At 44.4% G+C, this 72,089-nt stretch overlaps 1 protein-coding gene and 1 long non-coding RNA gene across 2 annotated transcripts; one reads left to right on the top strand and one right to left on the bottom strand.

Annotated features, from left to right (window-relative positions):
- Positions 1-2,037: 2,037 nt before the first annotated feature.
- LOC109781942 (probable sugar phosphate/phosphate translocator At4g32390) lies at positions 2,038-3,464 on the top strand. The gene has a single exon (XM_020340529.4). It carries the CDS (start codon positions 2,136-2,138, stop codon positions 3,243-3,245), a length of 1,110 nt encoding a protein of 369 aa, XP_020196118.1. The 5' UTR covers positions 2,038-2,135; the 3' UTR covers positions 3,246-3,464.
- A 49,362-nt stretch (positions 3,465-52,826) lies between these two features.
- On the bottom strand, positions 52,827-59,016 carry LOC141023370 (uncharacterized). Its single transcript, XR_012184577.1, has 2 exons — positions 55,925-59,016; positions 52,827-55,855 (listed from the first exon to the last, which is right to left on the bottom strand). It is a non-coding gene; the product is annotated as an uncharacterized lncRNA (long non-coding RNA).
- Positions 59,017-72,089: the final 13,073 nt, after the last annotated feature.

The following is a 72,089-nucleotide window of genomic DNA, read 5'->3' as shown; positions in this document are numbered from 1 at the left end:
GTGTCCCTCGGTAAAAGGACGACCCGGAGTTGTACCTTGACCTTATGACAACTAGAACCGGATACTTAATAAAATACACCCTTCCAAGTGCCAGATACAACCCGGTGATCGCTCTCTAACAGGGCGACGAGGAGGGGATCGCCGGGTAGGGTTATGCTATGCGATGCTACTTGGAGGACTTCAATCTACTCTCTTCTACATGCTGCAAGATGGAGATGGGCAGAAGCGTAGTCTTCGACAGGATTAGCTATCCCCCTCTTATTCTGGCATTCTGCAGTTCAGTCCACTGATATGCCCTTTACACATATACCCATGCATATGTAGTGTAGCTCCTTGCTTGCGAGTACTTTGGATGAGTACTCACGGTTGCTTCTCTCCCTCTTTTCCCCCTTTCCTTTCTACCTGGTTGTCGCAACCAGATGTTGGAGTCCAGGAGCCAGACGCCACCGTCGACGACGACTCCTACGGCACTGGAGGAGCCTACCACTACGTGCAGCCCGCTGACGACGACCAGGAGTAGTTAGGAGGATCCCGGGCAGGAGGCCTGCGCCTCGTTCGATCTGTATCCCAGTTTGTGCTAGCCTTCTTAAGGCAAACTTGTTTAACTTATGTCTGTACTCAGATGTTGTTGCTTCTGCTGACTCGTCTATGATCGAGCACTTGTATTCGAGCCCTCGAGGCCCCTGGCTTGTATTATGATGCTTGTATGACTTATTTGTGTTTTAGAGTTGTGTTGTGATATCTTCTCGTGAGTCCCTGATCTTGATCGTACACATTTGCGTGCATGATTAGTGTACGGTCAAATCGGGGCGTCACAATCATCCACCGTAACCGGCAACTCCTCGATATTTTTCCTCGCCCTCGTTTCTACCATAATTTTTTCCGTCATGGACGGCCCAAAGAATGTCATGCAGGCGCGTCTCCGACCTGCCCAGGACGAAAAACTCATTTTCTATCATGATTTTTGTCATAGAAGTAGGAGTCCACCACATCTATGATGATATGTATTTTTGTCACAATTATCGTCATAGAAGTGTCATAAGTATGACATAATTTTTTTTCGTTCGGGCCAAAATGTCACAGATGTGTCTTTTTTTGTAGTGCATGTGGTGTTCATCCGAAGGCTTCCAGGAGTTTATAGCTCATGGGAAGCTTGTAATGAACAAGTTTTAGGGTACAAGCACAACGGTCACAGAGGGTTTAAGAGTAGGCATGCCGTGGAAGAAGCTTACTCCAAGTTTGTGCAAAAGCAAGCATGTAGCAGTGTTGAAGTTGACAAGGTGGATCGTCAGTTCGGGCTGAAGAACTTCATCATCTTCGTCCAGTTCATCGCCCTTGCAGTGTTGTGACGTTGGTGTGCTCGACGTGATTGTGTGTAAGATATAGTAGTAGTGGTAAGCTCATCAGGTAGGGTACAAAGTGATCACAACTCTATACTCGTATGCAACCAAACAACGTATACTCATGTGATCATAGACAATACGAGCAACCAAACACATTACATAGGAGCGTTGCTACTATACAGAGAAAGGATATGCAGGCAACCAATCAATATACAGACGATGGTTCTTCGCGTATGCTTAACCAGGTCATATAGTGAGACAAATATGTAAAGTGCCTAAAAACGGTGTGCACAACCAAACTAGTCGAAACTCGGCCAGGGAAAGAGGCCTACGCTCGAGCCCATCCAGCGATGTTGACGGAGAACGTTTTATCGAGTGGCTTTGATGGAGTCAACGCGATCGTCCGGGCCACCGGGCATCAAGCGTGTAAAGCGATTTTCTTATCGAGATTTGCGAGTGTATGCACGCACTAGTAGTGCAAGTGTGCATTTGACTCCACATTTGTACTTCCTTGGATCCTACGTTCAGAGAGCTGACCTTGGTGATATTTTCAATTGCAATTGCTACCACCACCCCTTCCTTGGATTCTACTACAGATTGATAATAGTACAAGTGAGACGCACCGCACGTAAAGGTTCCATGATTCGGCAAGCTACTGAAACCTGTGCCAATGTTGTTAAATAAACGTCGAACCGCGCGTCTCCTAGTCAACATCATACCGAAGCTCACCGCGCGGCCGGGGAGCTTCACCACCACCAGCAACCACCGCGCGCTTCCACCCCCCTCGCCCCAATGGGCGTCGCCGGCGGCGATGGCAGCACCAAGCCCCCCGCGGCCGCCATGGACGTCGAGTCCTCGACGGCGGTCGTGGCGCAGCCGACCTCGGTGCTGAGGTCCGTGCTGCTGTCGTACGCGTACGTGGCGGTGTGGATCAGCCTGAGCTTCACGGTGATCGTCTACAACAAGTACATCCTCGACCCAAAGATGTACGACTGGCCCTTCCCCATCTCGCTCACCATGATCCACATGGCCTTCTGCGCCTCCCTCGCCGCCGCGCTCGTCCGCGTCTTCCGCTTCGTCGACCTCCCCGTCGACCCGCCCATGACGCCCTCGCTCTACGTCGCCACCGTCGTCCCCATCGGCGCGCTCTACGCGCTCTCCCTCTGGTTCTCCAACTCCGCCTACATCTACCTCTCCGTCTCCTTCATCCAGATGCTCAAGGCGCTCATGCCCGTCGCCGTCTACTCCCTCGCCATCGCCTTCCGCACCGAGACCTTCCGCAGGGCCTCCATGCTCAACATGCTCGGCATCTCCGCGGGGGTCGCCGTCGCGGCCTTCGGGGAGGCGCGCTTCGACGTCTTCGGCGTCACTCTCCAGCTCGCCGCCGTCGCCGCCGAGGCCACGCGCCTCGTGCTCATCCAGATACTGCTCACCTCCAGGGGCATCAAGCTCAACCCCATCACCTCGCTCTACTACATCGCCCCCTGCTGCCTGCTCTTCCTCACCGTGCCGTGGACGTTCGTCGAGCTGCCGAGGCTGCAGGCGGCGTCCGCGGCCGGGATCGTCCGGCCAGACGTGGTCGTTTTCGGGACCAATTCGCTGTGCGCCTTCGCGCTGAACCTGGCGGTGTTCCTGCTGGTGGGGAAGACGTCGGCGCTGACCATGAACGTGGCAGGGGTGGTCAAGGACTGGCTGCTCATCGCCTTCTCATGGTCGGTCATCCAGGACACCGTGACACCGGTGAACCTCGCCGGCTACGCCATTGCCTTCCTTGGCGTCGCCTACTACAACCACGCCAAGTTGCAGGCGCTCAAGGCAAAGGAGGCCGAGAGGAAGGAGGATGCCGAGGCCGGTGCGCGACTTCTGACGCCGGAGAAGGATGCAAATGCGCGCAAGAACTGAAGCCTCCCCTCGCATGAGTATCACACATGAATTGGGCCCTCCAAAAGCAAAAGCAACACATGGATTGAAAGAGTTCATTATTTGTGCTAGTTTATATAACTTTTTCAGCCATAGGATATCCGAACTAAGAGTTAATTCATGTTCAATTGTATGCTTACAATTATACTTACAGGAAATGTAACTGATTGGCATTTGTTTTAAGCGTACAATTCTACCTTAGAGGCAGGCACCCATCAACTTTTTTTTAGAGCACACCTAGGTGTACCTTAGCTTTATATAGAAGGCATAAATTTGGTTAAGAAAACTATCACTTGATGCGAGCAACGAGTGTAGCATTAACACCAAAGACAAACACCACCGCAAAGCAACATACTTCGTTCATTTCTAAATATAAGTCTTTTTAAAGATTTCAATACCACTACTAGGGAAAACCTTATACGCGGAGGCTTATCAGTAGCGGGGCCTATCAGTAGGCTCTACTGCTAACTAGCAGCAGCGAGGGTGCAGAGCGCACGCTACAGGTAAGACTTAGCAGTAGCGTGGGCCCACGTAGCGCGAGCCCACGGCCCAAGCGCTGCTGCTAAGTGGGCCATGAGGCCACCCCCGGGTCTAGCCTTATTAGCAGCGCGGTTTGCTAAACCACGCCACAACTAATATGCTAGCTATAGTGTCGGGTCGACGGCCCGCGCTGCTACTAAATCTGCACGTGGGCAGGTGGTGGGCCCAAATTAGCAGTAGCGGCAGGTGCCAGACGAGTGCTGCCGCTACGTCCATTAACTGTAGCGCGGTGCGCACGACCCGCGCTACTGCTAAGCCACCTTATACTAACCCGGCCCGTCGGTTTCCTCCCTCACCATACTTACTCTCACTCCATATCTCTGGTGCAATGCTCTCTGGTCGCCGTCGCCAGCCATCGCCGCCCATCACTGTCACCCGGCGTCGTCGCCCGCGCGTCACCACCCGCCGCAGTCGCCCGTGTGCCACCACCCGCTGCCGTCGCCCGCGCACCACCACCAGTGAGGTAGCTCCTCCTACCTCCCCCTCCTCCCTCCATCCCTTCTCTCTCTGTTCTTGTAGAATGTAGGTAATTTGAATGTAGGTTTTTAATAGAATAATTTTTTCGGTCATTTGAGTAAATGTAATTTTATTTTACTACTTTAGGTGTTTTGAATAGAATAGGAAATTTTATGTCTTTTGAATAGAAATTTTAGTAACATAAATTGTTTAGGTATAGAAAGTTTTCAATATAGAAATGTATCGGAATGCCATATGAGAAATTTACTAATAGAAATTTTTAGTAAGAAAATTTAGGCGTGGAAATTTTTAGTAAGAAAATTTAGTTATGCTTCTTAACCAAATGAAATGTTTGGGTTATAAGATATATTGAAATGTTTTTGTCAATATTGAACCATTGAAATGCAATGAGCACCAGTTTGGATGCTCTTGTGCGAATGCTTATGATATGATCCGGATAGAGTTTCAAGTTTAAACATCGTTGTATATTTATGGACATGTTTGTATCGTAGGGAAAATCCGAGTGGCCTATGGTTTGCCGGAGTGTTGATTCATTTCCGTCCCGACAAATTTCAGGCGCTCGATACATCCTATTTTAGCAAATGTCATGCCAGATTTTTCCGTGAATTTTAGCATGACTTGTGCTACAATATGTAGGAAATATTGAGTGCCTCGGATTTGCCAGAAAGAGAATTAAATGACATTTCGGGCTGACTTTAAGTCTGTCGGGGCTCCATACATGACAGTCCAAAAATCAGTGAGAGAGAGTCTCCACCATATATGAGAGAAGAAGAATGCCGACTGTTGTCGTGGGGGTCGCTTCTCCTTGTTCTAGACCTTTGTTATGCACTAGGGGGAGGAGGAGTAGTGACCATCACCGACGGTCGAAAAAATCAGTGAGGGAGTGTCCACCATATTTGAGAGAGGAAGAAGAATCCCAACTGTTGTCGTGGGGGTAGCTTCTTCATTCCAAGGTGCTAGACATTTTGTTGTAATGTAGTTTGGAATGAAAGGAGGAGCTACCATCACCGACGATCGCAAATGTCAGAGAGGAAGAATCCCGACTGTTGTCGTGGGGGTCGCTTCTCCTTCGTTCCCATGTGTTAGACATTTTGGTGTAATGCACTCAGGAACGAATGGAGGAGCGACCGACGGTCGAATATATCAGAGAGGGAGTGCCCACCATATACACCACGTGAGATGAGAGTTTTCAAGGAAGACGCGACAGACCACAAGTCAACCCGTGATGAATAATAATGATCTGTTGTCGTCAGTTCCTGGTAATTGCCGTCGATCTATAATCTTTGAATTTTCAACACAGGAAATGTCTGATGATGATAGGATCCCGGAGTGCGAGTACTGCTACGGTGATCGGGGTTTGTGCGACAGGGAGCCTCACCTGCAAAATGGTAGGTATTTCACCGTGAAGCTGGAAGAGACCTTCGATGTTTTTACAGTACGCAACGATAAGCATTTCATAATAATTAATCATCACTTGTGCTTCTTTGCATCAACGTGTAGTTTCTGTTTTTTTTCAATTCGACTAGTACATCCCGTGCCATGCAAGACCGTATGTCTTGTAGAAGCCCAGTTTCCAAGACTTTGAGAATATGGAGAGGCTCACTGAAGGACTAAACATGGTTATGCGTTTTGGGTTAAGCTATACAATGTGGTTAATCACTCCTATTTCGGTTGCTCTAATTGGGAAGATCTCTGCAAGGCATATGGATTTGAGGAGGATATGCAAATAACATTAGATATTCGTCCTGAAGATGATGATATTGAAAATAATATCAACATCTGGGTGGATGTGGATATGTCTCCAGTTTTGCCTAAATGTGAATTTGTCAAACTAATTTGTTAAGCTAACTAATATATATTGTTAATTTAAAAATATTTGGTGTTCATCACTACTAAACTTGTTTATTTATAATTGTCAGCTTATTTCTTATCTTGAAGAATACTCGGAAGGTTGTAGACAGGACATACTACAACTATGGCTCCAAGCTTAATTGTGAGGAGAAAGGTTATCTTGTCTCATTCATACATGATGTTGAGACCTTTACGACAAATCACTCAATGAACCCAAATTTTAGTGGATATGTGCCACTAGTCCATGAGTTGCATGATGGTAACTTCATTGCCAAAAACTATGATTTTGTTAATGATGGTAACTTCATTGCATACATTCTTCTTACGTAAACTACATTGCTAATTATATATGTTACTATTATGTTCTTCAACAGAGGCTCCCGAAGGAGGTTGTGCCTAACATGATGTTTACCGAAGGTCATATGCATATGGTTAGCTTACGACCAACTCCGACGAAGGCTTACCACAGTGCATACTCGATTTCTTTAAACGACGGAAGGCTCAATATCAAAGAATGGAGCAAAGTGATGAATGCACACCTACAACTAATTGGAGACAACATGAATGTGCGCAAGCCACAAGTTGGAGATAGGTGTATCTCCATTCTCCATTATGGAGATGGACCGGTTTATCTGTTTTATGCTATTTTACCTAGGGAGAGGAGTAGGTCCTAGGTATAAAGAACAATTAGTTAGTGTTGATTATGACTAGTGACCAACTTGTTATATGACTCATGGATGATAATGATGATGAGGAGGAGTTGTCATATGACTATGATGTATTATGATGATAAGTTGTTAATATGATGATGATGAATGAATGATGATGATGATGATGATGATGAGTTATTACATCCTTGGGGTGAAAGAACCGTAGATTAGATTCAAGTGGATGGATCCAAAGTGACCAAGTTGGCTAACTTGGTCACTTTGGATCCATCCACTTGAATCTAATCCGTGGTTCTTTCACCCAATGATGTAATAACTCATTATGATCATAATGATATAACAATCTCTAAATTGATACTGTATGAAAACTTGTATAACGGTGTATGTATACGACATAAAATAAAACAGAAATGGAATACGTAATAATAGTAGTAGCACGGGGTGGAGCGGCGCTGCTAGTAATTAGTAGTAGCGCGTTCTCTGCGCGGCGCTACCGCTAACTGAGTTATCAGTAGCGCATTCCAAGCCACGCTACTGCTAAATGTTAGTTGTAGCGCCGGCCCCCGCGCTACTGCTAGGCCATTTACCCGTGCTACTACTAGGGTTTTCCCTAGTAGTGTACGGACTACATACGGATGTATATAAACGTTATTTTAGAGTGTAGATTCACTCATTTTGCTCCGTATGTAGTTTATATCGAAATCTGTAAAAAAAACTTATATTTAGGGACAGGGGGAGTACGACGCAAAAGAGCCTACCCTAAGCTGATACACAACACCACGTCATGACCGATGCCAGGCACCTCCGAAGACCCCCAACTTCCACAGAACTTCGCTTGTCGACGCACCATCCACCATGAGCGTCTCAGAGAAAGTGGCAGGTGAATGGCAGGACTCATTCCAATCCGGAAGACACTGTCTTGGACACACTGACGACGGGCGTATACAGCGCCAAGGAGGATCAAAAAGGACCCGCGGAGGATTAAGAAGGACACGGTGAGCATTGGAGGAGAGCAATGAGAAGCTAGTCGTGTCTCCAAACACAATGCTCCCAACAAAGGAGCGACGTCGAGGACGCCACCATCTGTCGGGGAAATGACACCTATGGGATCACTGGAATCCCTTCTACGGTTGGCAGGCACGGGGTTGTGAGAAGAGCAGGTTTAGGAGTCAACACAGCGATTGTTTACCCAGGTTCGGGCCGCGAGGATGCGTAATACCCTAGTCCTGCTTTGGTGTGTATTTGAGAGTGTTCTTGAGCCCTTGAACTAGCTATGGAGGCTGCCTAGTTCAAAAGAGCCGAATCCCTCTCCTGGTCGCCTCGGGCCTCCTTTTATAGTCGAAAGGGGGCCGCCATAGTGGCATACAGGAGGTGGAAAGGTCTGCAGTGGAAGAGTCTATCCTTGGGCATTACGGGACAAGACGCATTAAATGCGCTACTTAGGTGTCCATCAGCTTTATCGGGGACGGGAATGAGGCCCGTCCCGTCCGTCGCCGCTCCGCCTCGCTTCAACACGCGCCCGGGCCAGCGATGCATGCAGTGCCATGTAGGCAGGCAGACAGCTGAGGTGGCGCGGTGGTAGGGTCTTCACGAAGATCTGCATGCCACCACGCAGGTGCTTGCGGAGTTGGCTTGGAAGCCGCACGTTGCCACGCAGGCGCTTGCCCAGCTGGTTGTGATGGCAGCTGTATGAGAACGGTGGTGGAGTCTTGGTAGACGTGGGCCTGGCTGTGGCCCCGCTGATGTCCTCGGGAAGGGTCTTGCAGGGCCCCCGCAAGGGTCTTGCCGTGGCGTCGTAGTCGTCCCCGGCAAGGGTCTTGCCGGGGGTCTTGTGGATTTCCCCGGCTAGGATCCTGCCGGGGGTCGTCGTCTTCTGGTCCTCATCTGATCTTGTGTTTTCATGATCTTCACAAAGATCTGCATGCCACCATGGGGGCGTCTTCCGAGCCTTGGTCCCAATGTAGTTGATGGCGTCGGTACCCTTGGGCTCAAGGAAGGCGCGCTCTACTGGCACCAGGCAAGTTGCCCTGGCAAGGCTCTTGCCGGGGCTGCGGAGGTCGTCCCGGCAAGGGCCTTGCCGGGGGAGTCCGCCTCGCCCTCTTGCTCTTTGTGTCTCTGGTCTTAGCGTTTGCCTTGGTCGTCTTGTGCTCCAGCTTCCCTTTCCGGCCCTGCTAAGTGTGGCTGTGGGTGCGGCCCTGACTGCCCATGCACAAGTAAAGGGGTAAAAAAGGAATGCCCCTACTTTTGTACACCGACAGGAGCCCCCGGACCTGGGCCACACATAAGCGCGACACGTTGTTGGGCTAGGCTCGGAACGGTGCACGGGTAGGTGGGGCGGTTTCTACCGCAGTAATTTTTTGCCCGCTGCGCTTCCCCACGACCCGTGTTGAATGCGCGTCGTGGAGGGTCGTGCGTGACGTGGGTGGCATGTGTGGGGCGGTTTCTGCCCTCATGTGTCACGTCGTGGTAAAGAGGCGGGTCGCGCCTTCCCCATAAAAGAGAGGAAGACGCAGAAGCGCGGCTCATTTACCGTGCCCCATGATCACGGGGTGGAGAACGGTCGTCTCACCCATCCCTTCGATTCGTGCCTGCTCGCCATGTGTTCCCCATGCCTCTAAAGTGGTAGGCGGCGGGCGCGAGGGGTGGACACGGGTCTTAAATGACGAGGCGGGAAACCGGGTCGTCGCTGATTGGAGCGGCGGGGCGGTCTTGATTCCCTGCGCCCCTGATGGCTGGATTGGCCGAGTGGGGCGGTCAAGCCCCGACCCTGCCCCTTTATAAGAAGGGGGAGGGGGATGGCACCCCACAATCCTTCATACCTCATTTCCTTCTACCCCGACTCCTTCCTTTCATCTGCTATGACGAGAGGGGGCGCCAGTCCTTCGACGGTGGCGGCGAGGGTCTCTGCTCGACAGCGCGTCCCTCCTCTCCAAGAGTTCGCGGCGGCGGAACCGGCCGTGAGAGGAAGGGGAGGGGCGAGGCCGAGGTCGCTGTGGCGCTCGGGGAAGAGGTGGACGGGGCGGCACGCTGGCCTCGCCTCCGCGGCAATGCTAACTCCGATGGAGGGCCATGTCGGGGACCAGCCCCGCGAGTTCTTCATCAGGCTGCGTCGGCCACCGCGTCGTCGTCTTCGCCTTCCTACTCCATTTGCTCGGGAGATGGAGCTCGACCCGCCACAGACCCTCGGGTTGCATATGAGGGGCTGTGGGAACGGCGGCACACGGGTCGACGTCGACTTTCCCGCTTCTCACGTCATGTATCTTCGTCGCGGATGGAAGACCTTCGCTCATGTCCACAGCTTGACGGCAGGGCTCGTTCTCTACTTCAAATCAATGGAGAACGGCCTGCTCTCCGTCAAGGTCTTTGGGGACATGGGAACTCGCCTAAAGTGCTGCGTGGAGAGCTCCTCCGACGATGAAGATTCCTCCTCGAGCGAGAGTGACGAGGAGGACAGCAGCAGCGACGACGAGGGTAGCAGGCGGGAGGATGATGGGTCCGACTAGGGGTCGGATACACCGTCCCCAGGCAACGTCGGCAGCACCATCATCTGCGTCGCCAGCTCCTTGAACTTCTCGGGGTCGCCTCCTTGGGCGGCTGGCTTGGGGGGTTGGAGAAGACGAAGAAGGCGGGTGGCAGGCTGTCAAGTCAGAGTACGCGGGCACCGACGCCTTCGTCGCGTATTGCCGGCCCGCTGCCTCATCTTCCCGGCACCATCATCACCAGCCCTCTTCTGGGCGGCCACCGAGATGTTCTTTTGGTGTCTTCTGCTGCTCGCACCTCACCTAGGCGCTCTTTTTGCCCTCCTATTATCTTGTTTCGTTTCCTGAGGAGAGGGACAAGAAAGGGATTACGGGCACCTTATCTCTTTTTAGTTTGTAAGCCTTCGGGCCTTAGTAGAATTTAAAGCTTGTAACCCCCTTGCTCATGTTTTTCATTTCGTATGAACTGTAGCTGTATTGGATGTTTTTAATGAAAAAGGGTGTTTGCCAGGCTTTTTGTGCGTGAGCGAGGCCCATGCCAAGGAGTGAATCCTTGTTATTTTTAGGATAAACATTGCTGCCCGGCAACAGGCCTTGCCGTCCCCTTACTTCGTTCGACCGTTCTTGCGCTTTCGGCGGAGGCAGGGGTGAAGTAGGGTCAGGCCCCTTGTTTGCTTCATTGTCACCGCGTCTACGACCAATCTCCGACCCAGGGGATAGTTCTTCGGTACAGGAAAAGGGGAGCACAGCGATCCAAGAATTAAACAAGGTTTCACACGTCCCAATTCCATATGAAAATGCACAGCAGGGGATAAAAGACTTATCTGGAACTGCAGCCCCTGGCGACCTTGGCTCGCTGGGGTTGGATCTTTTTAGCTTGCAGCCCCCGGGAACCTTGGCTTGTCGGGACCGGATCTTTTGAGCTTGCAACCCCCGGCAACCTTGGCTTGTCGGGGCCGGGGCGTCGGTTTGTCCTCTTTCTTCCAAACAGCTCAGCGGAGATGTTCATGCACCTTGTGAACCTAAAAAGGACGGGAAAAAACAGAAAGACGCTCACTCGACCTCACATGCTAGGGGTTAGTCGCCGATAAGCACTATCAACCCTAACCGAGGGAGAGACTCGATCTAGCATGCATGCTAAAACTTAAGGCGCCAGCGCTTCGTTTATTTATGCTCAGGGTCTGCGCCTAGCTTTGTACAAAGGGTTACATGCCTTGTCGGCAAGGCTTGTACAAAAAGGGGGTGGGCTTGCCAGGAGGCCTGGCAACCGCGCCTTATGGGTAAAACTTGCGAAGATGCTCGAAGTTCCACGAGTTACTCACTGGGATACTATCTTCGGTCTCCAGGCGGACTGCGCCGGGCCTGGTGACTCGTATTACCCGATAAGGGCCTTCCCACTTTGGCGTCAACTTGTTGGAATTCTTGGCCGACTAAACGCGCCGAAGAACAAGGTCGCCTTCCTCAAGGCTTCGGGCATGAACCTTGCGGCTATGATAGCGGCGCAAGGCTTGCTGGTAGCGCGCTGCTCGCACAGCCGCCCAAAGACGATCTTCCTCGAGGAGCGTTGCGTCATCTTGCCGCAATTTCTCTTGCTCAAGCTCATCATAAGCGAGCACTCGGGGTGACCCGTATGTGAGTTCCGTGGGGAGAACTGCTTCTGCCACGTAAACGAGGGAGAAAGGTGTCTGGCCGGTGGCTCGATTTGGCGTCGTTCTGATTGACCAAAGAACCGCCGGCAATTCATCGATCCAGCGCCTTCCACACTTGTGCAGCCTGTCAAAAGTCTTTGTCCGGAGGCCTCGCAACACTTCCGCATTGGTTCTCTCAGCTTGGCCGTTGCTCCGTGGATGTGCAACAGAAGCAAAACAGACCTTGCTGCCGAGGTCCTGGATGTATTGCATGAAGATGCGGCTTGTGAACTGCGTGCCGTTGTCGGTGATGACTCTGTTTGGTACGCCAAAACGGCAGACTAGCCCCTTGAAGAACTTGACGGCTGATTGTGCTGTCACCTTTCTCACTGCTTCCACCTCCGGCCACTTTGTGAACTTGTCGATTGCGACGTACAAGTACTCAAAGCCCCCGACGGCACGGGGGAAGGGACCCAGTATGTCGAGCCCCCAGACCAAGAATGGCCAGGAAAGAGGGACTGTTTGGAGAGCTTGGGCTGGTTGATGAAGCTTCTTTGAATGGAACTGACACGCTTCACACTTGGTTACTAGGATCGTTGCATCCTGGAGGGTTGTGGGCCAGAAGAAACCTTGCCGGAATGCTTTGCCGGCAAGGGCCCTCGACCCTATGTGGGAGCCACATATGCCTCCATGTATCTCTGCCAACAGCTCTAGTCCTTCCTCCTGGGGAATGCACTTCAATTTCACGCCGTTTGGTCTCTTCCTGTACAGAACGTCATCGACGAACTGATACATGGCAGACTGACGGGCTACTTTCTCTGCTTGTTCCTGCTCCTCAGGAAGCTCCCCTATTTGGAGGAATCGAACGGTATGTTGTGCCCATGCCGGAGCCTGAGGCTCGACGGTGAGGACTAAAGGCATCTCTTCCGCCATGGGAACGGCTGTCTCAATGGCCAGGGCTTGACGCCCTGCCGGAGCCAATCGCCCTATGGCAGGCTCAGTGTCTCCGGCAACATCCTTGCTGGCGGCTCCGGGGAGCTCGGCGGGAAAGTACTTGCCGGGCCCTGATTTCCTTTGCTTGTTCTGCCATGTTGATGGTTCAACGAATGGCTGAGTTAATCAAAGCACAAAGGTACCTGGTTCCACAGGCAGCTTGAGGGCAGCGCGTTTCGACAAGTAGTCGGCAATGTCGTTCTCCGCTCGGGGAACATGCTCCGCTTGTATGCCGTCAAAACGCTCCTCCAGCTTCCTCACTTCATCTACGTAGGCCTCCATCAACGGAATTTGATAATCCTTGTTGACTTGCTTGATGACAAGCTGTGAATCACCCCTGACGATGAGTTTCTTGATTCCGAGGTCCGCCATGATCCTGAGACCGGCAAGCAGTCCCTCGTACTCGGCAGTGTTGTTCGTCGACATCTCCCTGGGAAAGTGCATCTGGATCACGTACTTGAGGTGCTCTCCGGTGGGTGCGACAAGCAGTACACCAGCACCGACGCCTTGCAGCGAGAAAGCCCCATCAAAGTACATGATCCAGTTGCAACTTGCCCCCTTGGCGGGGAGAGCAGTCTCTTGAACTTCTTCGTTGGGTGTCGCGGTCCATTCTGCAATGAACTCCGCCAGACTCTGCTTTGGATCGTCGAAGTGCTCTCAAACTTAAGGCCAAAACTAGATAGTTCCAGCGCCCATTCCTTCCCCCCGGTCGCATCTGGGTTATGCAGTATCCGTTGCAATGGGAGGCGGGTGACGACGGTGATCTCGTGCGCTTGGAAGTAATGACACAGCTTCCTCGAGGCCATAAGGAGGCCGAAGAGCAGTTTCTGCACACCGGAGTAACCTTGATCTAGCCCCCTGCAAGAGGGAGCTAACAAAGTAGACCAGGTGCTACATCATCTTCTTCTTTGGCACCACTTCAATTGGTTGCGCTGCTTCTGCCCCATTGGCGTCGGGCTCTATTGTTGCTATTGCTTCTGTGTCGACCTCTCTCTGCGCCACTAGCGCAGCACTGACCACCTGATTTGTTGCCGCTAGGTACAGCAGCAACGGCTCTTGTGGTTTAGGTGCAACTAGTATTGGCGTAGAGGAGAGGTATTTCTTCAAATCTTGCAGTGCTGCTTCGGCCTCTAGGGTCCACTCCATTGGGCCCGCCTTTTTCATAACCTTGAAAAAGGGGAGGGCGCACTCGGCAGACTTGGAGATGAATCTGCTCATAGCGGCAACGCAGCCAGCAAGCCGACGCACATCCTTAATCCGCCTGGGCGCCTCAATCTGCTCAATGGCCTTGATTTTATCCGGATTCGCCTCGATCCCGTGTTGTGACACAAAGAACCCGAGAAGTTTGCCAGACGGAACGCCGAAGACACACTTCTCAGGGTTCAGCTTGAGGTTGATCTTGCGCAAGTTTGCAAATGTCTCTTCTAAATCTGGTATGAGCATTGCTCTGTCCTTGGTTTTGACCACTATGTCATCCATATAAGCTTCCATATTTCTATGTAGCTAGGGTTCAAAACCAATTTGGACTGCTCTTGCAAACATCGAGCCAGCACTCTTCAACCCGAAAGGCATCCGTATGAAACAATACGTACCACATGGGGCGATGAATGTCGTCTTCTCTCGTCATGAAGATCTGGTGGTATCTTGAGTAAGCGTCGAGGAACGACAACAAGTCACACCCGGCCGTGGAGTCTACAATCTGGTCGATGCGCGGCAACGGGAAAGGGTCCTTTGGGCAAGCCTTATTGATGTCCGTGTAATCTATACATAGCCTCCACTTCCCATTTGCCTTGCGCACCACCACCGGATTGTCCAACCACGTCGGATGGAGTACTCCTCTCACCAAGCCTACCACTTCCAACTTCCTGATCTCCTCTGTGATGAACTCTTGCCGTTCCAGAGCCTGCTTCCTGACCTTCTTCTTGACGGGCCATGCATGAGGGTAGACAGCAAGATGGTTCTCAATCACCTCCCTGGGAACGCCAGGGATGTCAGATGCTTGCCATGCAAACACATTGACATTCGCCCACAGCAAGGCGACGAGCGCGCTTTCCTATTTGCTGTCGAGGGCGGAGCTTATGATGAAAGCCCCTCCAGTGCCATCCTCCTTGACAGGCACCTTCTTGGTCTCTGGTGGTGCAGCTCTGGATTTCTTGCTCTTGCCGGTGGAGCTCTCTGGCATGTCCTCGATGGGAGCACTACACTCCGAGGAGGTGCGCTTGCCGGAGTGGGTGCGAGAGGCCTCACCGGTCTTCTTCTTCCCTTCCGGGGCTCCAGCGGCAGGAGCAAGTGCCTTGGCGGCAGCTGCTGCAACTGCTTCCCGGTAGAGTTGGTCAGCGCAAATCAGCGCATCCTTCTTGTCGGAGGGGACGGTGATGATTGTCATTGGCCCAGGCATCTTCAGCGTGTTGTAGGCGTAGTGTGATGCCGCCATGAACTTGGCTAACGCTGGGCGGCCGAGGATCCCGTTATAAGGTAAGGGGATCTCGATGACATCGAAGACAATCCTCTCCGTCTTGTAGTTCAATCGCTTCCGAACGTCACGGGCAGCGTGACCTTTCCCTTTGGCTGACTTCTTCCCGGGTTGACCCCCTGAAACGTGCCCGTCTCCTTGAGGTCTCCATCAGGAATCTGTAGTCTTGAGGTTGCGTATTGTTGGAGAAACCAACAACAGCAAGCACCCGACCGCAGTTGTGCGATCAGGGTGATCCTCAGTGTCAAAGATGATAGGCGTGCTGGACCACTTCAGTGGTTTCTGGGCATCGAACGACGGTTCTGCCGCTGTGATCTCACGCGCCCACTGCTTGAGTTGGCGGTCAGAAGTATGCAGCGAGGCGCCGCCGTTGACGCACATAGCCTCTGTAGCTTTCTGAAACTCATGGTCGCCGGACTCATCGTCCTCTTCATGATCATCGTCTTCCTGCTTCTTGTCACGGCCCCGAGCGGGCCTCTCTTGCTGGTTGTCCTTGCCGCGGTGACCTCCTTGGCCGCCACGCTTCTTGCCGGATCCCTCGGCACCATCCTGACCCTTCTCCTTGTCCCGCGTCTCATACTCAGCTTTTTGCTTCTCGGCAAGCAGCTCGACTTGTCGGCAGTTCTGGAGGTCGTGGCCCTTGGTGCGGTGGATCTTGCAGTATTGCTTGTCGGAGCTCCTTTGTTTTAAATAAAAGAGTGATTTAAGTTCCATGTGAAGAAGTGAGTTTGGAAGAGTTGTCATAATGAGGGCTTAGCCTTGTGTAAGATGATTTATATGCTAGTTTGATGTTTGAATGCCTGGAAATATGTCTGTGTATTGCTATGGAACTAACACCGCAGGAAAACTAAGAAAAATACAAGTTTCGAAAGAAACAGACCAAAAGACGGCCCTTCCTGCGACCGCAGTGGTCGTATGGGCGGTCGTTTGACCTGCAGGAGGTACCGGCGAAAAACAACAAAGACAATAGAGTGAAGGACGATGTTTCAAACGGGCGCATGCGCTCATTTTTGCAGTTGTTTTGATTCTCCGCAGAAACCGTCAACGAGTCCAAAGCGTTCGATGGCGTTTCAAATGGGCGCAAACTCCCATCTCAGTGGTTGTTTGACATCTTCGACCAGAAGCACAAAAAGAATAGAGCGAACGACGGCGTTCAAAACGGACGTCGGCGCCCGTTTCAGTGGTCGTTTCATCTGCACGCAGGCAAAGGTGAGTTAAACCGAGTTGAAGAGGGCGTTCCATGCGGGCGCTTGCGCCCATATGAGTGGTTGTTTTACACGCCGGTGGCTCCAATAAACCCGAGGAAGGAGGTATTTTGCCCCCATCTCTCTCTTTTCTTCTTCCTCCAAACCTCTCAAAACCCTAGAAAAACTACACCCGATCTCTCTACTTGTGTGTTCTCAGTTCGAATCCTTCTGTGTGATCGATCTACGGTATGTTTCTCCTCCGATCCCAACTTATTTTTCATGAATCCGTGTTCTACATGCGTAGCATTGCCATGACTAGGAGATGCATATTTTTTTATTCAAACTTGAGTTTGGCATGGATTTCTTAATGTTTTTAGAGGAGTATGATAATGTGAGTACCGTAGGATCATTATTGTTTCATTATGTTGGAATAGAATATTGTTTTCTAGATGTTTACAGTGAGGTCTTCTCACGTACACGGTGATTCAATTTCATCCACCGCACAACCACAACAAGTTTTCACTCAGGGGATCGTCTTCACCAATCGTGGAGTAAGGAAAAAGTTCCAAAAGCTCACTACAAGGAAGATCAAAGCAACCAAATGGGCTTGTGCAAATACTCTTGCCAAGCTATGTATCACTCATGATTTTAATTTTCTTATCGCACATGAGATCTTATAGGAAACCGTGCCCAATGCAAAATGCAATCCCACTCGTAAATTGTTCAGGAAACATGTGTGATCCCGAACGTAAAGCACATGTCACTCATACCGCAACCATCAGTGATACACAACAAATCGCAGACGATTTGCAACGCTTGTATTTGTGCGAAGGGGCTCCTAAACCGTTTGTGATAACACATTATTGCACATGGTAATTGTTTGGGAATCGTGTGCGATGGTGTTATGTATGGCAGACGAGTGCCATATAATAGTCGTGTGCGATGGAGCATGCTACTTATTGAGCTTGTGTTGGTCTTTCCCTTGAAGAGGAAAGGGTGATGCAGCAAAGTAGAGATAAGTATGTCCCTCGGTTAAGAACCAAGGTATCAATCCAGTAGGAGGAACACACAAGTCCCGAATGATTGCGCATACACAAACAAACAAATACTTGCACCCAACGCGAAAAAGGGTTGTCAATCCCTTAATGGTTACTTGCAAGGATGAGATCTGATAGAGATAGGTATAAAAATAAGTAAAAGTGCAAAATAAAGTAAAGGTAAATAAATTGCAGCCAGGTATTTTTTTTATTTTTGGTTTTGTAGATCTGAAAATAATATGATAAAAGATAGACCCGGGGGGCACAGTTTTCACTAGAGCCTTCTCTCTTGAAAGACAGCATACGATGGGTAAACAAATTATTGTTGAGCAAATGAAAGAAGAGCACATAGTTATGATGATATCTAAGAAAATGATCATGAATATAGGCATCACGTCCATGACAAGTAGACCGACTCCTGCCTGCATCTACTACTATTACTCCACATATCGACCGCTATCCATCATGCATCTAGTGTATTAAGTTAACAAGAACGGGGTAAGGCCTTAAGCAAGATGACATGATGTAGAGGGATAGATCCAATCAATATGAACAAACCCCACCTTTTTATCCTTTGTGGCAACAATACAAATACATGTCATGACCCCTTCTGTAACTCGGAATAAGCACCGCAAGATTGAACCCACTACATAGCACCTCTCCCATTGCAAGAAAAATAAATCTAGTTGGCCAAACCAAATCAACAGAACGGAGAGAAATACAAAGCTATCTTAGTCATGCATGAAAGAGCTCAGAGAAGACTCAAATAATATTCATAGATAATCTGATCATAAATCCACAATTCATCGGGTCTCAACAAACGCACTGCGAAAGAAGATTACATTGAATAGATCTCCAAGAACATCGAGGAGAACATTGTATTGAAGATCAAAGAGAGAGAATAAGCCATCTAGCTACTAGCTATGGACCCGTAGGTCCGTGGTAAACAACTCACACATCATCGGAAGGGCGGCAAGGTTGATATAGAAGCCCTCCGTGATCGAATCCCCCTCTGGCGGAGTACCGGAAAAGGCCCCAAGATGGGATCTCATGAGAACAGAAGCTTGCGGCGGTGGAGAAGTGTTTTTGGTGTGCCCTCTAGTCTACGGGGAATATTTGGGTATTTATAGCAGAAAGTTTAGGGTTAGAGGAGCATAAGGGGGCCCACAAGAACACCCCCCCAGCGCGCGCCCTCTGAGATTTTCACCAACTGGTGGCCCCTCTGACCTCCTCCCAAAGGTTCCTGGATGTCTTCTGGTCCAAGAAAACTCCTCAAAAAGTTTCGTTCCGATTGGACTTTGTTTGGTATTGATTTTCTGTAAAGACAAAAACAAGGAAAAACAACAACTGTCACTTGGCACTAGGTTAATAGGTTAGTCTCAAAAAATGATATAAAATAGCATAATAATGCATATAAAACATCCAAGATGGATACTATAATAGCATGGAACAATAAAAAATTATAGATACGTTGGAGACGTATCAAGCATCCCCAAGAATAATTCCTTCTCGTCCTCGAGTAGGTAAATGATAAAAAACATAATTTTGAATGTGGAATGCTACCTAACATGTTTATCAAGTAATCTTTCTTTTATGTGGCATGAATATTTAGATCCATAAGATTCAAAACAAAAGTTTAATATTGACATAAAAACAAGAATACTTCAAGCATACAAAAAGCAATCATGTCTTTTCAAAATATCATGGCTAAAGAAAGTTATCCCTACAAAATCATATGATCTTGTCATGCTCCATCTTCTTAACACAAAGTATTTATCATGCACGACCCTGATGACAAGCCAAGTAATTGGTTCATACTTTTTAATGCGCCTCAGATTTTTCAACTCTCACGCAATACATGAGCGTGAGCCATGGATATAACACTATGGGTGGAATAGAAGGTGGTAGTAAACAAAAAGGAGAAAGAAATTCTCACATCAACTAGGCAAATTAACAGGCTATGGAGATGCCCATCAACTAATATCGATGTTAGTGAGTAGGTATTGCCATGCAGCAGATGCACTAGAGCTATAAGTGTATGAAAGCTCAAAAAGAAAACTAAGTGGCTGTGCATCCAACTTGCTTGCTCATGAAGACCTTGGGCATTTGAGGAAGTTCGTCATTGGAATATGCCAGCCAACTTCTATAATGAAAAATTCCCACTAGTAAAATATGAACTGTCAAAATAGGAGACTCTCTATCATGAAGAACATGGTGCTACTTCGAAGCACAAGTGTGGAAAAGGATAGTAACATTGTCCCTTCTCTCTTTTTCTCTCATTTTTTTATTTTTTTCTTTCTCTTTTTTTCTCTTTTTGTTGGCCACTTTGGCCTCTCTTTCTTATTGGGCACTTTGGCCTCTTTTTTATTTTATTTTATATTCCTCATATGGGACAATGCTCTAAAAATGATGATCATCACAGTTTTATTTACTTACAACTCAAGAATTACAAGTCGATACTAGAACCAAAATATGACTCTATATGAATGCCTCTGGTGGTATACCGGGATGTGCAATGATCTAGCGTGGCATGTATAAAAAAATATGAATGGTGGCCAAGCCACAAATACTATGTCAACTATATGATCATGCAAAGCAATATGACAATGATGGTATATGTCATAATAAAACGGAATTGTGGAAGTTGCATGGGAATTAATCTCGGAATGGCTATGAAAATGCCATAATAGGTAGGTATGGTGGTTGTTTTGAGAAAAGGTATAAGGAGGGTTTAATGCACTGGCGAAAGTTGCGCGGTATTAGAGTGGCTAGCAAAGGTGGGAGGGTGAGAGTGTGTATAATCCATGGGACTCAACATTATTCATAAAGAACTCACGTACTTATTGCAAAAGTTTATTAGCCCTCGAAGCAAAGTACTACTACGCATGCTTCTAGGTGGATAGATTGGTAGGAAAATACCATCGCTCGTCCCCGACCGTCACTCATAAGGAATACAATCAAAAATAAATCATGCTGCAATTTCATCGCATAACGAGAGACCATACGTGCATGCTTCGGGAATCATAAGCCTTAACACAAGTATTCTTACTAAACCACAATTACTCACTAGCATGACTCTAATATCACCATCTTTATATCTCAAAACAATTCCAAGGAATCAAACTTTTCATATTTTCAATGATCTTCATGAAATATTTTATTATATCCCTCTTGAATACCCATCATATTAGGACTAAATTCATAACCCAAGCAAATTGCCATAATATTTATAATACTCTCAAAATAATATAAGTGAATCATGAGAGTTCACCAATTTCTTCAGAATATAACCACCGTCGTGCTCTAAAAGATATAAGTGAAGCACTGGAGCAACTGCCTAGTTCAAAAGATATAAGTGAAGCACAAAGAGTATTCTAACAAATTCATGATTAATGTGTGTCCCTCTCAAAAAGTGTGTACAACAAGGATCATGTTGGGGAACGTAGCAGAAATTCAAAATTTTCCTACGTATCACCAAGATAAATCTAGGAGATGCTAGCACCGAGAGGGGAGGAGTGCATCTACATACTCTTGTAGATCGCGAGCGGAAGCGTTCAAGAGAACGGGGTTGATGGAGTCGTACTCGTCGTGATCCAAATCACCGATGATCCTAGCGCCGAACGGACGGCACCTCCGCGTTCAACACACGTACGGAGCGGGGACGTCTCCTCCTTCTTGATCCAGCAAGGGGGGAGGAGAAGTTGATGGAGATCCAGCAGCACGACGGCGTGGTGGTGGAAGTAGCGGGATCCCGGCAGGGCTTCGCCAAGCGCAAGCGGGGAGGAAGAGGTGTCACCGGAGGGAGGGAGGCGCCAGGGCTTGGGGTGCTGCTCCCATGCGCCTCCCCACTATATATAGGGGTGGAGGGGGCTGGTGGGCCCCCCCATGCAGGTGGGCCCTGTTGGAAATATGCCCTAGAGGCAATAATAAATAGGTTATTATTATATTTCCTTGTTCATGATAATCGTTTATTATCCATGCTAGAATTGTATTGATAGGAAACTCAGATACATGTGTGGATACATAGACAATACCATGTCCCTAGTAAGCCTCTAGTTGACTAGCTCGTTGATCAATAGATGGTTACGGTTTCCTGACCATGGACATTGGATGTCGTTGATAACGGGATCACATCATTAGGAGAATGATGTGATGGACAAGACCCAATCCTAAGCCTAGCACAAGATCGTGTAGTTCGTTTGCTCAGAGCCTTTCTAATGTCAAGTATCACTTCCTTAGACCATGAGATTGTGCAACTCCCGGATACCGTAGGAATGCTTTGGGTGTACCAAACGTCACAACGTAACTGGGTGACTATAAAGGTGCACTACAGGTATCTCCGAAAGTGTCTGTTGAGTTGGCACGAATCGAGACTGGGATTTGTCACTCCGTGTAAACGGAGAGGTATCTCTGGGCCCACTTGGTAGGACATCATCATAATGTGCACAGTGTGACCAAGGAGTTGATCACGGGATGATGTGAGTTACGGAACGAGTAAAGAGACTTGCCGGTAACGAGATTGAACAAGGTATCGGGATACCGACGATCGAATCTCGGGCAAGTAACATACCGATAGACAAAGGGAATTGCATATGGGATTGATTGAATCCCCGACATTGTGGTTCATCCGATGAGATCATCGTGGAACATGTGGGAGCCAACATGGGTATCCAGATCCCGCTGTTGGTTATTGACCGGAGAACGTCTCGGTCATGTCTGCATGGTTCCCGAACCCGTAGGGTCTACACGCTTAAGGTTCGATGACGCTAGGGTTATAGGGAAAGTATGTACGTGGTTACCGAATGTTGTTCGGAGTCCCGGATGAGATCCCGGACGTCACGAGGAGTTCCGGAATGGTCCGGAGGTAACGATTTATATATGGGAAGTCCTGTTTTGGTCACCGGAAAAGTTTCGGGTGAAATCGGTAATGTACCGGGACCACCGGGAGGGTCCCGGGGGTCCACCAAGTGGGGCCACCAGCCCCAGAAGGCTGCGTGGGCCAAGTGTGGGAGGGGACCAGCCCCAGGTGGGCTGGTGCGCCCCCCCCCCCCACCAAGGCCCAAGGCGCATGGGAGAGTGGGAGGGGGCAAACCCTAGGTCCAGATGGGCCTTAGGGCCCATCTAGTGGGGCGCCCCCCCTCTCCTCCCCTTGGCCGCCCCCCTTGATGGGATCTAGGGCTGGCCGCCTCCTCTTGGGGGTGGAAACCCTAAGGGGGCGCAGCCCCCTCCCCCCCTATATACAGTTGAGGTTTGGGCTGCCCAAGACACACGAGAACGTCTCTCTTTCGGTGCAGCCCTACCCCTCTTCTTCCTCCTCCTCTCCCGCGGTGCTTGGCGAAGCCCTGCGGGATTGCCACGCTCCTCCATCACCACCACGCCGTCGTGCTGCTGCTGGATGGAGTCTTCCCCAACCTCTCCCTCTCTCCTTGCTGGATCAAGGCGTGGGAGACGTCACCGGGCTGCACGTGTGTTGAACGCGGAGGCACCGTTCTTCGGTGCTCAGATCGGAATCAACCGCGATCTAAATCGCTACGAGTACGACTCCCTCATCCGCGTTCTTGCAACGCTTCCGCATCGCGATCTACAATGGTATGTAGATGCACTCCCCTTCCCCTCGTTGCTAGATTACTCCATAGATTGATCTTGGTGATGCGTAGAAAATTTTGAATTTCTGCTACGTTACCCAAAAGTGGCATCATGAGCTAGGTCTATGCGTAGTTTCTATGCACGAGTAGAACACAAAGAAGTTGTGGGCGTAGATGTTGCCAATTCTTCTTACCGCTACTAGTCTTATCTTGTTTCGGCGGCATTGTGGGATGAAGCGGCCCGGACCGACCTTACACGTACGCTTACGTGAGACAGGTTCCACCGACTGACATGCACTAGTTGCATAAGGTGGCTAGCGGGTGTCTGTCTCTCCCACTTTAGTCGGAACGGATTCAATGAAAAGGGTCCTTATGAAGGGTAAATAGAAATTGGCATATCACGTTGTGGTCTTACGTAGGTAAGAAACGTTCTTGCTAGAAACCTATACAAGCCACGTAAAAACTTGCAACAACAATGAGAGGACGTCTAACTTGTTTTTGCAGCATGTGCCTTGTGGTGTGATATGGCCAGAAGATGTGATGAATGATATATGTGATGTATGAGATTGATCATATTCTTGTAATAGGAATCACGACTTGCATGTCGATGAGTATGACAACCGGCAAGAGCCATAGGAGTTGTCTTTATTTTTTGTATGACCTGCGTGTCATTGAATAACGCCATGTAAATTACTTTACTTTATTGCTAAGCACGTTAGCCATAGAAGTAGAAGTAATCGTTGGCGTGACAACTTCATGAAGACACAATGATGGAGATCATGATGATGGAGATCATGATGATGGAGATCATGATGATGGAGATCATGGTGTCATGCCGGTGACAAAGATGATCATGGTGCCCCGAAGATGGAGATCAAAGGAGCAAAATGATATTGGCCATATCATGTCACTATTTGATTGCATGTGATGTTTATCATGTTATGCATCTTATTCGCTTAGAACGACGGTAGTAAGTAAGATGATCCCTCACTAAAATTTCAAGAGACGTGTTCCCCCTAACTGTGCACCGTTGCGAAGGTTCGTTGTTTCGAAGCACCACGTGATGATCGGGTGTGATAGATTCTAACGTTCGAATACAACGGGTGTTGACGAGCCTAGCATGTACAGACATGGCCTCGGAACACATGCAAAACACTTAGGTTGACTTGACGAGCCTAGCATGTACAGACATGGCCTCAGAATACAAGAGACCGGAAGGTCGAGCATGAGTCGTATAGAAGATACGATCAACATGGAGATGTTCACCGATGATGACTAGTCCGTCTCACGTGATGATCGGACACGGCCTAGTTTGACTCGGATCATGTATCACTTAGATGACTAGAGGGATGTCTATCTGAGTGGGAGTTCATTCATTAATTAGATGAACTCAATTATCATGAACATAGTCAAAAGGTCTTTGCAAATTATGTCATAGCTTGTGTTTTAGTTCTACTGCTTAAGATATGTTCCTAGAGAAAATTTAGTTGAAAGTTGGTAGTAGCAATTATGCGGACTGGGTCCGTAAACTAAGGATTGTCCTCATTGCTGCACAGAAGGCTTATGTCCTTAATGCACCGCTCGGTGTGCTGAACCTCAGCGTCGTCTGTAGATGTTGCGAAACATCTGACATACACGTTTTGATGACTACGTGATAGTTCAGTGCGTATTGCTAACGGTTTAGAATTGTGGCACCAAAGACGGTTTTGAAACGCCGCAGAACATATGAGATGTTCCGAAAACTGAAATTGGGATTTCAGACTAGTGCCCACGTCAAGAGGTATGAGACCTCTGACAAGTTTCTTAAGCCTGCAGACTAAGGGAGAAAAGCTCAATCGTTGAGCGTGTGCTCAGATTGTCTGAGTGCCACAATCGCTTGAATTGAGTGGGAGTTAATCTTCCAGATGAGATAGTGATGGTTCTCCATAATCACTGCCACCAAGCTATTAGAGCTTCGTGATGAACTATAAATATCAAGGATAGATGATGATCCTTGAGCAACTCGCGATGTTTGACACCGCGAAAGTAGAAATCAAGAAGGAGCATCAATTGTTGATGGTTAGTAAAACCACTAGTTTCTAGAAGGGCAAGGGCAAAAGGGATACTTCATGAAACAGCAAATCGTTTGCTGCTCTAGTGAAGAATCCCAAGGTTGAACCCAAACCCGAGACTAAGTGCTTCTGTAATGAGGGGAACGGTCACTGAAGCAGTACTACCCTAGATACTTGGTAGATGAGAAGGCGGGCAAGGTCGACAGAAGTATATTGGATATACGTTATATGAATGTGTACTTTACTAGTACTCCTAGCAGCACCAGGGTATTAGATACCGGTTCGGTTGCTAAGTGTTAGTAACTCGAAATAAAAGCTGCGGAATAAACGGAGACTAGCTAAAGGTGAGATGACGATATGTGTTGGAAGTGTTTCCAAGGTTCATGTGATCAAGCATCGCATGCTCCTTCTACCATCGAGATTTGGTGTTTGCGTTGAGCATGATTGGATTGTGTTTATCGCAATACGGTTATTCATTTAAGGAGAATAATGGTTACTCTGTTTATTTGAATAATACCTTCAATGGTCTTGCACCTAAAATGAATCTCGATCGTAGTGATACACATGTTCATGCCAAAAGTAATGATAATACCACATACTTGTGACACTGCTATTTGAGTCATATTGGGATAAAACGCATGAAGAAGCTCCATGTAGATGGATCTTTGGACTCACTCGTTTTTGAAAGGATTGAGACATGCGAACCATGTCTATTGGTATATATGTGCATGAAGAAACTCCATGCAGATGGATCGTTTGGACTCACTTGATTTTGAATCACTTGAGACATGCAAATCATACCACATGGGCAAGATGACTGAAAGTCCTCGTTTTCAGTAAGATGGAACAAGAGAGCAACTTGTTGGAAGTAATACATTTTGATGTATGCAGTCCAATGAGTGTTGAGGCATGCAGTGGATATCGTTATGTTCTTACTTCACAGATGATTTGAGTAGATGCTGAGAATATTTACTTGATAAAACACAAGTCTGAATTATTGAAAGGTTCAAGTAATTTCAGAGTGAAGTTGAAGATCGTCGTGAGAAGAGGATAAAATGTCTGTGATATGATCATAGAGATGAATATCTGAGTTACGAGTTTGGCACACAATTAAGACATTGTGGAAAGTGTTTCACAGTTAATACCGCCTGGAACACCACAGTGTGATGGTGTGTCCGAACATCATAACTGCATCCTATTGGATATGGTGCATACCATGATGTCTCTTATCGAATTACCACTATCGTTTATGGGTTAGGCATTTGAGACAACCGCATTCACTTTAAAAGGGGCACCACGCAATTCCGTTGAGACGACACCGTTTAGAGAAACCTAAGTTGTCGTTTCTTAAAAGTTTGGGGCTGCGATGCTTATGTGAAAAAGTTTCAGGCTGATAAGCTCGAACCCAAAGCGGATATATGCATCTTCATAGAATACCCAAAACAGTTGGGTGTACCTCCTGTTTCAGATCTGGAAGCAAAAGTAATTGCTTCTAGAAACGGGTCCTTTCTCGAGGAAAAGTTTCTCTCGAAAGAATTGAGTGGGAGGATGGTGGAGACTTGATAAGGTTATTGAACCGTCACTTCAACTAGTGTGTAGCAGGGCACAGGAAGTTGTTCCTGTGGCACCTACACCAATTGAAGTGGAAGCTTATGATGGTGATCATGAAACTTCGGATCAAGTCACTACCAAACCTCGTAGGACGACGAGGATGCGTAATACTTCAGAGTAATGCGTGATCCTGTCTTGGAAGTCATGTTGCTAGACAAGAATGAACCTACGAGCTATGGAGAAGCGATGGTGGGCCCATATTCCGACAAATGGTTAGAAGCCATGAAATCCGAGATAAATGGAACTTTGAGAAGAAGATGGACGTGGACGGTAATGTTACCGTCTATGAAGCTCGACTTGTGGCAAAGAGTATTTCCACAAGTTCAAGGAGTTGACAACGATGAGTTTTTCCCATCCGTAGCGATGCTTAAGTCCGTCGGAATCATGTTAGCATTAGCTGCATTTATGAAATCTGGCAGATGGATGTCAAAACAAGTTTCCTTACCAGTTTTCGTAAGGAAAGGTTGTATGTGATACAATCAGAAAGGTTTTGTCCATCCTATGGATGCTAAAAGGCATGCTAGCTCCAGCGATCCTTCTAAGGACTGGAGTAAGCATCTCGGAGTTGGAATGTACGCTTTGATGAGATGATCAAAGATTTTGGGTTTATACAAAGTTTATGAGAAACTTGTATTTAAAAATAAAGTGAGTGGGAGCGCTACAACATTTCTGATAAGTATATGTGAATGACATATTGTTGATCCGAAATGATGTAAAATTTCTGGAAAGCATAAAGGGTTGTTTGAAAGGAGTTTTTCAAAGGAAGACCTGGATAAAGCTGCTTACATATTGGGCATCAAGATCTATAGAGATAGATCAAGACGCCTGATGATGCTTTCAAAGAACGCACACCTTGACATGAATTTGAAAGAGTTCAAAATAGATCAGCAAAGAAGGAGTTCTTGGCTATGTTACAAGGTGTGAGTATTGAGTAAGACTCAAGACCTGACCACAACAGAAGAGAGAGAAAGGACGAAGGTCGTCCCCTATGCTTTAGACGTAGGCTCTATAGTATGCTATGCTGTGTACCGCACATGTAGTGTGCCTTGCCATGAGTTGGTCAAGGGGTACAATAGTGATCCGGGAATGGATCACATGACAGCGGTCGAACTTATCCTTAGTACCTAGTGGACTAAGGAATTTTCTCGATTATGGAGGTGAAATGGAGTTCGTCGTAAAGGGTTACGTCGATGCGAACTTTGACACTAATCCGGATGACTCTGAGTAGTAAACCGGATTCGTATAGCAGAGCAATTATTTCAAATGGCTCCAAATAGCGCGTGGTAGCATCCACAAGATGACATAGATATTCGTAAAGCACACATGGATCTGAAAGGTTCAGACCCGTCGACTAATAACCTCTCTCACAAGCATAACATGATCAAACCAGAACTGATTGAGTGTTAATCACATAATGATGTGAACTAGATTGTTGACTCTAGTAAACTCTTTGGATGTTGGTCACATGGTGATGTGACCTGTCAGTGTTAATCACATGGTGATGTGAACTAGATTATTGACTCTAGTGCAAGTGGGAGACTGTTGGAAATATGCCCTAGAGGCAATAATAAATAGGTTATTATTATATTTCCTTGTTCATGATAATCGTTTATTATCCATGCTAGAATTGTATTGATAGGAAACTCAGATACATGTGTGGATACATAGACAACACCATGTCCCTAGTAAGCCTCTAGTTGACTAGCTCGTTGATCAATAGATGGTTACGGTTTCCTGACCATGGACATTGGATGTCGTTGATAACGGGATCACATCATTAGGAGAATGATGTGATGGACAAGACCCGATCCTAAGCCTAGCACAAGATCGTGTAGTTCGTTTGCTCAGAGCTTTTCTAATGTCAAGTATCACTTCCTTAGACCATGAGATTGTGCAACTCCCGGATACCGTAGGAATGCTTTGGGTGTACCAAACGTCACAACGTAACTGGGTGACTATAAAGGTGCACTACAGATAGCTCCGAAAGTGTCTGTTGGGTTGGCACGAATCGAGACTGGGATTTGTCACTCCGTGTAAACGGAGAGGTATCTCTGGGCCCACTTGGTAGGACATCATCATAATGTGCACATTGTGACCAAGGAGTTGATCACGGGATGATGTGAGTTAGGGAACGAGTAAAGAGACTTGCCGGTAACGAGATTGAACAAGGTATCGGGATACCGACGATCGAATCTCGGGCAAGTAACATACCGATAGACAAAGGGAATTGCATATGGGATTGATTGAATCCCCGACATCGTGGTTCATCCGATGAGATCATCGTGGAACATGTGGGAGCCAACATGGGTATCCAGATCCCGCTGTTGGTTATTGACCGGAGAACGTCTCGGTCATGTCTGCATGGTTCCCGAACCCGTAGGGTCTACACGCTTAAGGTTCGATGACGCTAGGGTTATAGGGAAAGTATGTACGTGGTTACCGAATGTTGTTCGGAGTCCTGGATGAGATCCCGGACGTCACGAGGAGTTCCGGAATGGTCCGGAGGTAAAGATTTATATATGGGAAGTCCTGTTTTGGTCACCGGAAAAGTTTCGGGTGAAATCGGTAATGTACCGGGACCACCGGGAGGGTCCCGGGGGTCCACCAAGTGGGGCCACCAGCCCCAGAAGGCTGCGTGGGCCAAGTGTGGGAGGGGACCAGCCCCAGGTGGGCTGGTGCGCCCCCCCCCTCCCACCAAGGCCCAAGGCGCATGGGAGAGTGGGAGGGGGCAAACCCTAGGTCCAGATGGGCCTTAGGGCCCATCTAGTGGGGCGCCCCCCCTCTCCTCCCCTTGGCCGCCCCCCTTGATGGGATCTAGGGCTGGCCGCCTCCTCTTGGGGGTGGAAACCCTAAGGGGGGCGCAGCCCCCTCCCCCCCTATATATAGTTGAGGTTTGGGTTGCCCAAGACACACGAGAACGTCTCTCTTTCGGTGCAGCCCTACCCCTCTTCTTCCTCCTCCTCTCCCGCGGTGCTTGGCGAAGCCCTGCGGGATTGCCACGCTCCTCCATCACCACCACGCCGTCGTGCTGCTGCTGGATGGAGTCTTCCCCAACCTCTCCCTCTCTCCTTGCTGGATCAAGGCGTGGGAGGTGTCACCGGGCTGCACGTGTGTTGAACGCGGAGGCACCGTTCTTCGGTGCTCAGATCGGAATCAACCGCGATCTGAATCGCTACGAGTACGACTCCCTCATCCGCGTTCTTGCAACGCTTCCGCATCGCGATCTACAATGGTATGTAGATGCACTCCCCTTCCCCTCATTGCTAGATTACTCCATAGATTGATCTTGGTGATGCGTAGAAAATTTTTAATTTCTGCTACGTTCCCCAAAAGGCCCCACTTCGTAACCTTCTAGAACCTTCCCGGTACAATACCGAAAAATCCCGAACATTTTCCGGTGGCCAAAATAGGACTTCCCATATATAAATCTTTACCTCCGGACCATTTCGGAACTCCTCGTGACGTCCGGGATCTCATCCGGGACTCCGAACGACTTTCGGATTTCCGCATACTAATATCTCTACAACCCTAGCGTCACTGAACCTTAAGTGTGTAGACCCTACGGGTTCGGGAGACATGCAGACATGACCGAGACGACTCTCCGGTCAATAACCAATAGCGGGATCTGGATACCCATGTTGGCTCCCACATGTTCCACGATGATCTCATCGGATGAACCACGATGTCGAGGATTCAATCAATCCCGTATACAATTCCCTTTGTCAATCGGTAAGTTACTTGCCCGAGATTCGATCGTCGGTATCCCAATACCTTGTTCAATCTCGTTACCGGCAAGTCACTTTACTCGTACAGTAATGCATGATCCCGTGACCAAACACTTGGTCACATTGAGCTCATTATGATGATGCATTACCGAGTGGGCCCAGAGATACCTCTCCGTCATACGGAGTGACAAATCCTAGTCTCGATTCGTGCCAACCCAACAGACACTTTCGGAGATACCTGTAGTGCACCTTTATAGCCACCTAGTTACGTTGTGACGTTTGGTACACCCAAAGCATTCCTATGGTATCCGGGAGTTGCACAATCTCATGGTCTAAGGAAATGATACTTGACATTAGAAAATCTCTAGAAACGAACTACACGATCTTGTGCTATGCTTAGGATTGGGTCTTGTCCATCACATCATTCTCCTAATGATGTGATCCCGTTATCAATGACATCCAATGTACATCGTCAGGAAACCATAACCATCTATTGATCAACGAGCTAGTCAACTAGAGGCTTACTAGGGACATGTTGTGGTCTATGTATTCACACATGTATTACGGTTTCCAGTTAATACAATTATAGCATGAACAACAGACAATTATCATGAACAAGGAAATACAATAATAACCATTTTATTATTGCCTCTAGGGCATATTTCCAACAGTCTCCCACTTGCACTAGAGTCAATAATCTAGTTCACATCACCATGTGATTAACACTCAAAGTTCACTAGAGTCAATAATCTAGTCCACATCACCATGTGATTAACACTCAATGAGATCTAGGGTTTGATCATGTTATGCTTACGAGAGAGGTTTTAGTCAATGGGTCTGCAACATTCAGATCCGTGTGTGCTTTACAAATCTCTATGTCATCTTGTAGATGTAGCTACCACGCGCTACTTGGAGCTATTCCAAATAACTGCTCTACTATACGAATCCGGTTTACTACTCAGAGTCATCTAGATTAGTGTCAAAGTTTGCATCGACGTAACCCTTTACGACGAACTGTTTTACCACCTCCATAATCGAGAAAATTCCTTAGTCCACTAGATACTAAGGATAAGTTCGACCGCTGTCATGTGATCCATTCCCGGATCACTATTGTACCCCTTGACTAACTCATGGCAAGGCACACTTCAGGTGCGGTACACAGCATAGCATACTGTAGAGCCTACGTCTAAAGCATAGGGAACGACCTTCGTCCTTTCTCTCTCTTCTGCCGTGGTCAGGTCTTGAGTCTTACTCAATACTCACACCTTGTAACACAGCCAAGAACTCCTTCTTTGCTGATCTATTTTGAACTCCTTCAAAGTCTTGTCACGGTATGTATTCATTTGAAAGTACTATTAAGCGTTTTTTATCTATCCTTATAGATCTTGATGCTCAATGTTCAAGTAGCTTAATCCAGGTTTTCCATTAAAAAACACTTTTCAAATAACCCTGGATGCTTTCCAGAAATTCTACATCATTTCTGATCAACAATATGTTAACAACATATACTCATCAAAAATTCTATAGTGCTCCAGCTCACTTCTTTGGAAATACAAGTTTCTCATGAACCTTGTATAAACCCAAAATCTTTGATCATCTCATCAAAGCGTTCATTCCAACTCCGAGATGCTTACTCCAATCCTTAGAAGGATTGCTAGAGCTTTGCATACTTGTTAGCATCTTTCAGGATTGACAAAACCTTTTGGTTGTATCACATACAGCCTTTCCTCAAGAAAATCGTCGAGGAAACAATGTTTTGACATCCTATCTGCAAGATTTCATAAATAATGCAGTAACTGCTAATATAATTCTAACAGACTCTTAGCATCGCTACGAGTGAGAAAGTCTCATCGCAGTCAACTCCTTGAACTTGCCGGAAAACATCTTAACGACAAGTCGAGCTTTCTTAATGGTGACACTTACCATCATTGTCTGTCTTCCCTTTAAAATCCATCTGTACCCAACAGCCTTACGACCATCAAGTAGTTCTTTCAAAGTCTATACTTTGTTTTCATACATGGATCCTCTCGGATTTTATGGCCTCAAGCCATTCGTCGGAATCCGGGCCCACCATCGCTTCTCCATAGCTCATAGGTTCATTGTTGTCTAGCAACATGACTTCCAAGACAGGATTACGTACCACTCTGAAGTAGTACGCATCCTTGTCGTCCTATGAGGTTTGGTAGTGACTTGATCTGAAGTTTCATGATCACTATCATAAGCTTCCACTTCAATTGGTGTAGGTGCCACAGGAACAACTTCCTGTGCCCTGCTACACATTAGTTGAAGTGACGGTTCAATGACCTCATCAAGTCTCCACCATCCTCCCACTCAATTCTTTCGAGAGAAACTTTTCCTCGAGAAAGGACCCGTTTCTAGAAACAATCACTTTTGCTTCCAGATCTGAAATAGGAGGTATACCCAACTGTTTTGGGTATTCTATGAAGATGCATTTATCCGCTTTGGGTTCGAGCTTATCAGCCTGAAACTTTTTCACATAAGCGTCGCAGCCCCAAACTTTTAAGAGACGACAGCTTAGGTTTCTCTAAACCATAGTTCATACGGTGTCGTCTCAACGGAATTGCGTGGTGCCCCTTTTAAAGTGAATGCGGTTGTCTCTAATGCCTAACCCATAAACGATAGTTGTAATTCGATAAGAGACATCATGGTATGCACCATATCCAATAGGGTGCAGTTATGATGTTCGGACACACCATCACAATATGGTGTTCCAGGCGGTATTAGTCGTGAAACAATTTCCACAATTTCTTAATTGTGTGCCAAACTCGTAACTCAGATATTCATCTCTATGATCATATCACAGACATTTTATCCTCTTGTCACGACGATCTTCAACTTCACTCTAAAATTACTTGAACCTTTCAATAATTCAGACTTGTGTTTCATCAAGTAAATATTCTCAGCATCTACTCAAATCATCTGTGAAGTAAGAACATAACGATATCCACTGCGTGCCTCAGCACTCATTGGACTGCACACATCAAATGTATTACTTCCAACAAGTTGCTCTCTTGTTCCATCTTACTGAAAACGAGGCCTTTCAGTCATCTTGCCCATGTGGTATGATTTGCATGTCTCAAGTGATTCAAAATCAAGTGAGTCCAAATGATCCATCTGTATGGACTTTCTTCATGCATATATACTAATAGACATGGTTCACATGTCTCAATCTTTTCAAAAACGAGTGAGTCCAAAGATCCATCAACATGGAGCTTCTTCATGCGTTTTATACCAATATGACTCAAGTGGCAGTGCCACAAGTATGTGGTACTATCATTATTATCTTATATCTTTTGGCATGAGCATGTGTATCACTACGATCGAGATTCAATAAACCATTCATTTTAGGTGCAAGACCATTGAAGTTATTATTCAAATAGATAGAGTAACCATTATTCTCCTTTAATGAATATCCGTATTGTGATAAACATAATCCAATCATGTCTATGCTTAACGCAAACACCAAATAACAATTATTCAGGTTTAACCCCAATCTCGATGGTAGAGGGAGCATGCGATGCTTGATCACATCAACCTTGGAAACACATATCGTCATCTCACCTTTAGCTAGTCTCCGTTTATTCCGCAGCTTTTATTTCGAGTTACTAACACTTAGCAACCTTCACCGGTATCTAATACCCTGGTGCTACTAGGAGTACTAGTAAAGTACACATTAATATAATGTATATCCAATATACTTCTGTCGACCTTGCCAGCCTTCTCATCTACGAAGTATCTAGGGTAGTTATCCTTCAGTGACCGTTCCCCTCATTTCAGAAGCACTTAGTCTCGGGTTTGGGTTCAACCTTGGGTTTCTTCACTAGAGCAGCAACTGATTTGTCGTTTCATGAAGTATCCCTTCTTGCCCTTGCCCTTCTAGAAACTAGTGGTTTTACTAACCATCAACAGTTGATGCTCCTACTTGATTTCTACTTTCGCGGTGTCAAACATCGTGAGTTGCTCAAGGATCATCATGTCTATCCCTGATATGTTATAGTTCATCACGAAGCTCTAATAGCTTGGTGGCTGTGACTATGAAGAACCATCACTATCTCATCTGGAAAATTAACTCCCACTCGATTCAAGTGATTGTAGTACTCAGACAATCTGAGCACATGCTCAACGATTGAGCTTTTCTCCCTTAGTTTGCAGGCTTAAGAAACTTGTCAAAGGTCTCATACCTCTTGACATGGGCACTAGTCTGAAATCCCAATTTCTGTCTTTGGAACATCTCATATGTTCTGCGACGTTTCAAAACTGTCTTTTGTGCCACAATTTTAAACCGTTCAACATTACGCACTGAACTATCATGTAGTCATCAAAACGTGTATGTCAGATGTTCGCAACATCCACAAACGACGCTCGAGGTTCAGCACACCGAGCAGTGCATTAAGGACATAAGCCTTCTGTGCAGCAATGAGGACAATCCTCAGTTTACGGACCCAGTCCGCATAATTGCTACTATCAACTTTCAACTAAATTTTCTCTAGGAACATATCTTAGTAGAACTAAAGCGTAAGCTACGACATTATTTGCAAAGACCTTTTGACTATGTTCATGATAATTAAGTTCATCTGATTATTTAATGAACTCCCACTTAGATAGACATCCCTCTAGTCATCTAAGTGATACATGATCCGAATCGACTAGGTCGTGTCCGATCATGACGTGAGATGGACTAGTCATCATTGGTGAACATCTCCATGTTGATCGTATCTACTATACAACTCATGTTCGACCTTTCGGTCTCTTGTGTTCCGAGGCCATGTCTGTACATGCTAGGCTCGTCAAGTCAACCTAAGTGTTTTGCTTGTGTTCCGAGGCCATGTCTGTACATGCTAGGCTCGTCAACACCCGTTGTATGCGAACGTTAGAATCTATCACAACCGATCATCACGTGGTGCTTCAAAACAACGAACCGTCGCAACGGTGCACAGTTAGGGGGAACACATCTCTTGAAATTTTAGTGAGGGATCATCTTATTTATGCTACCGTCGTTCTAAGCAAATAAGATGTAAACATGACAAACATCACATGCAAATCATAAAGTGACATGATATGGCCAATATCATCTTGCGCCTTTGATCTCCATCTTCGAGGCGTGGCATGATCACCTTCGTCACCGGCATGACACCATGATCTCCATCATCATGATCTCCATCATCGTGTCTTCATGAAGTTGTCTTGCCAACTATTACTTCTACTACTATGGCTAACGGTTAGCAATAAAGTAAAGTAATTACATGGTGTTTTCATTGACACGCGGGTCATACAATAAATTAAGACAACTCCTATGGCTCCTGCCGGTTGTCATACTCATCGACATGCAAGTCGTGATTCCTATTACAAGAACATGATCAATCTCATACATCACATATATAATTCATCACATCCTTTTGGCCATATCACATCACATAGCATACCCTGCAAAAACAAGTTAGACGCCTTCTAATTGTTGTTGCATGTTTTACGTGGCTGCTATGGGTTTCTAGCAAGAACGTTTCTTACCTACGCAAAAGCCACAACGGTGATATGCCAATTGCTATTTACCCTTCATAAGGACCCTTTTCATCAAATCTGATCCAACTAAAGTGGGAGAGACAGACACCCGCTAGCCACCTTATGCATCAAGTGCATGTCAGTCGGTGGAACCTGTCTCACGTAAGAGTACGTGTAAGGTCGGTCCGGGCCGCTTCATCCCACAATGCCGCCGAATAAAGATAAGACTAGTAACGGCAAGCAAATTGAACAAATCATCGCCCACAACTACTTTGTGTTCTACTCGTGCATAGAATCTACGCATAGACCTGGCTCATGATGCCACTGTTGGGGAACGTAGCAGAAATTCAAAATATTCCTACGTGTCACCAAGATCAATCTAGGAGATGCTAGCAACGAGAGGGGAGGAGTGCATCTACATACCCTTGTAGATCGCGAGCGGAAGCGTTCAAGTGAACGGGGTTGATGGAGTCGTACTCGTCGTGATCCAAATCACCGATGATCCTAGCGCCAAACGGACGGCACCTCCACGTTCAACACACGTACGGAGCGGGGACGTCTCCTCCTTCTTGATCCAGCAAGGGGGGAGGAGAAGTTGATGGAGATCCAGCAGCACGACGGCGTGGTGGTGGAAGTAGCGGGATCCCGGCAGGGCTTCGCCAAGCGCAAGCGGGGAGGAAGAGGTGTCACGGGAGGGAGGGAGGCGCCAGGGCTTGGGGTGCTGCTCCCATGCGCCTCCCCACTATATATAGGGGTGGAGGGGGCTGGTTTCTTGCCCTCCAAGTCCATTGGGGCGTTGGCAAAGGTGGGGAAAAGAAATCCCATCATTTCCCTTCCCCACCGATTGTTATCCCCCTTTTTTAGGGATCTTGATCTTATCCCTTCGGGATATGATCTTATTCCTTCTAAGGTGGGATCTTGGTGCGCCTTGACCAGGGGTGTGGGGCCTTGCCCCCGCTACCCACGTTCATGTGCCCCCCCATGCAGGTGGGCCCCACTTCGGAACCTTCTAGAACCTTCCCGGTACAATACCGAAAAATCCCGAACATTTTCCGGTGGCCAAAATAGGACTTCCCATATATAAATCTTTACCTCCGGACCATTTCGGAACTCCTCGTGACGTCCGGGATCTCATCCGGGACTCCGAACGACTTTCGGATTTCCGCATACTAATATCTCTACAACTCTAGCATCACCGAACCTTAAGTGTGTAGACCCTACGGGTTCGGGAGACATGCAGACATGACCGAGACGACTCTCCGGGCAATAACCAACAGCGGGATCTGGATACCCATGTTGGCTCCCACATGTTCCACAATGATCTCATCGGATGAACCACGATGTCGAGGATTCAATCAATCCCGTATACAATTCCCTTTGTCAATCGGTACGTTACTTGCCCGAGATTCGATCGTCGGTATCCCAATACCTTGTTCAATCTCGTTACCGGCAAGTCACTTTACTCGTACCGTAATGCATGATCCCGTGACCGAACACTTGGTCACATTGAGCTCATTATGATGATGCATTACCGAGTGGGCCCAGAGATACCTCTCCGTCATACGGAGTGACAAATCCCAGTCTCGATTCGTGCCAACCCAACAGACACTTTCGGAGATACCTGTAGTGCACCTTTATAGCCACCCAGTTATGTTGTGACGTTTGGTACACCCAAAGCATTCCTACAGTATCCGGGAGTTGCACAATCTCATGGTCTAAGGAAATGATACTTGACATTAGAAAAGCTCTAGCAAACGAACTACACGATCTTGTGCTATGCTTAGGATTGGGTCTTGTCCATCACATCATTCTCCTAATGATGTGATCCCGTTATCAATGACATCCAATGTCCATGGTCAGGAAACCGTAACCATCTATTGATCAACGAGCTAGTCAACTAGAGGCTTACTAGGGACATGTTGTGGTCTATGTATTCACACATGTATTACGGTTTCCAGTTAATACAATTATAGCATGAACAACAGACAATTATCATGAACAAGGAAATACAATAATAACCATTTTATTATTGCCTCTAGGGCATATTTCCAACAGATGATTGTGGAAAACTAAAAAGGAAATAAAGCAAAGACTCATATAATACAAGATGCCCCAAGCAAAACACATATCATGTGGTGAATAAACATATACCTCAAGTAATTTACCGATGGATTGTAGACAAAAGAGGGGATGCCATCCGGGGCATTCCCAAGATTAGACGCTTGGTTGTCCTTGAATATTACCTTGGGGTGTCATGGGCATCCCCAAGCTTAGGCTCTTGCCACTCCTTATTCCGTGGTCCATCGAAACTTCACCCAAAACTTGAAAACTTCACAACACAAAACTCAACAGAAAACTCGTAAGATCCGTTAGTATAGTAAAGCAAATCACCACCTTTATGTACTGTTGTAAACTCATTCTAATTTTATATTGGAATTATATCTATTGTATTCTAACTTCACCATGGTTCATACCCGCCGATACTACCCATAGATTCATCAAAATAAGCAAACAACTCATAGAAAATAGAATCTATCAAAAACAGAATAGTCTGTAGTAATCTGGACAACGACCATACTTCTGTAACTCTAAAAATTCTTCAAAATTAGGAAAATGTAGGCATTTTGTATATCAATCTTGTGTAAGAAATTCAGATCAAAATAACGTTTCTGTGAATTTCCAAAATTCCATAACTGGGCGCAAAAGTTTCTTTTTTAGAAAAATCAAATCAACTATCACCAAAGATCATCCCAAAGGCTCTATTTGGCAGAAACACTAATTAAAACACTTAAACACAATCATAACATAAGTATAATTGCATATTTATTGAAAAAAGAAGGAAAAGAAAAAACATAAAATTGGGTTGCCTCCCAACAAGGGTTATTGTTTTATGCCCCTAGCTAGGAATATTTCATCGATCTAGGTATTTTCATCTTTGGTAGTCAACTCCTCAATTGCACATCCATACCTCCTAGGGATGTCATTGGGTTTTTTAATGATCACACTACTATGTAGAAAATGAAGAAATTTGTTCGTAAGAGTAGGTTCCTTAATCATATTGATAAAACTAGAGCAAATACTTATCATCTTAAGATCCTCGTTTCCTTTACTAGATGATCCACCCTTATTATTAGGAACATAAATAAACTTAGTAGTTTTATTAGGAGGAAATTTTGTAGTAGTCTTGCCAGAAGCAAAAGCAGAACCCAAATGGGTAATAATATCCTCCAACTTACCGATTCTAGTGGAACCTTGTTCTACCCTCGATCTCATCTATTATAAGCTCGTTCTCCTTTAGAGTTTTTAAGGTGATTCCTACCTTTGATCCAATTTGAGTGATATGATTATGAATCTTTTTATCCAACTTTTCAGTATGCTCTATGGTAGAAATTTTATTTTCAATAATATCTAGCCTTTGCATCACATGTTCCAAGGTTAATGATGTTTCATTAATCATGATAGGTGGTGATCCCACCAAATTTCCCATAACATTAAAAGCATCCATAGAGTGACTACCCAAGAAATAACCCCCAGTAATGGTGTCTAGCACAAATCTATACCAAGTAGTAATACCCACATAAAAAATTCAGAGGATAACTGTAGTGGATTGCTTATGAGTAGATATATCCTGAGCATCACAAATTCCATACCAAGCATCTTTTTAATTCTCTCCTCCCCTTTGTTTAAAATTAAGAACATCACTTTCCGGGGTACATGCCACGACAGAAGGACTAGCCATGATAGCAAACAAAGCAATCTACCCCAGAAGCAAACAAAAAGACGGACGGAAAGAAGGCAAATAAAAATGCAAATATTTTTGTGTTTTTTCTGAAAACATTTTAGAAGTGGGAGATAGGAAAATGAGAGGCAAATAGCAAATAATGTAAATGTAAGAGATGAGAGTTTGTGATAGGTACTTGGTAGGCTTGATGTAGATCCTCCCCGGCAACGGCGCCAGAAATTCTTCCTGCTACTTCTTGAGTTTGTGTTGGTTTTTCCCTTGAAGAGGAAAGGGTGATGCAACAAAGTAAAGATAAGTATGTCTCTCAGTTAAGAACCAAGGTATCAATCAAGTAGGAGGAACACACAAGTTCCCAATGATTGCACCTACACAAACAAATACTTGCACCCAACACGAAAAAGGGGTTGTCAATCCCTTCACGGTTCCTTGCAAGGACGAGATCTGATAGAGATAGGTATAAAAGATAAGTAAAAGTGCAAAATAAAGTAAAGTAAAGGTAAATAAATTGTAGCAAGGTATTTTCGTATTTTTGGTTTTGTATATCTGAAAATAATATGATAAAAGATAGACTCAGGGGCCATAATTTTCACTAGAGACTTCTCTCTTGAAAGAAAGCATACGGTGGGTAAACAAATTACTGTTGAGCAATTGCTAGAAAAGCGCATAGCTATGACGATATCTAAGGCAATGATCATGAATATAGGCATCACGTCCGTGACAAGTAGACCGACTCCTACTTGCATCTACTACTATTACTCCACACATCAACCGCTATCCAGCATGCATCTAGTGTATTAAGTTAACAAGAATGGAGTAACGCCTTAAGCAAGATGACATGATGTAGAGGGAGATCCTATCAATATGAACAAACCCCACATTTTTATCCTTAATGGCAATAATACAAATACGTGTCATGTCCCCTTCTATCACTGGGAATAAGCACCGCAAGATTGAACCCACTACAAAGCACCACTCCCATTACAAGAAAAATCAATCTAGTTGGCCAAACCAAATCAATAGATCGGAGAGAAATACTAAGCTATCTTAATCATGCATAAAAGAGTTAACAGAATACTCAAAAAATATTCATAGATAATCTAATGATAAATCCACAATTCATCGGATCTCAACAAACGCACCGCAAAAAAAGATTACATCGAATAGATCTCCAAAAACATCGAGGAGAACATTGTATTGAAGATCAAAGAGAGAGAAAAGGCCATCTAGCTACTAGCTATGGACCCGTAGGTCTGTGGTAAACTACTCACACATCATCGAAAGGGCAGTAAGGTTGATGTAGAAGCCCTCCCTGATCGAATCCCCCTCCGGCGGACTACCGGAAAAGGCCCCAAGATGGGATCTCACGAGAACAGAAGCTTGCGGTGACGGAAAAGTATTTTTGGTATGCCCTCTAGTCAATGGTTAATATTTTGGTATTTATAGAAGAAAGATTAGGGTTAATTAGAGGAGCATCAGAAGGCTCACAAGCCTGGGGGCGCACCCCCCCCCCCCCCCCGGGCGCGCCCTCCGAGCTTCTGGCCAACTGGTGGCCCTCTGACCTCCTCCCGAAGGTTTTTGGGTGTCTTCTGGTCCAAGAAAAATTCTCAAAAAGTTCCGTTCTGTTTGGTATTGATTTTCTGTAAAGACAAAAATAAGGGAAAAAGCAACTAGCACTTGGCACTAGGTAAATAGGTTAGTCCAAAAAATGATATAAAATAGCATAATAATGCATATAAAATATCCAAAATGGATAATATAATAGCATGAACAATCAAGAATTATAGATACGTTGAAGACATATCAGGGCACATATCGCACATAGTTTCTATGATGGCCCGTGTGCCTTAGGTACTATTTCGCAAATGTTCCAGTATGAAACATCGTTTGGTTTCACTGCGTAATTAGAAACGTTTGACTTGTGAGAGACATGCACGATTGATCACCAATCCCACACGTGTGCCAGAATGTAGTGTGTGCATGCGATATGTTGCTGCATCGCATACGATTACATTTGGCAATGCGTCTGCATCATCGCTCCCTATCCCCGACGGTTTCTGGGTCATGTGGGAAGGACCCCCTTATCGCACACAGGAAAGGCGACGGTTTAAAACTCCGTCGTGGAAAGGGATTAAAAACAGTTTGTATAGCAGCTTGATGTACCAGTGGTTCACCACAAGGGGTCTACATGGCCACCATTGTCGGGGCTAATTTCTGGCATATCCCTTGGTAGGGTATCCCGATTGGCGATTAGGTCAGAGGGGAAATAGGAAACAAATTTATCCATGCTTAGGTCCTCCTTGCAAGGTAAAACAGATTTGCTCATGTATATTGTGATTAGGGTGTACAAAATACAAGTAATACCGAGGGATTCTATTATGTTCCATCGACTTGCTCGGCCTCATCTTATAGAACATATCAGGACCCGGGTTACACAATCTAGTCAGCTACCATCGATGGAGAGGAGTCCTCCATAAATCTGGCTTCCTTGTCTTGAATGACAAGTCTTCTAGAGTCTTCCTTCTACATGGCCATGGGCCGACATAATGGACCATGGTGGAACCAACCTACGGGGCCTCGAGCCGGCCTACTTAGGACGACAAGCAACAAGGTGAAGCACCCATTGGCCATAACACCATCACGTCACGAAGCCAGAGCCAAGGTTGTGGCATGCAAAGCCCGTGACCCCCTTATCGTAAAACACATGCAGAAGAAAGTGACTATACCCGTTACCGCTCCGGCTGACACTGACGATGTCCACTCAGATGTGTTTGACAAGGTGTCTTCACGGGCTTCCGCCATCATGATAATAGATTAGAATTATTTCTAATGTAAGGTGGTAATGCATCTACTTTCATAAAAAAAAAGATTATATTTAAGGATATTGTTGGATGGCCTATATCACGTGGATGTTCGTCAACAAGCTCGGAAGTTTCTGCGGACATATATAAGGGTGTTTGTTTGAGGAAGCGTCAGCAAAATAACCTCATTTTCAACGCTGGGCACGCATGACCACTAGCCTCTACCGCAGGTCCAATATGTGAAGTTGGGATGGGCAAATATAATCTGAAGGTCTAATCTTGGCACACGGCATGGCCAACGACCAACCTGCACTATTTTTATCCTTCCCTGTCCGGTCCCAAGGTATATATAAACGCAATACGGACAAGTGGTAACACCACGCCTGATCATCGTCAAGCAACCAATAACCCGTCAGGAACAATGGCTCGAGGTCTCGCCGTTGCGGTGCTCCTGCTCGTCGTCGTCGCGGCAGCGGCACAATTCGCCTGCGCTGGCCCAGAGGCCGCTCTTACCGCTGGAGGGGCAACTGCCACTCCGGCCGGTGGCAGCTTCGATACCGGCCTCCCGCTCTACCGGGAAGCCGGGAAACCCGCGAAGGATGCCGCCAACGCTGCCGACCCTTCCGCGGTCAGTGGCGGCCTCGCCACCGGCCTCCCGCTTTACCTCGAAACCGGGTCGGGAGAGAAGAAGGCTTAATCTGGGCTACTCCACTTCAACACGGGCTGGGTGGCCAGGTGCTCAACAACGGTCAAACAACAAATATGTACTGTAGATCCTAGCATGCCGCGAAGCTTTATCTTTGTCTGAAGATCTCTCCATACATCTTGGGGGGAAAAGGAGGCAGGTATTAGCTATTGTTAGGGAATTCAATACTAGGGCTAGTAATAAGTTAGATAGTTGCTTTGTTTCCTTTAAAAGTAAAGCTTCGAATTATGAAGCTCATTCACTTGTCAAACACTCTTCTTTCCTTGATCAGGGTCGTCACCTGTGGCTAATTTCTCTGCATGACCCTTCTTATATTTTCATGGATATCCACATTGATCAATAAAGTGTTGGCAATTTTATAAAAGAACTTAATGCAAAAAAAAAATGTATGTTACTAAAAAAATGCATAAATGTACATGGATGATATATCCAAATTAAGAGTTTGCCCCATACATATGGAATGGGGCCATTGAAGAAATACAAAGAGACGAAATGTGTGTTTATGCTTCGCCTTGTATTTGACGGTCTAAAAGTTTATGGTGTTCAAATACTATATATATCTGTGTGTTATATCGTCGTAACAAAATTGTCATTTAAATCACTTTTTAGATGCAGCTTTTAAGTCGGCCAAGTTAAGTTTCACAAAATTTTATGGGCGACACCTTTAGGTATGTAAAGAATGTGCAGGTTACTTCATCGAGTGACAGACAACACAACACTATAGAAAAAACACATGTTTTCTGGTGTTTCTCCGTGAGTCGAGTGTAATTTTACGGGCACTCGTCTTATTGTTGTGTAAACCGATTACACGTCAAGACACACATGACAACTCCGGGGCCGTCGGCTTAGACAATTATACGCCAAGAACCACTGAAAAGACACTCGACTTATACATAGCTCTCGGCATATTCCGAGAAAAACATACACTTGGCTCGTCAAAGTAACTGCCACCTGGCCATGCTCGCATCACTTGACGGCTCCGTGTCAACGGCAGGGCGCGCTCAGCTTACACTTTTGCTTTTCTTTTTTTTAATTGCTAAACCCTTCGTCTTCTCGTAAGCCGAGTAACCAAGAGAAGGCACTCAACTTACATTTGGATATTTTCGCGCTCACGTCCCCCTTCGTCTCCCTGTTATAAATTAAGCATGGTCGGCCGGCACGGCACCCTCAACCACCTCATCCCCACCGCCCTCCTCTGCCTCAACCTTGATGCCGCCGGTGATTTGTGACGATGTGCAATGCCGCACCCCTGCTAGCACCTCCATCCCAGCCGCCGCCGCAGCCGCCATCGTCGGGCTCCACCACTTTGACGCCGACTGTCACCACCAACCCTGACGTCGGCCCAACTGGACGGAGGCCGGCCTCCCACATCCCGAGGTGAACATTCACACATAGATATAGCACTTTAATTTGTATAGATATAGGTCAATTGATGTTTAGGTAGTAAAGTTTAGCAAGATTGATAAACAAATAAAAGGAAAGGAAAGAGAAAGAAAATATAAGGAAACTATAAATAAAAAGAAGTTAGTAAAAACATCTATCTTTTATTAAAATGTGGGCATGCGTGTAAATATTCGCAAATGTGTGGTATGTAGTGCTATAAATGTTACATGTTGCTTTTTATTCTTTATGAATAATGAATTCTTTGTATGGTTTTGTGAAGCTGGACGACGGTAGGGGATGGAATGGGATGTTTGAGGCGCACGCAGCAGACGATGTTGTGAAGTTGGCGAAGATAAAGGAGATCGCTTCCTGGCATGCCACCTCGAAGGATATTGGTGGTCGCGGTGGAGTACACGGTCATACGCCTCACCGAAGAGGAGCAACATCGGATGATTGCCAAATATGGTGAGTAGGCCATTGGAATGGATGTTCTTCTCTGGGCGATAGGCGAGGCGATGTCCAATTATGTCAATCAGTCATGGTGTTCGAAAGACTGCCGCTCTCGCATTCCAAGCCAATGCGGTCTCGTAGGTAGTGACATTTTGCACTCACTCCACCATTGTTTAAACTGGATAATCTTGGAATTTCCGAGATAAACACTTTGATACTGTCACTAATGACTAATAAATGCAAGAAATTGTGAAAATCTTTATGTAATGTGTTTCCATAGGTAATGGGCCAAAACATGGAAGAAAATCATCACATAGAAGGAAACACCAAGTGCGGGAGTCAAGCCAAGCCAAATGGAGTCGCCACAAGGGCAACAGAGCAAAACAACGCATGGTATGAGCGATCCTGATCGTATGAACGGTCATACCGCGCCCCAGAAGCACCGTGGTGTCCACCTCAACGCACTTTATAAAAGGGGTTCAGGCCCTATTCGCGAAGGAGAAACAAAGAGAGCGATAATGGAGAACCAGAAGCGATTGAAAAACCCTAGTTGCCGCCATTTTCTCATTTTATATCCATAGTCATCACCTCTATCACTACCCTAGCGATTCTCCCTGAGTTAGCCATACTTGTAATCGGTGCATCGTAATCGGCAACATTGTAAGACTACTCATCAATCAATTATTCATCTTTATGTCATCTTTGATGATTTCTTCTTGCGATCCAATCGCGATGTGTGAGTAATTATGTAAGTCAATGGGTTGAGGCAAGGCCTTGCAACCCTACGTATTTGTGCACAAGATCATTGGATGACTTTGCTTAATTGACATTATTTGTATGTGTGATTCGCGAGGGAGTTCTTTTGTGTCTTCATCTCGTTCTAAGGCCCCGCAGAAACCTGAAATTTCGTAGATCGACCAAGGAGGAGGTAAGAAGCGATGATGCATGGAATGCGGAACGCTATTCTAAAAATCAGTGACAGAAGAGATTAGTACGGTAGCGGAAAACGATTCCTTGTGGAAAAATGAGGTGTAGTCATTAAACGCCCAATGCTATTGTCCGAAGAAATCCTTAATAAACAAGGTAATTTGCTGGAAAATCGAAACCTAATCCGGTTGAGACTGTCAAAATGATGAGAAGTAGCGAAGACTCTTTAGAAGATAAGAATCATGTGATAGAACCTTTATATTCCGTTGTGGACTTCGTGAAGATGTTGACTCTCAAGCATCCACTACCTGAGAATTAAGCAAAATATTAGACGGATGGCACTTTTTTAGTACGGCCCTTGAATGCATTTTACATTACACATGCGAACCTTCGTATTCGGTTTTTACGCAAAAAACGAAGCACAGACACATGCAAAAAAACTGGACGATATAAACACATGTGAACCTTGATACTCAGTTTTTGCCTTTTTTACACTACACATGTTTTAAAGCTCAAAATTAGGCAAAAAACCGGATGGATGGGTCTTCTTTTAGTGCGGCCCTTGAAGGCATTTTATTCATTCATCGTCCATACATTGTCTGAGTGCAGCCGCACCCAAGAATTTAGGGATAACATTGAAGGTAACATTTGCATGCCTGAAGAAAGGGCATCTTAACCGTACACCAACCTTGCTTTCCTTTCTTCTTTCTCATAACATGGATGCACTCATAGTCTGTGATAGTGTTGTCAGTAATGAGCCGTCCTAGAACGAAAGCACTTTGCTCCTCGGAAATGATCTCATCTAAAATCTCACGAAGGCAGCCAACACTTTAGAGCAAAGCTTGTAAATAACATTACCCAGAAAAATAGGTATATATTGAGTTATGTTGCCGGGATTACTACTTTTGTCACATCTTCTCTAATCAAATACCAATGCCTATGATAGAACCCAACATAGAATCCAGCGTTTAAAGCCAACCTCGAACCGGGCCTTTGACGGCGTCATGCCAAACAACACCTTATCCGCTTCTTCAACCTAAAAGGGGCGCATTAAACACTCATTCATCTGCAAAGTAACCTTCTCTGGAACATGATGCAACACTAACTCGATCACCAACTCCTCTTGTGCAGAATGGAGATTAGTGTAAAAACTCTAGACTTCCACATGGGTAGCTTCTTTGCTTTCGCACACCACCGCCCGAGCATCCTCCAATGCAGCAATCTTGTTGTGTGCCCGTCGCGCAATTGATTAGGCACAAAAGAATCATGTGTTTTGATCCCCAACCCGCAACCAATTAACATGTCATCTCTGTCGTGCCATGATCTCCTCACGCTGTAACAATTCATTAAGCTGTCGAGCCAACTCCTTCTCACCTGGTGACGAGCCCCGATACAAGGAGTTACTCTTCCCTCTCTCAAACTCCTTGTGAACCTTTTTAATTTGCGTCTAACATCTTTGAACTTCTTACACTTCCAATTGGCAAGGTGGCTATGCATGTGAATAAGATTAGTGTTGAGGCCTGCGAGGCAAAAATCTCTGCTATCTTCCATGAAATCATTGGACACCTCGGCCTCATTTGTCATTTTCTTGTTTAAGTTTTCCTGATCCACCAACATGAGGGGTGTATCCCCCCACCCCCAATTACCATTCCCTCTATTTCCATCCATGTTCACGTGCCTATACACAGTGTTTATGCCATGTCCTTCCATTTCTCATATTTGTTGTGAGCTCCCGAAGGATCTCCATAGCCACGACATGGTGCACTTCCCCAACTTTTCTTGCAAGTTGCATCCTGAACTTATCACCATACGAAAGTCACCCCTGAGTATCTCTTCCTGACGGTGTCGGGCGGTACAGTTCCGCATGCCCAAGCAGACCGTGGAAGAAACAAAAATAAGGCAATGATTCATGATGAATATCATAAAACACATCCTCCTTTGTTCTTGTTGGTTCTAGCCGAACCCACCTCATCAATGGCTCGGGCACATTAATCCACGTCCGTGTTCTCAGTGCTTCCCCATAGGCAAAGCCCTGTGCATCCACATATACCACGATGACCTTTCCAGAAGTTTTGCTATCCTTTCTGTACATGGAGGGCATCGAAGATTGAAGGGTAAATTGATCACCCTTGTCCAGATCTGCATCATCTCAAATTTGAGGTCTGGGGCCCGTGATCTCACATCAAAAATCTACAACACAAACGCGTGTTTCCCCACCATCCACGGACTTCCTTCAAAGATCCCATCGTTGTCCTTTTTTTCCTTGAAAACTTGCCACAAACATGTTATCCCCGACTGAGCTAAATGAGAGACCCCTCGATTTGCCCTAGGCAGGACGAAGAGCATCAGTAATGGTGTTGACATGCAACACCCTCCTTTTCAACACCTTCCCAACCAGTGCCACTATCGGCTCCCCTTGTTCCTCCTCTTGATCATCCACAACTAGCTTTGCACTCTCCCTATCCGTCAGATTCATCCTCTCCATCATCTTCTCCACACCTTCCTTCTCTTTTCCAGCCGCCGTTGAACTTGCCATCTCCGCCGACCCCCCTTAAACCCCCAACCCTTGACCCTCGCGTGTGCACCAAGGGCGGGTAGGGTCACCAGGACCCCTCTTGTTCACCCCAAGCGCAGGAACCGGAGACGGAGGAGGGAGCGGAGGCCAGAGAGGGAGCCGCGTAAAGAATCACTTGATCGCGTCCCGGGAGAAGATCACTTTTTTTTTTGAGACAGGGAGAAGATCACATGTGAGCCGCTGCTCCACTCAAACCCATAGAAAATAGATGGGGCCCGAATACACGGCCCATTGGACCATCATTGCTTATCTGTTATATCAGAGTTTCTATCTTAGTTAACTATGCGTTCTTTGTTCAAATTCAAAAATTTCAATTTTTTTGCTCGGTGTATGCAAATCTCGTGGGGCGGCAAGAAACGTGGATACCAGGCAGTGTCCAAATTTTCGCCCGGTAGCCAAAATCCTGACGAATACCCATTGCACATTCACTCGCAAAAAAAATACCTGTTATATATTTAGATATTATTTTAGAACATCACTAAGTAATGATAAAAAAGCAGGAGCTCAGGTGAGGACAGCATCAGTTAAAAACGAGCGCAGCGACGGCGAGCAGAGCCGCGGCCACGCCCAGCGAGGAGTAGCCCGGGCCGACGACCCCAGCCGCGCCATTGCTGGAGGAGCTGCCGTACTGGGCGTTGGCGCCCTGGAGATGGATGGCCAGGCACAGGCAGACGACAAGCAGCACGAGGAGAGAAAGGTGGTCCATCTTGATGATGTTGCTCTGCTTCTCAAGCTTGCTCGCTCTCGTGTCGTGCCCTTTGAGGGCCTAGGGAGGTTTATATACAGGTTTTCGACACCGTGGAGTCTTGGACAAAGCAAGAAGAAAGAGAGAAATTTGACTAGTTCTTTCAGGCTGGAGCGTCGTTTCACCCGCAAGTGGTACGGTTTCTGGCGTCGTGCTGAGCTGAACCAAGCTGGGATGTTGGTATTGCGAATCCGTCTGACAAAGGCTTGTTTCTGGCTGCATCTACGGCGACTGCGTCGGAGAGATTTCGACTATTTTTTGTGCTAGGCGGAGGAGCCCGTTGACAAGGTCACTCTTTTATTTGTGTTGGCGGGACGTGCAAGGCACCGGACAGCAAACGATGCCCAAACCAAGAGCTGGCAGACCAGAAGAACCACGGGATACAATCACAAATGTTTCTGCTACAGCCCTGTCACCTCCGTGCTTCCACTCTGCTGGCATTGGATCACTTAGAAAGAGAGCGCCAACATGACGTCAAAGTACAAATAGCCGAAAGTACTTCGCTGCCAGATTGAACGCCAGAGGAGATTCCACAATTCCTTCAAACAGTGTGTTCATAAGCAGATTTGGTGGAGTAAACAGAGGCTGAGAATTACCAAACGAACCTTTGTCGTTGCTATCTCTTCATCACTGAAATAGAGCGCTAAGCTGTTGTTTCGTCAAAAAAAAATGAAGTGATCTTCCTGTCGTTGTGGAATGGACTGGGCATCGATGAGTAGAGTTATACACCAAAAACGAATTAGCAGTTACCACACCTGCAAAGTTTCAGCATGTGTTTTTGAACTTACCACAAAGAACCTGAAATTAGATCATCATCTAGTTAGATTACCAGGCTTGAAAATTTGCAATGATATTTTGCCTATTTTCATGCTAGCATCAGTTGCGACCGGAGATTTTCATTTCCTCTGTGCATAATCAGGCTGGACGAGCTCCCCGCATCTTCAGCCAGGAACATCCCCCTCGATTATAGAACACTGGAAGTCAGAAACAACTTCCGCAAAATAGACTGTCACATAGAATAGTTGGTGCTCCCTCCACTTTTATCCGGGCTTGGGACCGGCATTGGCAGTGTTACGCACCCTCACCCACCCCATACAAACGCTTCACATATGAAGAATAAATCTAGAGAGACAAATATGGAACATGTCAACAGGGCAAACAATACAAACTGTAAATAGAGATGCAAACGACATACACAGCTCACATCAAAATGAGATTCAACAACTAATGCAGCCATCAAAAGGGGACATATAGACACTATCAGAAATGACCTATTGAGACTCTTTTTTGCACACAAATAACACAAAAGAAAAATGCAAGGCTATGAAAACAAATCCATCGACAGAACGATTAGCTATTCCTTCTCAAAAGGAAATCATACAAAAGCTACCACCAAGCAAAACTCAATCTATCCAACATAAAAGACTTAAGCGCCAATAAAAAAATAGAACATAAATAGCAAATTCTCATAAGTATTAATTGCATAAATTGCAGTTATATCAATTAGCACAACTATTTCACGCAGATGAGGTCAGCATACACAAATTAACACCTTGCATCATGACTGTACAACATCACACTAGAAATTCAGACATGCACCAAATCTGAGACCCTGTCAAAACAAGTATCTAATATAATTAAGACAGCCATACTCACAACAACAATGGATAAAAAGTTGATATGAACATATAATTGATATGTTTAGTTGTTGAATTGATAGCTAAGTTGAATGCATCAAAAAAAAGAAACAGAATGCAGGAACTTGCATTTCAGATGTGTGCTAATGAACCTACAATATAGGCACTAAAATTGTTTTGGACAAAATCATTTTTCACAAGTACCACAAACAAAGGGAACATAAAATCGAAGAACACATAATCACAACAAAGCTTATAAATGTAAAAAAATCAGTTAGTACCTTCAACTGTCCTAGAAAAACAAGCCTAATAACCAAAATGTGGACAGACCTCAATATGATATGGGATACAGATAGCTTCACATAATTCTAAGATGTCTTAAGTTAATTATGATCTAGCATAGATAATTGATCTGCAGCGCAGAGACTCTCATGAGCAACAACCAAATAGAAAACTAATAGCTCAGCAACCTTAAATACATGAAAGTGTACCCCAGAAGTAAATTTAAGAAAATATCTGAAGTATTAGCATCCAAGTCATACCCAAGAAAACAAAGCAAAACATATCCGTTTGTATCATTCCAGTATTCTTAAATGAGAAGGCCTTGTTTGAGGGGTCATTTTGCACACAATAGCGCACAACATGTCAGCTTAACACAAATTAACAACATATCCCAACCAAGAAAGATAACTAATTCAGGAAACAAAAATAGGAGATATTGTAAGGCATAAGCACTCCCAACTTTTACTATTAAATGAACAATCAACTATTCCTATTCGAAATCATCAATTATATGGAAAGAAACTGAACAATCAACTATTCATATTCGAAATCATCAATTATATAGACAGATACTGCCACAATTGTAATTGTAAGGGACAAAACTCAACGAGGGCATGTACTGCAACACTCTGACGGGTCATTATGCACACACTGAACACGAGAGAACTGTATACCAGATGATAACACAAATCCACATTAACAAATCAAAGCCATGTAAGGTGCTACTGATTCAAGAGACGGCGCAAAGATTTTGAATGGACACAGACACTCATATTTATATAGAAAGATAAACCATTCACTTCAAAACAAATCATACACACCATCAAAAAAACATATCATACACATCGATTACAAATAGGAACCGTAACATCTTTTAAGAGGCAAGATTCAATCAGTCAAATACAATAAGTAGTTATGCATATTATAATGCACTACAGAAAATACATAACATATAAATAGCAAAGATAAATGCTAGAAATCTAAAAATAAGTGCACTGAAGCTAACAAATACAACCCCCAAGACCCAGACCACAACCAAATTCACCTTTTCAAGCTTGCAATTGTTACGGTTACATCAAAAGGCACAACTAATATCAGGTACTTGACTGTCTGGTAAACCCAATGAACATTCTTCAAATAGTTGTTACTTTCAATAAATCAAAATGCAGCCAAAGATTTGAAAAGAGGCTGATAACTAACCCAGACAAAAGGTCAACATGCAAAATTAACACCTTAATAATGAGAGTATACCACAAGCACACTACAAATTCAGCCATGCACCAAATTTGGGACAATGTGCAGAGCCAAAATAATGCACGGTGCACCATCTAAGATAAAATAGCCACATTCAAAACAACGCTATAACAATGGGAAAAAAAATAGTCCTTCCGTTTCTTTTTGAGAATATCAACACCTACAATATCAAATACAATATGAAAATATATTCTATGATGAATCTTAGTGATATTGTTTTTGTATTGTGAATGTTGGTGTTTTCTTTTCTATATACTTTTCTGTATTGTTAAAGTTTGACTTAAAAAGAGATAGAAGGAGTACCAAATTAACTTGACGATGGTATGATATGAACTTTTGAGTCAATGTATGGCCTAGTTTGTACGATGAGAAAAGATGTCTGGAAGAAAGTTAAATATATGAACTCACATTCCGGAAAGCATGGTACTACTGAACCTACGAGAGCTACTTATTTGCAAAACTATAGGCATGAAATGACCTAGAAGATTTCTTAACTTAATTACACCTCATGAATAGGATAATTATGATGAGCAACACAAAGTACAGCCAGGCAATTTAAGTACAGAAAGAAATTAAGGAATGCTTACAGTTTTACAACCCTAAACCCCTTTCAAGGTCAGTCACACCTTAACTGTTGTTTGAATTCATGGTGTAACTTACCTTTAGATGTTATCTCAATTCATGGCGTAACTAGATACATACATATTGTTTAAAGAAAAAAGTATGAAACAAAGCTGCGGAGTAGCAAATAACAGTCCCCAAAAGGTCAACACGCCTTCTGCTACCAGTTTCTTAACCAAAAAGGAAAAAAAATTGAACTACATGCGCACGCCTGCTATGACAAATGTGTAACTAGATACATTCCCTCAAAAAAAAAAAATGTGTAACTAGATACATTATGCTGTGTAAACAAACAAGTATGGAACAGAGAATTCTAACGCTATGGCATAAACAGTGCCAAAAAGGTCAAAATGTCTTCTGCTACCAACCTTTAGCCAAAAAGTGAAAACGAACAACGGAAGTAAATAATTAGACTCTACATGCACACCAGCAACATAGTAAAATCATATCCTAAGGTACAAAGCAGAAAAGGCAATGAGATGATTCTGATTCATCTATTCTTTAATCTATTTTTGTATGAAATATTTATAGATGGAGACAGAAAATATTCCGATATTAGCTATCGAGCCAAGTTCTGAATTAAAGTTGAGACCAAAGTTTCACACAATTCGAGTAAGGTGATTAAGAAATATGTTATCCATATAAACCTGGAGTCACACAAAGATAAAACAAACAGAACTAGCAAAACCCAAAGTGAGAACGCACAGTTAGAATAACATCTAGGAGATGAAGTGACCCCGTAGATACATACAATACAATTTCACAAAACAATCGAGGTAAAAACTTTTAAGGGGCCTCCAACTATACTATATTACGTCATGGTATAAGAATAAAGTCAAAAGCATAAAGTATTAATTACAAAACCTGCTCTTAAATTTAGTTAAATTAACTCAAACCACATGTACTACTAGTAACATAAATTTTTAACAACACAACAGTAAAGATTGAAACAAACAACATGTATTATATTGTCATTCAAAATGCAACGGATGAGGAAAGAAAAACACACTGTCTGAAAACAAATCTGGTAGAAATCAATTTGACATTCACATATAAGTATGGTAATAAAACCACGACGAGTAATTTGGAACGGAGGGAGTAGATCACAAGTAGAATCAGCAAAAGATTGTTAAGGGTACACAAGTTATTTATTAAACATTATAAATTAACAACATACAAGATGGTCAGTGAAGTGCGCAGAACTACATAGAGATCAAGACTAAACAACCTCTTTCTCAAAATAAATCTTTATGTCAGCTATACAGTGTCAATTAGATGTGCAAACATGAAATAAACAGCAGTACAAACTAGCTTGCCCACCTAATTCTCGACAAAGAAACTTGCAAGGTATTACCTGGCGATTAATAAATGTATTTGAGTTTGTTAAGGATATAGACACATCACATCAAAAGATTCTAATATATCTTAAAGCGGTGCAACATGGATAGGGAACAGAGTTCAAATTCAGACTAGAACAAAACAACAAGAGGGTTAGGGGCATACCAAGACTGACCAAACATTTATTATTAGCAAAAAACTGAAAATGCAGTACAAACAATAAATACCGATAGGCCAGAGAATTCAATTTAGACATATGTATAGCATAAGGATAGCGTGAACTTTCTAATAGGAGAACGGGCTTAAAAGGAAACTAAGAACTCATCCGAAAGAATCAAGTTTTTTTGAGTTTGAATTAAAATTAAAAGCTCCAACTTATATACAGCTGATCACCAAGGTTGTGAAATTAATATCCCTATGATGTATTTTCCAGGTGACTTCTATCTAACTAAATAATAAAGCGTAGAATATAGCAACACCTACTTGGCTCATGTGAACAGTAGCAGGATAAATAATTTCAACAGATAGCATAATTATATGTCAAGCAAAAGAAAATTAGCAAGAAACAAGTTAAACAGCATAACATTATTGACATTATTCGGAAAGAGCGTCAAAACTAGATCATGCAGACAATTTAAGAGTAGTTACGCACAACAAATAAATCATATTTTCGGTTAAGACTGCTCTAGTTAGTCAAGAGGATAATGCTCAGTTAGTTGCTTTACTAATAAGAACTAGTAAACAAACAGAAGCCCACGTCCAAGGACGCAAAAAGAACATTAGGTCATATACAACTCATGTAACAACTGCACTGTTCAGGCCTAAGAGATAAATACAGCACAACGAATCAGGGACAAGTAGTTACTCAAATAATCTCACAGCATAATAAAATGTTCTAATTTTGAAAACAAGGCACCTGAAAATTACCGTACATGTCATGCTTATGCTTATCATCTGACAAAATAAGGAGGGAAGGAAAGCTAAATCACATGCAAGTAGATCTTCTTCTAAGCTTGAAAGTTGCAGTATGTGCCATGCTTATAATCTCAACCAAGGGGGAAGCTAAATCAGAACTTAAAACTGTTGCATGTTAATCAAATTCTAAAAACAGAACTAGAATCTTAATTCGCTGACAATATGGAAACTACAAGAGTGAAAATAAATTGTAAACAACATATGCATAGAGCTCCGATTAGACCAACGCCACTTATCACATAATATTGCCTTTGAATACTTGCTCAAAACTGAAACCATTTAGAAAGAAAAACTGTTACAGATCATATAAGGTGTTCCATGAACAGAGTAAGATCTTAATTGACACTAACTAGGTTGGGAACTCAAGAGTAAAAGCAGACTGTAAATAATGCAAACATAGGACTCTATTATGGACTAACATACTTATCTCACAGTATTACCCTCACACTAACATGAGATTAACTTGAAGCTTAATACCAAACTACGTAAAATAGCAACATAATATGATACTCATGAATGATATATGTGAAATCGAAATTAAATACAAGCACCCCATGTGATAATTAAAATGAATCTTGTGCACAAGGACAGCACAACAAGCACCATATTTCACAGTTAAACTGATCAAACGGATGAACAGACAACATAACAAAGGATAATGAACGAAATTCAAAATGTTAGGTCAAAAGTCATCATTATTAACTTGAGATGATGAGAACTACAAAAACAGGATGTTCACAATAATCTCAGCTGAATTTGCATGAATGAACAATGAATAAAAATGTAACTTATGCAGGAAAAAAGAACATCAAGCTATGAAATTCAGTTGCTATTTGGTTACAGCTTTTATACACCAAAACAAAAAAGACGAAGGGCTAAATTATGGCATCCATATATCATTCAACAATTACATCAGTTACAGTACGCAACATCAGAACAGATGCATAATTGACAATTGTGTACAACATAAATTGCATTAGAACATACTAATCATAAAAACATGGCTACAAATTACAATAAGAATACTAATTATCAAGCGAAGACTAATCCAACACCAGGCAGAGCATGAAACCGGCTGAAGCCCAAACGAATATCCATGTAGAAAATCAAACGCACAAACTAGTGATCAGAAGGATTGGTAGAATCCCACACAGTAACCAGCATCTGAATAGACCTTGACATACCACTCGAGATAAACACAGCAGCAGTAAACTAATTTTGCAGACACAATCCAAGAGTTTCTTCACTCTACTTGAAAGAACCTTCAAACAGATCGCTTCAAAGGCAAAACTTCCATGTTCATTTGAGGTACTTCTCAAGAAAATTACATCTAGAATGCAAACACAACAAGCACCTCCGATTTTCCTAGCAATCTTGAAATGAAACCAACCAAAAGTTGAATCACCTCCGCCATGAGCATGTCCACACAGTTCAAGAAAGGCATATCCCAGCTCTACCTTCATAACATGGTAATATAGCACAATCCTTTTCATATATAATCTGACATGTATAGGCGGCTAGGAGAAAGCAAATATATCCAGATTTCTTATTGAGTCTGACTAAGTATGAAGGAACGGGATCAAAAGCAAAAGAACTGCAGAATTTTGACTGTTTGAACTGTCTCCAACCCTCTGTTTTTCGCCTCAAAAATATGAACCACTTTGTACGCAGAACATTACTGAATCACCTTGAATTGAACAGAACAATCAAAACTGAAACCACAACCTTCAATCTCTCATTCAGATCATGTCAAACATCTCCAAGGAACCAACTAAACCGACGAGACGAATCCGCGATAACGAACAGAAATTAAACCAAACGAACCGCTCCACGTATCTATACCAAGTTACCAACGGAACTCGTTATTCCCGCCAAATATAATCTCCATTACCCATCACAACCTTAAATCAAATCAGCAATCATGACCATGATAATGATAAATGATAAGGCACGGCTCTAAATCACATCGCAATCAGAGCATGATGGATCCCTAGATCAGATCAGAAGTCAAAGCAGAATAGATTAGCCGCGACCCTAAATCAAAGCAGCAAAGGTTCAGAACACGGTACCGATATCAACGGAACAGACGGGGTGAAACCACCGGGACTAAGACCTCGACATCGACGGAAAGAGCACCACGACGACCGAGACAGAACGCTCGCCTGGAATACAATCGGACGAAGAACAGCGAAAGGAACCGATTACGAATACCGTACCTGTGACTTACCCGTCGCCGAGAGGTGGAAGAGAAGAGAGGAGAAGAAAAGTCAATCAAATCCTCCGATGCGGGAAACCATGGGGGGCTCGTGTGGTATTTATATAGGGGGCGTGGAGCTGGTGGCGGCGATGGGTTTCCGGGAAGGAGTCGGTGTGCGCGGTGGTGGCTCGACTTTTTCCAGTCGTGGTCGGAGACGAACCGACGTCTGAGGGCCACGCGGGTTTGGTGGCAAGGGGAGCGCTGGGTCTCGGTCGGCGGTGGGCGGGGCGGTTGCTGGGTTGCTGCCTTCGTTTTTTTTTTTTTTTTACAATTTGCTGCTTTCGTTAGCTTATCCCTTGCGTGGGAGGACTGTGTTCTTATCCGTTGACGACGGATACGTCAAACACGTGGTGGGGTGGGAATTAAACTAAGTCTTAGCATCACCTTTTAATGAGAACGAAAATAATTTAAGAATATAATAGTAACGAGTTTTCTTATCATTAGTGAACAAGGTGGCTATATCATTTAATTTAGTAAGATGTGCCACAACAGTTTCAGATTCATAACCATAAAAAGGATCAGATTCAACCAAAGTAATTATCTCCGGATCAACAGAGAAATCATAATCCTTATCAGTAACACAGATAGGTGAAGTAGCAAAAGCAGGGTCATATTTCATTCTAGCATTCAAAGATTTTTGCTTCAGCTTAGCTAATAATTTCTTAAGTTCATATCTATCATTGCAAGCAAGAAAGTCTCTAGCAGTTTCTTCATCCATAACATAACCCTCAGGCACAACAGGAATTCATATCTAGGGGGAGAATCTTTATCATCACTTTCATCAATATTATCAGTTCCAATAATTTCATTCTCTCTAGCCCTAACAAGTTGTTCATCAAGAAATTCACCTAGTGGCACAGTATTATCAAGCATAGAAGTAGTTTCATCATAAGTATCATGCATAGCAGAAGTGGCATCATCAATAACAAGCGACATATCAGAATTAATAGCAGAAGCAGGTTTAGGTGTCGCAAGTTTACTCAAAACAGAAGGAGAATCAAGTGCAGAGCTAGATGGCAGTTCCTTACCTCCCCTCGTAGTTGAGGGATAAATTTTGGTTTTCTCGTCTTTCAAGTTCCTCATAGTGACCAGCAGATATAAATCCCAACTGACTCAAAGAATAGAGCTATGCTCCCCGGCAACGGCGCCAAAAAATAGTCTTGATAACCCACATGTATAGGGGATCGCAATAGTTTTCGAGGGTAGAGTATTCAACCCAAATTTATTGATTCGACACAAGGGGAGCCAAAGAATATTCTTAAGTATTTGCAGCTGAGTTGTCAATTCAACCACACCTGGATAACTTAATATCTGCAGCAAAGTATTTAGTAGCAAAGTAGTATGGTAGTAACGGTAACAGTGGCAAAAGTAACGATAGCAATATTGTAGTGATTGTAACAGTGGCAACGGTAAAGTAACTAAGCAGAGATCAATATGTGAAAAGATCGTAGGCATTGGATCGGTGATGGATAATTATGCCGGATGCGATTATTCATGCAACAGTTATAACATAGGGTGACACAGAACTAGCTCGAGTTCATCAATGTAATGTAGGCATGTATTCCGAATATAGTCATACGTGCTTATGGAAAAGAACTTGCATAACATCTTTTGTCCTACCCTCCCGTGGCAGCGGGGTCCTATTGAAAACTAAGGGATATTAAGGCCTCCTCTTAATAGAGTACCGGACCAAAGCATTAACACATAGTGAATACATGAACTCCTCAAACTATGGTCATCACCGGGAGTGGTCCCGATTATTGTCACTTCGGGGTTGCCTGATTATAACACATAGTAGGTGACTAATGGCTTGCAAGATAGGATCAAGAACTCACATATATTCATGAAAACATAATAGGTTCAGATCTGAATTCATGGCACTCGGGCCCTAGTGACAAGCATTAAGCATAGCAAAGTCATAGCAACATCATTCTCAGAACATAGTGGATACTAGGGTTCAAACCCTAACAAAACTAACTCGATTACATGATAAATCTCATCCAACCCATCACCGTCCAGCAAGCCTACGATGGAATTACTCACGCACGGCGGTGAGCATCATGAAATTGGTGATGGAGGATGGTTGATGATGACGACGGCGACGAATTCCCCTCTCCGGAGCCCCGAACGGACTCCAGATCAGCCCTCCCAAGAGAGATTATGGCTTGGCGGCGGCTCCGTATCGGAAAACGCGATGAATCCTTCTCCCTGATTTTTTTCTCCCCGAACGTGAATATATAGAGTTGGAGTTAAGGTCGGTGGAGCTCTAGGGGGCCCACGAGGCAGGGGGCGCGCCCAGGGGTAGGCGCGCCACCACCCTCGTGGACAGGGTGTGGGCCCCCTGGCCTTGATTCTTTCGCCAGTATTTTTTTATTTCCAAAAATAATCTCCGTGAAGTTTCAGGTCATTCCGAGAACTTTTGTTTCTACACAAAAATAACACCATGGCAATTCTGTTGAAAACATCGTCAGTCCGGGTTAGTTCCATTCAAATCATGCAAGTTAGAGTTCAAAACAAGGGCAAAAGTGTTTGAAAAAGTATACGACGGAGACGTATCAACTCCCCCAAGCTTAAACATTTGCTTGTCCTCAAGCAATTCAGTTGATAAACTGAAAGTGATAAAGAAAAACTTTTACAAACTCTGTTTGCTCTTGTTGTTGTAAATATGTAAAGCCAGCATTCAAGTTTTCAGCAAAAATTATGACTAACCATATTTACAATAACACTTAGGTCTCATGTTTACTCATATCAATGGCATAATCAACTAGCGAGCAATAATAATAAATCTCGGATGACAACACTTTCTCAAAATGATCATAATATGATATAACAAGATGGTATCTCGCTAGCCCTTTCTGAGACCGCAAAATATAAATGCAGAGCACCTTTAAAGATCAAGGACTGACTAAACATTGTAATTCATGGTAAAAGAAATCCAGTCATACTCAATATAAATTAATAGTAATGGATGCAAATGACAGCAGTGCTCTTCAACTGGTGCTTTTAATAAGAGGATGATGACTCAACATAAAAGTAAATAGAAAGGCCCTTGGCAGAGGGAAGCATGGATTTGTAGAGGTGCCAGAGCTCGATTTTGAAATAGAGATAAATAATATTTTGAGCGGCATACTTTCATTGTCAACATAACAACCGAGAGATCTCGATATCTTCCATGCTACACACATTATAGCGGTTCCCAAACAGAATGGTAAAGTTTATACTCCCCCTCCACCAAAAAACATCAGTCCATGGCTTGTCCGAAACAACGGGTGCCTCCAACTAACAACAATCCTGGGGGAGTTTTGTTTGCAATTATTTTGATTTGATTTGCTTAGAGCATGGGACTGGGCATCCCGGTGACCAGCCATTTTCTCATGAGTGAGGAGCGGAGTCCACCCCTCTTGAGAATAACCCACCTAACATGGAAGATACAGACAGCCCTAGTTGATACATGAGCTATTCGAGCATACAAAACAGAATTTCATTTGAAGGTTTAGAGTTTGGCACATACAAATTTACTTGGAACGGCAGGTAGATACCACATATAGGAAGGTATGGTGGACTCATATGGAATAACTTTGGGGTTTATGGAAGTGGATGCACAAGCAGTATTCCCGCTTAGTACAAGTGAAGGTTAGAAAAAGACTGGGAAGCGACCAACTAAAGAGCGACAATAGTCATGAACATGCATTAAAATTAATAAACATTGAGTGCAAGCATGAGTAGGATATAATCCACCATGAACATAAATATCGTGGAGGCTATGTTGATTTTGTTTCAACTACATGCGTGAACATGTGCCAAGTCAAGCCGCTCGAATCGTTCAAAGGAGGGTACCACCCTACTATACCACATCACAACCATTTTAACAGCATGTTGGCACGCAAGGTAAACCATTATAAACTCCTAGCTAATTAAGCATGGCATAAGCAACTATAATCTCTAGTTGTCATTGCAAATATGTTTATTCATAATAGGCAAAATCAGGAACGATGAACTAATCATATTTACAAAAGCAAGAGAAGTCGAGTTCATACCAGCTTTTCTCATCTCTATCAGTCCATCATATATCGTCATAATTGCCTTTCACTCGCACGACCGAACGATGATAATAATAATAGTGCACGTGCTTTGGACTAAGCTGGAATCTGCAAGCATTCAATAAACAGGAGAAGACAAGGCAATATGGGCTCTTGGTTAAATCAACAGTAATGCATATAAGAGCCGCTTCAACATTTTAATAATGGTCTTCTCCTATCGACCCCCGAAGAAAAGAAAGAAAATAAAACTATTTACACGGAAAAGCTCCCAACAAGCAAAAGAAGAACAAGAAATCTTTTTGGGTTTTCTTTTAATTACTACTACTACAAGCATGGAAAGTAAACTAGCTAAAAGCTACAACTAATTTTTTTTGGTTTTTCTTAAGGTTTTTCAAACACACAAGAAGAAAGCATAAAAAGGAAAATAAACTAGCATGGATAATACAATGAAAAAGTATGAGCACCGACAACTAACAATGAGTGTGTGAACATGAATGTAATGTCGGTGAGAAATACGTACTCCCCCAAGCTTAGGCTTTTAGCCTAAGTTGGTCTATTGCCACGGCTGGCCTAGCGGATATCCGAAGTTGTAACTGGGGTCGTACTGAGAAGCAGCGGCTATTGCATCGTGGGCTGCAGCTTGGAGGCGAGCTGCCCTCGTCCTCCTCTCGTACTCATTTGCCTCCTCCTTGGTTATGACATATTTCCCCTTTGCCTGAAAGTCAAAGAGAGTAGGAGCAGGGAGAAAAATATTGACAGCGTGACGCCTGTCAAAGATTAGTCAGTACTGGAGAGGTGGTTCATTCCTCTCAACAAACTGATGACGAACCATGGCATTAAAATCTAGATAAGCAGGAGGCAATTCCATATCATAATCACGAATAGGTATCTCAAGATAATTAGCTAAACGGGTTGCATAAATTCCACCAAAGAGATCTCCATTAATACTATTATTATGCAATCTACGCGCCACAATGGCTCCCAAATTATAATGTTTATCTCCTAATACAGCACTCCTGAGAACACTGAGATCAGGAACACACATGTGGCATGCCTCATCCTTACCATTTATGCATCGGCCTATAAAGAGAGCAAAATAATGTATAGCAGGAAAATGAATGCTCCCTATGGTAACTTGTGTTATTTCTCTAGATTCCCCCACTGTGATACTAGCACGAAAATCTCTAAACTCAGATTTGCGAGGTTCACTAGGACTCCTCCATTGCGGGAGTTTACAAGCAGTACTAAAATCCTCTAGGTCCATGGTATAGGATTTATCATAAAGATCAAACAGGACCGTGTGAGAGTTGCGTGAAGATGAAAATCTAAATCTTCTCACAAAGGAGTCTATAAGGTAATAGTGTTGGAGGCACTTATCTGACATGAAGCCCTCCAAATCAGCGTTACGCACATATGCCTCAAATTCCTCCTTAATTCCTGCTCGGAGCATGAAGTTTTCTAACGGCCATTCACAAGGCCGCACTTGAGCTTCTCTTGGTGGTTCATGGTCCAGCTCACGTATTGCAGGTCTGGGTCCTTGCCTCCTTGAAGAACCTCCTTGGTACATTTTCCTAAACATATTTCTTCCTCTGAATTTTTTTTGAAATTTTTAGTAACTTCAAATAAAAGTGAACCAAGCTCAACAAAATTGATAGCAACTACTCTCACAAGTGCCTAGAGACTATATCATGCATTAGAACTACTTGGGGCCAAATAAATTTGACATGCAAGCTCAAGAACAGGGTCACCTAGGCAGCAAAAATTTGCATGAATAAAGCACTAGAACAAAAACTAATTGGACCATAGGAGGAGTCACATACCAAAGAACAATCCCCCAAAGCAGTTTTGTGAGTGGAGCTTTGAGCAAGGAGATCGAAAATGGTAGCAAGATGAGATAGAGCTCGTGCTTGAGCTGGCTGGTGATTTTTTTGGGAGGAAGAAGGAGTGTGTGGTGGCTGGAATAAGTGGAGGGGAGCCACCATGGGCCCACGAGGCAGGGGGCGCGCCCAGGGGGGTGGGCGCGCCCTGGACCCTCGTGGCCAGGTGCTTGCTCCCCCTGCTGTGTTCTCAGTGCCAGATATTCTCTAATATTCCAAAAAAATCATACTTCAATTTCAGGGCATTTGGAGAACTTTTATTTTCGGGGTATTTTTTTATTACACGGATAATTTAGAAAACAGGCAGAAAATACTATTTTTACTTTATTTAATCTAAATAACAAAAAGTAAAAGGAGGGTACAGAAGGTTGTGCTTTCTAACTTCATCCATCTCATGTTCATCAAAAGGAATCCACTAACAAGGTTGATCAAGTCTTGTTAACAAACTCATTCCGAATCACATGAAACCGGAGAATTTTCGAATAGCACTAGGTTACCTCAACGGGGATATGCACGTCCCCAATAATAAGAATAGCATATTTCTTCTTGACAGTAGGTAGAGGAAATTCAAAACCTCCAAAAATAATCGATGGAATTTTTCCAATAGAGTTTATACTATGAACTTGAGGTTGTTTCCTCGGAAAGTGTAATGTATGCTCATTACCATTAACATGAAAAGTGACATTGCCCTTGTTGCACTCAATAACAGCCCCTGCAGTATTCAAAAAGGGTCTTCCAAGAATAATAGACATACTATCATCCTCGGGAATATCAAGAATAACAAAGTCCGTTAAAATAGTAACGTTCGCAACCACAACAGGCACATCCTCACAAATACCAACAGGTATAGCAGTTGATTTATCGGCCATTTGCAAAGATATTTCAGTAGGTGTCAACTTATTCAAATCAAGTCTACGATATAAAGAGAGAGGCATAACACTAACACCGGCTCCAAGAACACATAAAGCAGTTTTAACATAGTTTCTTTTAATGAAGCATGGTATAGTTGGTACTTCTAGATCTCCAAGTTTCTTTGGTATTCCACCCTTAAAAGTGTAATTGCCAAGCATGGTGGAAATTTCAGCTTCCGGTATCTTTCTTTTATTTGTAACAATATCCTTCATGTATTTAGCATAAGGGTTTATTTAAAGCATATCGGTAAAACGCATACGCAAAAAGATAGGTCTAATCATTTCAGCAAAGCGCTCAAAATCCTCATCATCCTTTTTCTTGGATGGTTTAGGAGGAAAAGACATGGGTTTCTGAAGCCATGGCTCTCTTTCTTTACCGTGCTTCCTAGCAACAAAGTCTCTCTTATCATAACGTTGATTCTTTGATTGTGGGTTATCAAGATCAACAGCAGGTTCAATCTCTACATCATTATCATTGCTAGGTTGAGCATCAACATGAACATCATCATTAACATTAACACTAGGTTCATGTTCATTACCAGATTGTGTTTTAGCATCAGAAATAGAAATATCATTGGGATTCTCAGGTGTGTCAACAACAGGTTCACTAGCAGCATGCAAAGTCCTATCATTTTTCTTTTCCTTCTTCTTAGAAGGACTAGGTGCATCTACATTAGTTCTCCGAGAATCTTGCTCAATTCTCTTAGGGTGGCCTTCGGGATACAAAGGTTCCTGAGTCATTTTACCCCCTCTAGTCATAACTCTAACAGCATTATCATTTTTCTTACTATTTAATTCATTGAGCAAATCATTCTGAGCTTTAAGTACTTGTTCTACTTGAGTAGTAACCATAGAAGTATGTTTACTAATGAGTTTAAGTTCACCTTTAACTCTAGACATATAATCACTCAAGTGTTCAATCATATAAGTATTGCGTTTCAATTGTCTACCAAAATAAGCATTAAAATCTTCTTGCTTAAGCATAAAATTATCAAACTCATCTAAGCATTGGCTAGCAAACTTAGTAGGAGGGATTTCAGCTTTATCATATCTATAGAGAGAATTTACCTTTACTACCTGTGTCGGGTTATCAAGACCATGTATTTCTTCAATAGGCGGTAAATTAAGACCATGTATTTCTTCAACAGGAGGTAAATTCTTAACATCTTCAGCTTTTATACCTTTTTCTTTCATAGATTTCTTTTCCTCTTGCATATCTTCAGGACTGAGAAATAGAACACCCCTTTTCTTCGGAGTTGTCTTAGGAGTTGGTTCAAGAAGTGTCCAATTATTTTCATTTGTCAACATATTATTCAATAGAATTTCAGCTTCATCAGCTGTTCTTTCCCTGAAAACACAACCAACACAACTATCCAGGTGGTCTCTGGAAGCATCGGTTAGTCCATTATAAAAGATATCAAGTATTTCATTTTTCTTGAGAGGATGATCAGGCAAAGCATTAAGTAGTTGGAGAAGCCTCCCCCAAGCTTGTGGGAGACTCTCTTCTTCAATTTGCACAAAATTATATATTTCCCTTAAAGCAGCTTGTTTCTTATGAGCAGGGAAATATTTAGCAGAGAAGTAATAAATCATATCCTGGGGACTACGCACACAACCAGGATCAAGAGAATTAAACCAAGTCTTAGCATCACCCTCTAATGAGAACGGAAATAATTTAAGGATATAATAGTAACGAGTTTTCTCATCATTAGTGAACAGGGTGGCTATATCATTTAATTTAGTAAGATGTGCCACAACAGTTTCAGATTCATAGCCATAAAAAGGATCAGATTCAACCAAAGTAATTATCTCCGGATCAACAGAGAAATCATAATCCTTATCAGTAACACAGATAGGTGAAGTAGCAAAAGCAGGGTCATATTTCATTCTAGCATTCAAAGATTTTTGCTTCAGCTTAGCTAATAATTTCTTAAGATCATATCTATCATTGCAAGCAAGAAAGTCTCTAGCAGTTTCTTCATCCATAACATAACCCTCAGGCACAACAGGAATTCATATCTAGGGGGAGAATCTTCATCATCACTTTCATCAATATTATCAGTTCCAATAATTTCATTCTCTCTAGCCCTAGCAAGTTGTTCATCAAGAAATTCACCTAGTGGCACGGTATTATCAAGCATAGAAGTAGTTTCATCATAAGTATCATGCATAGCAGAAGTGGCATCATCAATAACATGCGACATATCAGAATTAATAGCAGAAGCAGGTTTAGGTGTCGCAAGTTTACTCAAAACAGAAGGAGAATCAAGTGCAGAGCTAGATGGCAGTTCCTTACCTCCCCTCGTAGTTGAGGGATAAATTTTGGTTTTCTCGCCTTTCAAGTTCCTCATAGTGACCAGCAGATATAAATCCCAAGTGACTCAAAGAATAGAGCTATGCTCCCCGGCAACGGCGCCAAAAAATAGTCTTGATAACCCACATGTATAGGGGATCGCAAGAGTTTTCGAGGGTAGAGTATTCAACCCAAATTTATTGATTCGACACAAGGGGAGCCAAAGAATATTCTTAAGTATTTGCAGCTGAGTTGTCAATTCAACCACACCTGGATAACTTAATATCTGCAGCAAAGTATTTAGTAGCAAAGTAGTATGGTAGTAACGGTAACAGTGGCAAAAGTAACGATAGCAGTATTGTAGTGATTGTAACAGTGGCAACGGTAACTAAGCAGAGATCAATATGTGAAAAGATCGTAGGCATTGGATCGATGATGGATAATTATGCCGGATGCGATTATTCATGCAACAGTTATAACATAGGGTGACACAGAACTAGCTCGAGTTCATCAATGTAATGTAGGCATGTATTCCGAATATAGTCATACGTGCTTATGGAAAAGAACTTGCATGACATCTTTTGTCCTACCCTCCCGTGGTAGCGGGGTCCTATTGGAAACTAAGGGATATTAAGGCCTCCTCTTAATAGAGTACCGGACCAAAGCATTAACACATAGTGAATACATGAACTCCTCAAACTATGGTCATCACCGGGAGTGGTCCCGATTATTGTCACTTCGGGGTTGCCGGATCATAACACATAGTAGGTGACTAATGGCTTGCAAGATAGGATCAAGAACTCACATATATTCATGAAAACATAATAGGTTCAGATCTGAATTCATGGCACTCGGGCCCTAGTGACAAGCATTAAGCATAGCAAAGTCATAGCAACATCATTCTCAGAACATAGTGGATACTAGGGTTCAAACCCTAACAAAACTAACTCGATTACATGATAAATCTCATCCAACCCATCACCGTCCAGCAAGCCTACGATGGAATTACTCACGCACGGCGGTGAGCATCATGAAATTGGTGATGGAGGATGGTTGATGATGACGACGGCGACGGATTCCCCTCTCCGGAGCCCCGAACGGACTCCAGATCAACCCTCCCAAGAGAGATTATGGCTTGGCAGCGGCTCCGTATAGGAAAACGCGATGAATCCTTCTCCCTGATTTTTTTCTCCCCGAACGTGAATATATAGAGTTGGAGTTGAGGTCGGTGGAGCTCCAGGGGGCCCACGAGGCAGGGGGCGCGCCCCCACCCTCGTGGACAGGGTGTGGGCCCCCTGGCCTTGATTCTTTCGCCAGTATTTTTTATTATTTCCAAAAATAATCTTCGTGAAGTTTCAGGTCATTCCGAGAACTTCTGTTTCTGCACAAAAATAACACCATGGCAAGTCTGTTGAAAACAGCGTCAGTCCGGGTTAGTTCCATTCAAATCATGCAAGTTAGAGTCCAAAACAAGGGCAAAAGTGTTTGGAAAAGTAGATACGGCGGAGACGTATCACGCACCAGGGTTCAAGTCCTGGTGCTATCAAGATGATATGTCGGCTCAGTCTCTCGAAGGTGCTCATATGGGTAGAGTGTGTCTGTATGCGTTCATAGGGATAAGTGTATACGCGTATGTATGAGCGCTTGAGTCTGTACCGTGTTCAGAAAAAATGATTTTGAGTTAAAAATGCTTCAACAGGTCTTGTAAACGGACACCAATAATATGATGTTTTCTTGGGCGGGTTAGGCTGGTCATAATGCGGAGTAACTTAGACTACTAACTAGTAATATACATATGTTAGAGCATCTCTAGCAGATCCCGCAACCGGGGCAGCCCGCAAAATGCGTATAAGGGCACCCGCAAAAAAAATTACGGTGTCGCGAGCGCTCCGCGGAACAGATTTTGCAAACGCGTCCCGTGACCTTAAATTTTGCATAGCATCAAACAAATTACACATTACACATTTCAATGATATCAACCGAATGAAATCGTAATATAAATTCAACATACATATAAATGGTCTGAAAAGCAATTCACAATACAATAATAGTTTTCATTACAACAAATGTTCAAGTTCAAATAACTATTAGAACATTAAATTGTTAAAATCTCACACGAATAGAAATGAATAAAAATGGGGATATATCTCCCCTCATAGAGTTGCCACCACTACTCAATAAGATCGTACTAAAGTTGGTTGTGCGAATCACGGTTCTCGATCTTTCAATAGGTCTCAAGAAACGCAGTGATCTCATCTACGTCCCTGGTAGGCTTCACACGGCTACTAACATTGTCATAGTTGTACTCCAAGTCCAAATCACTCTCATCCTCGATGATCATATTGTGTAAAATTACACAAGCAGTCATGATGTTTCTGAGGAATTTTTTATCCCATAAGCGAGCGGGACCTCAAACAATGGCAAACCGAGCTTGCAACACACCAAATGCCCTCTCAATATCCTTTCGGCAAGCTTCTTGTGCTTTGGCAAAAAAAATGTGCTTCTTGATTTTAGGGTCACTAATGGTCTTCACAAATGTTGACCATGAAGGATAAATACCGTCGGCACGATAATACCCCATGGTATAGTCATGGCCATTGACAGTATAGTTGCAAGACGGAGCTTTGCCACTAGCTAGCTGAGCAAACAAATGAGATCGCTGCAGAACATTGATATCATTGAGAGACCCCGACAAATCAAAGAAGCAACCAGATCCATAGATCATGTGAAGCCACGGCTTCAAGCACAATGGCGGGTCTATGTTTGTGGCCGGTGTATTGCCCTGCCCAAGCCACCGGGCAGTCCATCCACCTCCAATGCATGCAATCAATACTACCTAGCATGCCCGGCCATCCCCTTGCTTCATTCATTGCCATGAGGTTCTTTGTGTATTCTTCGTTTGGAGCTCGAAGGTACTCCCAAACTTGGATGACTGTCTTTGCAAAGACACTGACACATTTGATGGTGGTATCCTCGCCAATGCGAAGTATTCATCCGCGTAGTCGGCGGGAACACCATATGTAATCACTCTCATCGCCGCTGAAATTTTTTGATATGCACTAAAGCCAATCAAAACGGGGGCATTCCTACGCTGAGTGAAGAAACGACAATTTTGCTCGCAAGCTTCGATGATGCGGACTAAAAGTGACGTATGCATTCGATATTTCCTACGAAAGAGGTGAGACGGTGTAAGGGCATATTTCTCCCTATGTGGTTTTGGTGATTGATGACAGTGAATTTGCGGACTAATCGTGTGCAATGAGCATTTCAGATATCTCATGTCTAGGCACAAGACGATTCGTTGCCCCTCGGAACCTATCGAAGACGGCCGTTCTCTACGTTTCTTTTTGGTGGATTTGAGTCGTATGAAAGCCATATTATTAAGAGGGGGTCTGCATCGGAAAGGTTAGGGTGGAATCAACACGTGCACATCTGTTCCTTTTCACCACCTTTCCTTCGCTTCATTGGAGCACCGTCCGTTTATCCTTGTCTCTGCGAAATGAAGGCTTTCAAATGCTAAAGTGTTTGTGGCATGCGGTAGTACTGCTCAAGGGATCAGTAGTACCACAAGGGCTTGCGGTAGTACCGCTCAAGGTCGCGGTAGTACCATAGGGACCAGCGGTAGTACCGCTCCTGGTGAGCGGTAGTACCGCTTCGTATGGCCCTAACGCTGGCGCATGCGGAAGTAGGCGCGGAAGTAATTTTTTACTTCCGCCCAAATGCGGTAGTACCGCTCCCTGCGAGCGGTAGTACCGTGCCGGATTTTTGCACAGTCCTCAACTCAGCGGAAGTAGTCACGGACGTAATTTATTTAGTCTATGCTTTTTCCAACTAGAAGAGCCCTGCCCTGCGGTAGTACCGCAGGGGCGCGCGGTAGTACCGCTCCGGCGGTTCTACCACTCGTTACCTAGTGCAACAGAACCTCTTCTGGCTTCTACTACACAAGCGGTAGTACCGCAACTAGAAGCAGTAGTACCGCAGCGCCTTGCGGTAGTACCGCGAGCGTGTGCGGTAGTACCGCATCTCGCGGGCTGAGTGAGGGGGTAACGGTTGGGTCTTTTCCCCCACTATATAAAGGGGGTCTTCTTCCCCAAGAAGACTACATCTTCCCTCCCCAAGCTCCATTGTTGCTCAAAGCTCCATTTTCGCACGATCTCTCTCCCTAGCCAATCAAACTTATTGGTTTTCTATGGATTGGTTGAGAAGGCCCCGATCTACACTTCCACCAAGAGAAATTTGATTCCCCCCACTAATCCCTTGCGGATCTTGTTACTCTTGGGTGTTTGAGCACCCTAGACAGTTGAGGTCACCGCGGAGCCATATTCCATTAGGGTGAAGCTTCGTGGTGCCGTTGGGAGCCTAAGTTGTGGAGATAGCCCCAACGTTGTTTGTAAAGGTTCGGTCGCCGCCTTCAAGGGCACCAATAGTGGAATCATGGCATCTCGCATTGTGTGAGGGCGTGAGGAGAATATGGTGGCCCTAGTGGCTTCTTGTGGAGCATTGTGCCTCCACACCGCTCCAATGGAGACGTACTTCCTCTCAAAGGGAAGGAACTTCGGTAACACATCCTCGTCTCCACCGACTCCACTCTTGGTTATCTCTTGCCTTTACTTGTGCAAGCTTATTTTGTGTTGTATCCCTTGCTTGCTTGTGTGCTTGTTGTTGTTGCATCATATAGGTTGCTCACCTAGTTGCATATCTAGACAACCTACTTTGATGCTAAGTTTAATTTGGTAAAGAAACGCTAAAAATTGTTAGTTGTCTATTCACCCCCCTCTAAAAGTTGTTAGGTATCTCCCTTAGTCCCTCTCTCTTTGCCCCGTTGTTGTGCTTCTAGGTTTTGGGGAGATGCATGTGTAGTTCTTGTGATTTTTGGCTAAATCTTTGCAAGAGGAGATTGTAGGAGAGTGCTAGTGCAGTAGATATGCTATTTGGTGTGTTGCAACTATGTAGTTTTTATCAACGGTAGTACCGATCTAAATTTACGGATGTTCCTAGATCTGTTCTTGCGAAGATCTGTTCTGTGCGGTACTACCGCTCCTCTGGAGCGGTACTACCGCCTGCTCATGCGAGACCGCCCCATGAGGTACTACTGCTCCTCTCGAGCGATACTACCGCCCGGCTCGCGGAAGTAAAAAATTTACTTCCGCTCTAAGCGCGGTACTACCGTGCCAACCCGGCGTAGTACTA

Source organism: Aegilops tauschii, chromosome 5 (genome assembly GCF_002575655.3).
Source record: "Aegilops tauschii subsp. strangulata cultivar AL8/78 chromosome 5, Aet v6.0, whole genome shotgun sequence".
Lineage (NCBI taxonomy): Eukaryota > Viridiplantae > Streptophyta > Magnoliopsida > Poales > Poaceae > Aegilops > Aegilops tauschii.
This window is presented reverse-complemented; position numbering and strand designations above follow the sequence as displayed.

What these genes read in the sequence shown, in the direction of transcription:
- LOC109781942 (XM_020340529.4), top strand. Translation starts at nt 2,136, where the DNA reads ATGGGCGTCGCCGGCGGCGATGGCAGCACCAAGCCCCCCGCGGCCGCC.